We start from the raw sequence: 72089 nt of genomic DNA, 5'->3' as shown, positions 1-72089 counted from the left end.
TTTAAAATTTGGTGCGCTCGATCCTGGACTTTTATAGGATCGAGCGCAGCACTGTTCATCAGAAAAATAAATTTTTATTTATTTATTTGTTTCCTTATCTATAATGGTGCATGATAATTGTTTATATTATCTTAAGAATAGAAGATTAGAACCGAGGCCTCACATTAAGTGGTATCAGAGAGATAAGTTCTTGGATTTTGTTATAGAAGTGAGCGGGGTAGATCGAGTCTGCTTGACCTTAATTTCTCGCATGTACTTGATTAATTCTATGATTAAAGAATATGCGAGCATGCTTTATTGATTGAAAATTATTTGAATTACTTGATTCGGTGATTTAAATAATAAAGCATGAGTTAATTGAGATATGAACTATATTCATGCATTTGATCTGAGTTCCATCTTTGAATCGAATAAGAAGATCAGAGATTTTGAGACATTGAAATGTTGAGATGTGAATTGAATTATCCGTGTTCTAACCCTGTCAATTTAGATGGGTACTCGAAGAAGGCTAGACATGAATACTCCACCAATTATCCCTACGACAGAAACTCCACCGGTTACGACTCCTCCGTTGGTTCTGGGTAATAGAGCGGTGGTACAGATGGATGATTCGATCACGCCTATGGAAGCCTTACTGAAGAGGCTCCAATATTTTAGGCCGCCGTATTTGAATGGGAAGGAGAATCCGATCGATTGCGAGAGTTGGTTGGAGGATATTGATCAGCTCTTTGAGTCTCTTGACTACTCTGATGACCGCAGAACTAGACTGGTAATGCATCAATTTCAGGGAGTGGCAAAGAGTTGGTGGATGACTACCAAAAGATCCAAAGAGAATAAAGGTACGGTAATTACTTGGGCACTTTTCAGAGCAGAGTTCTATAAGATATTCTTTCCGGTTTCCTATCGAAAGGATAAAGGTGCCGAGTTTGCAAATTTGAGGCAAGGTAGCATGAGTATTGAGGATTATGTTTCAAAGTTTGACAGTTTGTTGAGGTTTGCTCCGCATATTGCCGACAACGAGGAGGCGAAAGCAGACCAGTTCATTAATGGTTTGCACCCTGACATCTTCATTCTGGTAAATACTGGGAGGCCAGATAATTTTTCTGATGCGATGGATCAGGCTAAGGGAGTGGAAGCGGGACTGAAGAGAAAGAGGGAGAATCAGCACCAGTCTCAACAGCAGCAGCAGAGGCAGTATCAGAATCAACAGCAGATGAATGAGGGTGGTAGCAGTGGTGGTAGCAAGAAGAACTATTTTCTTCCCAAAGGGAAACAGTTCAAGAAGTCGGGAAGCACTTCTTCGAGCTCGAGTGGCTCGAGATAGTTCAGTTCTAGACAGGGTTCAGGATCTTCTGGAGCTTTGTGTAGCAAGTGTGGAGGACGGCACTCCAGTGAGCAATGCAGAGGAATTTTTGGGAACTGCTACATCTGTCAACAGACAGGACATTATGCCAGACAGTGTCCTCAGAAAGGTTTTGACCAGACTCAGAGTGGGAATACCTCTCGACAGTCATCTCAGCCTGGTAGGCAGGCTACTGCAGTTCACTCCTTCCAACCACAACAGCAGAACCGTCAGGGAGGTAATCAAAGTTTGAACCAACCTTCCCGACCACAGGCTAGAGTGTTTGCTCTGAACGAAGATGAGGCTCAAGCTGCATCGAATGATGTGATTACAGGTAACTGTAAGATTTTTGGTTATCCTGCGTTTATTCAGATAGATACAGGTGCATCTCCTTCTTTCTTATCTGAGAAATTTATTGTGATGCATGCCTTGCCTGTTGAGCCTATGTCTACTTTTGTATCTGTTACTTCACCTTTGGGTGGAGGTATTGTGTCAAAGAATTTGGTTAAGTACTGCGAGTTGAGTTTTGATGGGAATTCGATTGAGTGTGACTGTATTGTACTTAGTCTGTCTGATTTTGACTGCATTTTGGGAATAGACGTGTTGACTGAGTACAGGGCTACCGTGGACTATTTTCAGAAGGTAGTTCGGTTCAGACCAGATATGGCAGATAAATGGAGATTCTTTGGTAAGGGTTCTCGTTCTAAAATTCCTTTGATATCTGTCTTATCTATGACTAGATTATTACAGAGAGGAGCCGAAGGATTTCTTGTTTATGCGATCGATATTCTGAAGTCTAGCCCTGAGCTGAACGATATACCAGTGGTTAGGGAATTCCCTGATGTGTTTGCCGAAGAAATTCTGGGATTGCCACCGATTCGGGAGATTGAATTCGGCATTGATTTGACGACAGGTACTCAGCCAATTTCGAAAGCTCCGTACCGAATGGCTCCAATCAAATTGAAAGAACTGAAGGAGCAATTGGAAGATTTTATTGTCAAGGGATACATTAGACCGAGTGTGTTGCCTTGGGGTGCTCCTGTCCTGTTTGTTAGAAAGAAAGATGGCTCTATGCGTCTCTGCATTAACTACCGCCAACTGAATCAGGCGACAGTTAAAAACAGGTATCCTTTACCTTGTATAGATGATCTTTTTGATCAATTGCAGGGTTCGTGTATTTATTCGAAGATAGATTTGAGATCGGTATATCACCAGCTGAGAGTTCGTGAAGAGGATGTTCCTAAGACTGCATTTAAGACTAGGTATGGACATTTTGAATTTCTTGTCATGCCTTTCGGTTTGACGAACACCCCAGCAGTATTTATGGGATTGATGAACCGAATCTTTCAGCATTTTCTTGATGAGTTTGTGATTATTTTTATTGATGATATCTTAATCTATTCTAAGAGTCATGCCGAGCATGCAGAGCATCTGAGAACAGTTTTGCAGATTTTGAGGACAGAACAGTTATTCGCCAAGCTTTCGAAGTGTGAGTTTTGGCTTGACAGAGTTGTCTTTCTGTGGCACATTATTTCAGGAGAGGGGATTACTGTTGATCCCAGCAAGATAGAAGCAGTAATGAACTAGCGAAGGCCGAATTCGGTGCCTGAGATCCGCAGATTTATGGGTTTAGCAGGGTACTATCGCAGATTTATTCAGGGTTTTTCTTCTATTGCGAAGCCTATTACCCAGCTGACTCAGAAGAATGCTCCTTTTCTGTGGACAGATGATTGTGAAGCCAGTTTTGTTGAGTTAAAGAAGAGATTAACCAGTGCTCCGATTCTTTCTATTCCATCTGGTTCTGGAGGTTTCACAGTTTATTGCGATGCTTATCATCTAGGTCTCGAATGTGTTCTTATGCAGAAGAAGCACGTGATAGCATATGCGTCAAGGCAGTTGAAACTGCACGAGACTCGCTATCAAGTTCATGATCTTGAACTCGCTGCTATTGTTTTTGCCTTGAAGATCTGGCGTCACTACCTCTATGGTGAGTTTTTCGAGATCTTTTCTGACCATAAGAGTCTGAAGTACTTGTTTTCGCAGTCAGAATTGAATATGAGATAGAGAAGATGACTAGATTTGTTGAAGGACTTCGACTGCGAGATTAAGTATTATCCGGGGAAGTCGAATGCAGCTGCCGATGCTTTGAGTCGCAAGATTTGCTCTTTATCTATTTCGACGATCGGTGTTTCTCGGTTGATCGACGACTGTTGCACTTCTGGGTTGGAGTTTGAGTCAGATAGAAATCCGGTCAGAGTTTGTGCGATTCATGCCGAGCCAGAGTTGTTTGTGTCGATCAGAGAAGGACAGAAATCAGATGAGAGTATTCAGAATTCGATAGAGAAGGTGAGATCAGGACACCAGTCTGAGTTTCAGGTCAGAGATGATGTTTTATTTGTGAATAGCCGTATTGTTGTGCCTGAGATTGATGAGTTAAGACAGCGTATTCTGAGAGAGGCACATTGTAGTCGGTTCAGTGTTCATCCCGGAGGCCGAAAGATGTATAACGACTTGAAGAGTCAATTCTGGTGGAAGAAGTTGAAGAAGGATGTGGTAAGGTTTGTATCCCATTGTTTGAACGGTCAGCAGGTTAAAGCCGAGAGAAAGAGACCAGGTGGGCTTCTGCACAGTCTGTCTATTCCAGAATGGAAATGGGATCACATTTCGATGGATTTTGTCACGAAGCTACCCCGATCTGTTCGAGGATGCGATACCATTTGGGTAGTGATTGATCGTTTGACGAAGTTTGCTTGTTTCATTCCGTATCGGATGACATATCGTCACGATCAGATGGCCGAGCTGTATGTCAAAGAGATTGTCAGATTGCATGGTGTGCCGAGATCAATTGTTTCAGACCGAGATCCTCGGTTTACTTCTCATTTCTGGCATAGTCTACAGGAAGCTCTTGGTACTCGTTTGCACTTGAGTACAACTTACAATCCTCAGACCGACGGTCAGTCTGAGCGAACAATTCAAACTCTGGAGGATATGTTACGAGAAGTGATGCTTGACTTTGGCACTACTTGGCAAGATTCGTTGCCTCTCGTTGAGTTTTCGTACAACAACAGCTTTCAGACGAGTATAGGGATGGCACCATTCGAAGCGTTGTATGGAAAGAAGTGCAGATCTCCTCTGTACTGGGATGAGATGTCTGAGTCCTCAGATTTGGGACCAGATATGATTCGTGATATGGCTGAGTAGGTGAAGATTATTCGATTGAGAATGAAGACTGCTCAGGACCGACAAGCGAAGTATGCGAATATCCGTCGCAGACCTCTATCTTTTGATCAGGGAGACCGAGTATTCTTGAAGATTTCTCCATTTAGAGGTACTGTTAGATTTGGGAAGAGAGGGAAGTTGGCGCCGAGATTCATCGGTCCGTATGAGATTTTGCAGAAGATAGGTGATCTAGCCTACCGATTAGCACTTCCTCCTTCTTTATCTGGAATTCACGACGTATTTCACGTCTCGATGTTGAGGAAATATCACCCCGATCCTTCGCATGTTCTTCAGCCTGACGAAGCCGAACTTGATGAAACTTTGAGTTATTTCGAGAGACCGATTCAGATCCTTGACAAAAAGGAGAAATAGCTCAGAACCAAATCGATTCCTTTGGTGAAAGTTTAGTGGAGTCGTCACGGAGTCGAAGAAGAGACTTGGGAGACAGAATCGGACATGAGACAGAGATTTCCTGAATTATTCATCTGATGTGAGTTCTTAATTCTATTCTGAATTCTTAATTATATTCTTATGAGTTGATATTGATGATTTCGAGGACGAAATCTTATTTAAGAGGGGGAGAATTGTAACGCCCCATTTTTATCTTAATTGAAATTATTGAGTTATTCCGTGATTTCAGAATTAGAGAGCCGAACTTTTACTTATCAGGGTCTATTTTGCAATTTTTGGAATTTTTAGGGACTGAAATGCAAAAATTGAGTTTGTAATAATATCTAAGGATTGACTAAGTCTTCTAACCATTTCTTGTCTTCCTCATCACCCTCTTAACCGAGTTCCCTCCATGGAAGACGCTCAAAGTGAGCTCCAAGCTTTGTGATTTCGATTCTAGCTCAATCCGTCCGATAGAATTAATTTCTGACTTGATATCTACGATCACAGCGACGAGTGCTCCGTTTGGAAGTAAGTATATCTTAATTCTGAGAATTTTGAGTTTTTTGTTTTCAGAATTTGTTTATACTCGGAGAGGATGATTTTGAGTTAGCAATGATCGTATATCTAAGACGGTTCGAAGTTCTAACGACGATCGGATTTGTTATGATTTTTCTTATTATTTTCGAAAACCTTGATTTTGTGATGTGTTGGGATTGTGTTGGAATTGAGGTTTGAGGATTGGAATGAGTTTATTGAGTTGTTGTTTTGCTGTCTGCATTTCCGGTTTGATCAGTTATAGCCGTTATGCCGTCAGTTTGAAGTTTGAACGTCGTTTTGATGTTTTGAGTTTGATATCGATTTTGATCACCATGACTTCTTCTGATAGATTGAATTGAAGTCCTGGAAGTTGAGATCCTTACAGCTTTGATCAGTTGGAAGAGTTGAGCCGGTATAGTGTCGATGTTATTCTTTATTTCTCGATGGATTCGGATAGATTTTGATTGAAGGAACTTTGATTGAGAATTGTTGTTTTACAGATCGACGACGGTGAACAACACGAAGAAAGGTATAAGATGACTTTGGAATGGTATAGGACGATTAACTCAAATCCGGATTGATTCGAGTGTCCTAGAAGAAATCACATATTGCATGTCTATGTGCTTATTTGAATATATGTCTGAATTGTTATTTGAATGCATTAGATTCGTGTGCATTCATATTGAGCCGAATTGATTATTCTTTTGAATTAGACGATCTAGAGATTGTAGTCGAGTGACTTGGTAGGCGATTTACTACTTCGTTGTTTAACTCACTATAATGCTCTGGAGTCTAGAGGATTAAAATATGCCTCGTCCACCTCGAAAGGGAAGTCGGTGTGATTGTAGGATGTTTTAACCTCGGGATCCCAAACCGAAGAAAAAAAAAGAAGAATTACATTTTATTATCTGAGTCTGATAATCCAGAAGTTTTAAAGACATGCATATCATTTTAATTTAGTATTTGATTGGATTAAGTGATTATATGAAGAATGAGTTCATGTTATGACTTGATATGTTTATTTGATAGCATGTTAGTCTCTTTTACTGGGAATATCAATTCTCACCGGATTATTCGGCTGTTGTCTTTGTTGTATGTGTACTTGGCAACAGGTGGGACAGGTACTAGTCAGAGACCACGTGGATAGAGGATCGAGAGATTAGAAGTGAGGCTTGGTTTTTAGAAGTCGAATGTATTCGAACTTTTGATGTTTTGTAATGCATGCGAATCTAGTTATGTTTTGAAGTAATTACTAGACTCAAACCTTGGTTGTATCTTGTTGTATCGAGTAGTCGAGATTATGTTTGAATTTGGATTGATGCATGTTATTATGATTATTGATTGGATTGAGTTTGTAAGAAAAGGCATTCCATGTTCTGAATTTTTCTGGGCTAGGGGGTGCGCTCGATCCTAGGTTATTGCAGGATCGAGCGCGGCCCCTGTGATTTTCGAGGCAGAGAGTTTCATAAAATGGTGCGCTCGATCCTGGCTTTTTGCCGGATCGAGCGCGGCACACTGCTTGTTCTCGGCAGGGAGTTTTAAAATTTGGTGCGCTCGATCCTGGACTTTTATAGGATCGAGCGCAGCACTGTTCATCAGAAAAATAAAAAAAAAAATTATTTATTTGTTGCCTTATCTTATAGATGGTGCATGATAATTGTTTATATTATCTTAAGAATAGAAGATTAGAACCGAGGCCTCACAACTTGTGTAACCCTCAATGGTTCAGGGATACAGCTAGCCGTGGGCTCACAACTCCTTGTGACTCGGAACAACAATTTCCGACATACCCATCGAATCATGGTAAGAGCGCCTAGCAACATAGCCCCATGATTTCCTAGGTATCACTGATAGTGCCTGCAAGAACCAGTGGGTTTTGGATAGCGTACAATAAGGTCCCTTCATCCATATATCTCGATCGAATCAACAACCATTGGTTCATCGAGAGTCGTTCGAGATTCGATAACTATGCAATACATCTTGAAGATCAAATAGTGACATCGCATGTGCTACTAGAAAACCAAGTAACCTAAAGCACATCATGTACTCTGGCCAGAGATTTGTCACACTAATATCTCCTCAGATTGCATAGGATATCCACACTCGCAAGCATGTGGTGAATCCTTGACAACAAAGCAATGACTCCTATATGTGTCGTAACTGTACCCAATCTCGACACCTGATGACCCTCATAGAGTCGGTAAACGAGTCAAAGTACAGTACTAACATATAGAGTCTCCATGATGTTTCAAGTAGTAAGACTAATGGTATACAACCAAAACCGCGGACTTATCGAATAGGGTAGTTCGATCATCCATCATATGAATATCCATTTGCATGCTTCGAACATCTCTATGTTCTATACCAATGAAACGTGGTACTAGGCATCGCAAATGCTAGTCTCAATCTCGAGCGATCCTTATCCTTATTAGCAGACGGCTCAATTGACTAGGAACTGTTTAGAATATACAGTGATTATAAGATGTGTTTCATGATAGTCATTCAATTCTACTATCACATCTTACATGCACTCTAGTATATTCAAGGTCTTTATCTAAACATCGTATAGTACGTCACAACATAATAATATGATAAAAGATAAAGTAAATGCCAATATAAAAGTGTAAATTATATTAAATAAAGATTGTTTACACATAGAGTCACAAAAGCCCTTAGCCACAAGTTGGCTAACCGAACACCCACTCTTTTAGAAATTATATATGATAAGCAAATATTAGATTATTAGTATGCTTCTCGAGGAAGAGGGAAGAGAAGATACCAGGAAGCTCCAACACATGCGAGGAGACGACTTTTTAAAATGTATGATCTGCTCATTAAATATGAGGCTAAGCATTTATTTCAGCATGCGCAATCCAGATGGATTTTCTAAAGTTTAGGCAGTTTTGCCTTGATTATTTTAATTAACACATGCGAGAAGACTTTCTTCTCCCATTTCAATCAATCTATTTATTTTAAAACAATTGAAGTGTACGATTTCTTGTCGTAGTGTTCTGCTTTGGTGCTTCCCCAATTTATCTAGTGTGTTCGAAGCTCTATTCCCCCCGCCTCCCCACAAAACCCAATTTTTGTACATGTCGAAATGCTTCAAGAAAATTTACTCCAAATAGTTTCGTGTAATTTTAATTCAATGATTAATTTGATTATCATGTTACACAAATTTGCACCAAAGATACGATTGGATTTCGTTAATCTCATCCATCCAAGTAATAGTAACTTTACAAAACATTTCAAATAACAAGTTTCCACTCGATGAGTAAAACGTACGATTCCATGGAAAAGCTATTCACCAAACTCATATATAATATCCACTCCAGCAAAGGGATTCTACATAGAAACCTCAAAAGACAGAAGCTAAAAATATGAATTAAGCAAACGATGTGTACAATTAGTCCATCCTTGCTGAATCTACCATCAGAAATTATTATCAATATTCTGTCGAGGATTCGTATCAAAACAATCCTAAGCTGCAAATGTGTTTGCAAACAATTACTCCACCTACTCTCCACTCCTCACTTTGCCGAATCCCATCTTCCTTTTTCAACCCCTGGCCTGCTAATCTTTCAATCTGGTACAAACCACAACTTATGCCAGATATTCGAGTATGAAGACGGAACACAGCAATCTTCACTTAAGTCCAGTGATGAAATTTGATCCCACCGTGTGTATAGGCTTACCTGATCATGTCAATTTTGGGATAGTGGGTTCGTTTAATGGTTTGCTTTGCCTACATGAGTATAAAAAAACCGAGAGTATGATGCTCTATACATATGCAATCCCATCACACGTGAGTATATAGCTCTTCCAAGGATTGAAGGTTTCGTGGAACATCCTGACACTTGGGAGTATGGATTCGGTGTAAGCAAGATTACTGGCCAATACAAGGTTGTTAGGAATGTTCACAGGAATTCAAATGAAACTGAACCATGGCGATCTTGCGGTACTATTCAAAACCACGAGTGTTTGGTATACACACTTGGAACAAGGTCATGGAGACGCCTTCAGCCAGGCCCTCCATTTGGCCATTATGAGCTTTCCCGTAGTTTGTTCTTGAATGGAAATCTTCACGGGGTTGTACAAAATCATTGCGGCTCTGACGAGAGATTTATAACTTGTTTCGATCTCGAATCCGAATCGTTCAAGCCCTTTCCTACGTTTCCACCACCACCAGTTCCACCGGTTGTAGGAACCTTGGGAATTTTGGATGACTGCTTGTGTCATGTGGACATTAGATCCGAAGAAAACGAGATAACTGCTATATGGGTGATGAAGGAATACGGGGTGGAGAAATCTTGGACTGAAATACTTGTTATTGAACAAGTAGAAGAATTCCCTTCCTCATATTCTGACTTAGTTTACCCAATCAAAGCTTTTAAAAATGGTGACCGATGACATCCCAAAAATTTCCTTCCAGCGTGTGTATTTTCCGTCTGTGTTTGCCTGAAAGTCATGAAAAAAACCGGTTAGGGGCGCCAGGATTTCTCCCGGCGTGACCCCTCCGATGCCTAAGTCAGGCAGAGAAACATGGGAGAAAACTAGAAGAAAATGTGAGAGAACATCATGGGGAAGAAAGTGTCTCTTCCCACGTTTCCTGTAATCAAGAAGAGAACAGTCTATATAATAAAAACTTCCCTGTCCTTCAGATAGTTGAGAACGTGTGTTCATGTCAGGCGTGTAGTCCCTAGTGTAAGCCCATAACTCAAAGGGCAAGGCCCATGATCTGATTGGATGCGGCCCATGATCACATAATACTGACAAGCCCAAGCCCGATTGCAGATAGTGAATATATGCGAGGCCCATATCCAATAATAATTGTAGGACATCACTTACCACCAATAATATGCTTGCTATCACATATCCCGATCTAAGTTTATGCGAAAAAATAAATATATCCCGAGATATTAGACGATATCTCGGGATATATCCCATAACATCAATACACCCCCCTTAAGAAGTCGGGCTAGAGTCACCACTCGCTGTCCCGATTTGTTCACTTCCTCCATGAACTTAGACAAGAATGCACCAATCACCCTCCTGAATCGATCAGTCAGGTAAGAAGATTCCATGCATGCAAGGCCGAGAGAATGGCCATTAACTTGTGTTTGACGAGGGGTCGAAATAATATAATAACTGTTGAAGAACATAAAATCCTCGGGTTTGACTCGATATAGTCGTTGGTGAGTAAATGATCAAATAATCTCCCATGCCAAGTCAATAGACTTGTAGTGCCGAATGCATCGGGCTTTGGTAAGTGCCGGGGCATTGAACCTCCCGGGCTTATATATGCCTTGGGCTTGAATGGGTGCCGGGGCCTGGAACCTCCCGGGCTTATATAATGCCAAGGGCTTATATATGCCTTGGGCTTGAATGAGTGTCGGGGTCTGAAACCTCCCGGGCTTATATAATGCCAAGGGCTTATATATGCCTTGGGCTTGAATGAGTGCCGGGGCCTGGAACCTCCTGGGCTTATATAATGCCAAGGGCTTATATATGCCTTGGGCTTGAATGAGTGACGGGGCCTGAAACCTCCCGGATTTATATAATGCCAAGGGCTTATATATGCCTTGGGCTTGAATGGGTGCCGGAGCGTGGAACCTCCCAGGCTTATATAATGCCAAGGGCTTATATATGCCTTGGGCTTGAATGAGTGCCCGGGCCTGGAACCTCCCGGGCTTATATAATGCCAAGGGCTTATATATGCCTTGGGCTTGAATGAGTGCCGGGGCCTGGAACCTCCCGGGCTTATATAATGTCAAGGGCTTATATATGCCTTGGGCTTGAATGAGTGCTGGGGCCTGGAACCTCCCGGATTTATATAATTCCAAGGGCTTATATATGCCTTGGGCTTGAATGGGTGCCGGGGCGTGGAACCTCCCGGGCTTATATAATACCAAGGGCTTATATATTCCTTGGGCTTGAATGAGTGCCGGGGCCTGGAACCTCTCGGGCTTATATAATGCCAAGGGCTTATATATGCCTTGGGCTTTTCTGGACTGCCATGACGGAGATATTGCCATGGGCTTTTTCTGGACTGCCATGGCGGAGATATTGCCATGGGCTTTTAAATGAGTGCCCGGGCCTTGAAACTCCGGGACTTTAAAATACAGATGTTAGGGTCTTACTACTAAATTGCATGCCCAAAGAATAAATCCTGACGGGGCTTACTGCTAGATCGCATGCCCGAGTAATAAATCCTGGAGGGGCTTACTGCAGATTGCATGCCCGAGTAATAAATCCTGGCGGGGCTTACTGCTAGATCGCATGCCCGTAAAATAAAACCTGGCGGGGCTTACTGCTAGATCGCATGCCCGATAAATAAATCCTGGCGAGGCTTACTGCTAGATCGCATGCCCGAAAAATATATCCTGGAGGGGCTTACTGCTAGATTGCATGCCCGAGTAATAAATTCTGGCGGGGCTTACTGCTAGATTGCACGCCCGAGAAATATATCCTGGAGGGGCTTACTGCTAGATTGCATGCCCGAGTAATAAATTCTGGCGGGGCTTACTGCTAGATTGCACGCCCGAGAAATATATCCTGGAAGGGCTTACTGCTAGATTGCATGCCCGAGTAATAAATTCTGGCGGGGCTTACTGCTAGATTGCACGCCCGAGAAATATATCCTGGAGGGGCTTACTGCTAGATTGCATGCCCGAGTAATAAATTCTGGCGGGGCTTACTGCTAGATTGCACGCCCGAGAAATATATCCTGGAGGGGCTTACTGCTAGATTGCATGCCCGAGTAATAAATTCTGGCGGGGCTTACTGCTAGATTGCACCCCCGAGAAATATATCCTGGAGGGGCTTACTGCTAGATTGCATGCCCGAGTAATAAATTCTGGCGGGGCTTACTACTAGATTGCACGCCCGAGAAATATATCCTGGAGGGGCTTACTGCTAGATTGCATGCCCGAGTAATAAATTCTGGCGGGGCTTACTGCTAGATTGCACGCCCGAGAAATATATCCTGGAGGGGCTTACTGCTAGATTGCATGCCCGAGCTCGGTGTGACTGCAAGAAATCATAAGACCGAGGAAGAAATAATCCAAGATAATAATATCTCATAATTTGAATGCATTATGTAGGATGCCAAATCTTGAAAATAATTCCGAGTCCATAGATTTCGGCTTATGAATGCAAAATATAACAAATAAAATACCCATAGCCTGTGAGACTCATCACAACCACATAAACAATTGCCCTTTTGCGACAATTTTCAAATAAATGTTTACATCATGCCTCGTGCGCAATAGACTTTTAGCAAAGTACTGCCCATCATTTCAATATTCAGCCAAATTAAGTTAGTGGATCGAAGTGACAAGGCACTAATTAATTAATCCATGCATTGCCTGATCCAATCCCATGAGGGTGCTTTTAGGGAGTGAACGGTGCAGTCCCGCGCATACATTCATGCAACAAATAAAATGAAATTAAGACTTATCCCTTATCATAGGCGAGTGGGAGCATAGTGTCCCAGTTTTTGGAAGATGTCAGCAGTGTGGTAAGAAGCTGAAATGAGCCTAAAGTACCACAATCCTCCAAATTCTCTTGGCTATACTTCGTGCTCTGTCTAGCATTAATAATGTGAGCCGGGAAAAATGTAATTTGTTTAGAGTCCAATATAATGAAGATGCCAACAATAACTCTCATAATGAATTAAAGCTCGGAAATGCATTTGCTGAAATAATACTTTTTCACGCTCTAAATCCAGCAATTAGAGATATGAGATAATAATAAAATAACTATTAATGATCACCGATTTGTGACGTTGGGCGATAAAGGTGACATGACAATATTGTAGAGTGTCCTGTCTTATGCTCGAAACTCAAGCAACTCGATGATGTGCTCTATAATTCCACCAAAATCTGGAGCATGGCACGTGGGCTTTGAGGTGCAATAAATTTCAGCATTTAAAGGTGATAAATAAGCTTCCAATTCTATACAAACACCAGCTTCAGAGTAATAATGCTTGTCCCCACCATTATCATATTAATGTCCTGCAAGAGCATGGACTGCCAACAACAAAGCATCCATAAAATCGAAAAAGAGAAGCATGTGCATGCAAGATAGAAGCATATAACAAGTAAAACATGCATATCTTATAAAGCTCATCATACCTCCATAAAATATTTCCCTTCCACCGCGACTCCATGGTCACATATAAATTCATTTTACATATTGAAACCACCATATTAAAATAATTCTCCAAAGATTCCCGTATTTTACCTCCACTAATGCTTCATGGATTTATGCAATTTAATATTAGAACTATCCTCGTGAGTGGGCTTCTTTGTTAATTATGTAAGCAAAAGTATATTGCTCAAGATAGAGTTTGATCCATTAAACATCAATATGAAATCTATCTTCCAAACCCAACCAAAATATCCCCTAACACAATTACGCCTTGCGAGCTCCAGTAGGAATAAACAATATATCATCCCAACATAGGTACCCAACATCAGATGAAACGTGATTAAACTAGCAAGATGAGATTCTTGTTGTTTTTACGCTAAGAGAAAAAAGACTTATCTCTTCAAGTTGGTGCTCATATCAAGTGAGATGCTCTGGATTTTCATTTCTTCCTCTAAAGACAACTCAAATTTTTGCTGGGATTCTCGAGTTCCGTTCGTGACCCTGGCAACTTTAACCACAAAGTTTCAATTCCCAACTCACAGCTCGGGCTCGAGCTCATCCTTTGACTCGAATGTTTCCATCCGCGCTGCCTCGGTATTAAGAGATGATCATCTCAATCAACATGAATTCCTCGGGCCAGCTCTGGAACAAAACAGAATCCCGAGTCACCGGGAACCTGAGGCCATAACACAAGCACTTGGCGAACAAGAAATAGACAATCCGTCTAGCAGCACAAGGGGATTGTAAACCAGCTCCAAACCCAATCCAACCAATTTCACATCAACCATTAAGCATGCCTCAAGCAATCCAGCCCTTTCCTGAATCAATTCGAACCTGCCTTACACCATTGCGGGAACGCAAGCTGCCGAAAGGAGGGGAACGAGGTAGCAGGGGATGCAACACGATTCTCGCCTCCAACCCATGTAAAAACGCCTTCGAAACAATTTTACAACACACAAAACCCCAGCAGCTACACAATCCCCAATCCGCCACCAAAATCTCACAAAAACACGAGTTAAATCAATAAAAACAAAACCCGAAACCCCAAGCTCGATTCACAGCAGCCGCCCTCTACCAAGAAAATTTCTGTGCATCGTGATTGAAACCCCACGAGAAGCCGAGATTCCAATGAGATGAAGCAGTTAAAATCGAGGGATGAAGCGGCAAATAAATCAATCCAAAATTATTGTAGAAGCAAAAAGAATTGAGAAGAAGCGTCCCAGAAATCTCATAGTTACGCTCTTTTTTTTTTCGAACGAGAATTAGGGAGAAATTAAATCTACGTCTCAGACTCAATTTCCCACAGACGGCGCCAATGATGACATCCCAAAAATTTCCTTCCAGCGTGTGTATTTTCCGTCTGTGTTTGCCTGAAAGTCATGGAAAAAACTGGTTAGGGGCGCCAGGATTTCTCCCGGCATGACCCCTCCGATGCCTAAGTCAGGCAGAGAAACATGGGAGAAAACTAGAAGAAAATGTGAGAGAACATCATGGGGAAGAAAGTGTCTCTTCCCACGTTTTCTGTAATCAAGAAGAGAACAGTCTATATAATAAAAACTTCCCTGTCCTTCAGATAGTTGAGAACGTGTGTTCATGTCAGACGTGTAGTCCCTAGTGTAAGCCCATAACTCAAAGGGCAAGGCCCATGATCTGATTGGATGCGGCCCATGATCACATAATACTGACAAGTCCAAGCCCGATTGTAGATAGTGAATATATGCGAGGCCCATATCCAATAATAATTGCAGGACATCACTTACCACCAATAATATGCTTGCTATCACATATCCCGATCTAAGTTCATGCGAAAAAATAAATATATCCCGAGATATTAGACGATATCTCGGGATATATCCCATAACATCAATGACATATTGCTGGATTCCAACAATTGCAACCTGTTCTATTACAGCAGTAAGGCCAAAACTTGTGAAGATGTTGATGTAATTGGGATTCAGAATGAAGGAGGCTGGATCGCCGCCATACCTCACTCTTTGAGCTTTCTGTCACTCAAGAAATTCAATGGTGAAAAGGTAGTATCATTCTCATAATCATCATGTGACACTGTATATTACGGAAAAGTTTATGCTATCCCAGGGACACTTGGTGTGGCGTGGCAATCCGTGATTGGTTAAAATTAGTGGACTTGGTGTGGCGTGGCAATCCGTGATTGGTTAAAATTAGTGGGCCCCACATGGGACTCACTAATTTTAACTAATCATACTCTGCCACGTAATATACATGTGTGATGCATTGCTGCATATATATGATGTAAATATTAATTAAATAATGTTTATTGCAGAATTTTATCACCACGAATGAGTCTTGGTTACTGAATCAGCAACCAATAAATTAAATATGATCAGTACTCTTCTCCAATTTTAATTAATTAATTAGTTAATTTCTTGTCCAATTTTAATTAATTAGTTAATTTCTTGTCTGATCATTAAATATGAGGCTAAGCCTCTATTTCTGCATATGCAATGGATTTCAGATGGATTTTCGAAGGTTTAGGCTGTTTTGCCTTGATTATGATTATTTTATATTGTATCATGTCCAAATTCTTCATAAAAATTTGGTCTTAATAGGCTTGTCCGTTTTGTTGTGTTGATGAGAATATATAGATATAGATATAAGTGAGGTCGTGATTATTATAATTCTTTTTTTTTTTTGAAATTATCGAACTTCGAATTGAGCTCGAACTCGAATATATTTTTATCGAGCCGAATTCGAGCCTTAAAATTTTATCATTATTCGGCTCGATTCGGTTTTTTTTCACCCCTATCATGCCAATGAATTGCATCCCCATGATTATAATTGTTTTTACCATTATATCCTCATGTAAACATTTTTCTTTTCTTTCTTTTTTTTTTTTTAAAAAAAAACAGTAATACATTACTTTTTTAGAGACAATAGGAAATTGAGATTGAAAGGAGAGAGCGACAAATGAATTGTAACGGAAAATAATTTTTTTAAAAAAATACCTAAAAATAGAGTTTGTTTTTTAAGCTTAAAAAATTAGAGATTTTACTTGACAATATATAACAAAATGTACCCATTTTAAAAAATATATAAAAAAATTATAAATTCGTCTATCCCGTGACAAATTCACTATTTTACAAAATCATTAACGTGTAATAACTTTCGTTAATTATTATGAGAATGATTAATGTATAATAAAAAAATTGATTTACAAAATAACAAAATTAATTTTTAATATTAATATCAGTATTTTGTTATTATCATTATTTAATTATTCTTAATATTGTTGTTACCAATATTATTATTCTTATCCTTATTATTATGAATTTATATTCAAAATTCTTGTTATTAATATTATCAATATATTCAACATTAATTTAATAGACTTATTTATCCATTTTTCATTCAGTAAGCTATTATTAAGTTTTTTCTAAATTTTTTTTATTATTTTCTGATATTTATTTATTCATTTGTTTATTATATTTAGGCCAGATAATTATATACACACAGTGAGGATATTTTAGTTATTCATGTTATTACACAAAATTAATCTATAATGTTTAAAATCAGATAAAAAAATCTTATATTTTATCCCACCATATTATTTATCCCTATTTCTCATTTGTTAATTACTCTAACGGTTAACTTTTTATTAATATCATCATACGTATACTAAGTGGAAGCATCCAAACAAAAAGGGACACTTTTTATGCTGTGGTACTGTAACATAAAATACTATTTTCACTCAAATCAATATATATTATATTACACAATTTTTTAACATCAACTGAAAAAAACAAAAAAATTTAGGTGAAAAATAATATTTCTACATTAAAAAGAAAAACAATATTTTTTCATGAATCCGATATCTTAAAACAGATTGGAGTGTTTCGAGGATTATACGGACGACGAAGAAACCTTGCAGAAGACTATCACGTGACGAACGGTGTGTGTTGAAGGACTGGAGGCTGCCTATCTAGGCAAACAATCACAGGATAGACTATTTTTGCCTTGATCGGTTCGAAATTCGATGCACCCAGGTCACGCTCGTACGCTTGCACACAAATCAAGTTTTTTTCAGTGCAAATCGGGCACTTGATTTGCACCCCTGCACAGAGGCGCGAGACAGTCTCTTGGCCAATTATTATTACACTTCATAAGTGTAACACAATATAAGCTCACTCATTAAAGTTTATTTGTTTTATGTGGGATACTCGTTTATTATACACTTAACTATCTACTTTAACCAAGCCTAATAGTTTAACCAATTTTCATTCGCATAATGAAAGCGTGTACCCTAAACAGTGTGTTTGGATGTCGAAAAAATGAATTTGGAATTGAAATTGGATTTGGATTTTAAAATCCATGGAATTGAAATTTCATTTTGTGTTTGGCAAAAAGTTAAAATATATTTTGGAATTTACTAGTATAAATTTTGAATAAATGATATTTTATAAAAAAAAATTATTAAAAAAAGTTAAAATTTATAAGTAAAGTATATGAATTTATTATTAAAAATAAATTTATTGCTTTATAAACTCAAATCCCATGAAATCCCGTGAAATCCGACCAATTTTGTCAAGATTTCACTTAACTAATTGAAATCCTATGAAATCCCACCAAATATCAATCCCGTTTTAAAATCTCAAGTTGTCAAATACTAAAACGGTATTTCTAATTCCAAATCCCACCAAATCCCGTCCAATTTCCGTAATCCAAACACAGTGTAATTCAAAAGCCCAATATCCTAATTCAAAGTCCAACAATTTGAAGGTTTAGGCTGTTGCGTCTCGAGTGTGATTATTTTATGTAAATTTCGAAATGCTTCAAGAAAATTTACCCCAAATAGTTTTGGGGATGATTTCATGATACACAAAATTGCACCAATTAAAGATATGATTGGATTTGGTTAATCTCATCCATCCAACTAATGTCAACTTTGCAAAAGGTCCCACTTTTATGAACCAGTACTATATTTAGGGCGCGTTTAGTTGTCGTGATAGGATAACAAATTGATTGATAATTTGGTTGATAATGAGTTTGATAGCCATGATAAAATGAGATTGTGGGTGAATTATATTGTTATCCATTTTTTGGTAGCATTTTTACTAATACAACCCAATCCATTCTAGCAAGGATAAAGTGGTACTATGATTGGTTTAGTAAACCATTCTCACACCCTAATATAAGTCATCCAGGCCTTTATCACTTTCAAAAATTTTAATTATACCCTTTTCTCTCTAACCAATAAACCACATTGTTCATAATTTTATTTTATTTAATTTTTTTATAAAATAATATAACTAAGAATAATATAAAGAATTAAATTAATAATAAAAAAATTACGAATATTTATGTATTAACAATAATAATGAAACAATATTAAATAAAGAATAAGAGTGAAAATAATGGTAATCATAAATAAAAATAAATTATTATGAAATGATCATTTCATAATACGGAAAAAATTTATTATTAATAATTAACGGTAAATTGCTGAAAAATCTCCAATCCAAACATGTTTTGCTCTGCACTCCCTAGCCACTTTTTTGTACCACAATTTTTGTTAATTTGTACCACATCTTATATGGTTTTGTACCACATGATGTATGATTTTGTACCATATTTTATGACTAGGGACCCCAAAACAAAACATGTTTGCATTTGGGGATTTTTCAGTAAATTGCCCAATAATTAATAATAAATAAATAAACGAAATATAATAACAAGAATAACGTGTAATAATAAATAATAAGTGAAAGAAAAAATTACTTGATAAGAAACAATAAGAATTAAATCATAAAATAAGAAACTATTTATACTAAACATTATTATATCAAGATAATGTTTTTTTAAAATCAATATATATAATATTATTTTTCTTTTTTTAAAAATCAATATATATATAATATATAATATTCTTAAATTTAATATTATTGATCTTATTATTTACTATTAATATATTTATTTTAACTATTGGTTTTTATTAAATATATTACCAATATTATTATTCTTATTCTTAATAATTTATCTATTTATTATTCTTAATAATAATATTTTATTACTAATAATAATATTGTTAGTATTATTAGGTATTATCAACATATTCAATAATAATCATATCGTTTACTTTCTCAGTTGTATGGTTAATAATAATAATTGTAGTTAATCATCATCATTCACTTTTTTAGTGGTATAGTTAATAGTAGTAACTGTAATTAGTAGTTAATATTATTATAAATATGTTGATAATAAATAATAATTCTAATAATAATATTATTGATAATTAATAATATTATTAAAAATAATAAATAGATAATTTATTAATAATTAATTATTTTTTGTTATAGTTATGTTTTTACCATAAAATTATTATTTATTTATTTTTATTATTATGGAAAAAATATTATAAATAAAATAATTAATAAAATTTTATGTAATATAATTATGTTATTAATATACATGAATTGATGTTTATGTAAATAATTAGTTGAGTAATTGAGTATTATATAATGAAATTTCGAAATATATGCATTAGGTAGGATATATATAAAAATAAGTTGGAAAAATAAATATACAAGAAGGGTATTTTTGTCAATGCATTAAAATACATACAATTTATCCTTCAATTTAAAATGCTATCAAACAATACACATTTTGTTACCTTACATTTATTATCCATATTTTTCATTATTTTATCATTTTAATTATCAATCCTTCAGTTATCCCATCAGAGGAACCAAACAGTTATATAAGTTAAAAATGTGATTTACAAATTTGTTTGATGTGAATGATTAATTAAAATAAATAAGTTGTATGTTGTTTGTTTCATTGGATGGTTCTATGTCTCTTCTTATCAAAAGAGAGACACGTACGAACTTATTTCTGAACCGCAATTTCTCGACCCTTGTCTCACTTGAGAACACCCGCTACCGATATGAAGTTCCGATGGTTTCTCCGAGATCTTAGGCCCATTTCCTTCATCTCGGATCAGGGCAGAACATCGAAGATCTTGGTCCCACTGCTTGCATATTTCACGATCTTTGAAAGGTAATCAATAAAATTTCCCTAAGCTTTGGCTCATCAATATATATCTGTATCTGATGTTTTAGGTAAATTTTGGATAGAAAGATCCATTTGAGAAGAGGGGATTTCCGAAGATAAATCATGTGTTGTACACAATTATGTGTTTCCTTTCACTGACGATCAATTCATAAGTTAGATTTGGTTTTGTAGTTGGATTTAATTGTGACATTTGATCATTACAGATGTTGTCCTACTTAGTGGGTTTTTGAATGGGTTTGATGTTAGTTTAGGGAATACTCCCATTTTTAGTAAGAAAATAATTTCTCTCTCGAAAGGTGATTTGAGCTAAAATCACATTACATTGTTGATGCTAATGGTGGTGTTGTAAATCCTTGATGCGACCATTTCCCCTTCTTCACTGACCAGACGACAATTGACTAATTGATTGAAGAAGATGTGAGAATGTATTATCTGACCAATAATGAATAGATAAACCAATGTAGTATCAAATTCTTCTATCTACATACCCACCTATTGTAAATTTAAGTTCACTCAAGTGATGATATGAAGGATGAGATAAATCTGATGACAGGAACACCAATGTTTTTTAGTTGGATTGTTTCATTTGTTCTATGTGTTCTGACATTATTTATATTCTTACTTCAATTTGATATATTTTTACATCTTATTCCTTTCAGTTCCGAAGATTAAAAACTGAAGCGGTGAACTTAAATGGTGACATTTTAATTTTCTTATCTTAATTTTCTTATCTTGCGTTGAGTGATGAAAGAAAGATATTGTATTGTGTACGGTAATTAATTCTGCAAATTTTTTTTTTCTTCCCATTCAGGGCAAGAAGCGTATGCCATGTTATGGTTGAAAGAAATCTTCAGGGGCAACTTGGTAATGTTCTTCAGTAATCCATGTTACTGTACAAAAGTGGATTCAGAAACCCTGGGCCACCTCGGGATCTCATCTCCATAATCAACAGTGTCCAATACCGGGGCTTCGGGATTGGGAAAAAGTACAACAAACGAGACAAACGCAGTTTAGGGGCTCTATCCTCCTCTAATCCTATAAACCAAACACATCCTTATTAATCATTAGAGAGAGTTGGGACCGAAGACCATTTCAAACAACAAGTTTCCACTCGAGGAGTATAACGTACGATTCCATGGAAAAGCTATTCACCAAACTTATATAGAATCTCCACTCCAGCAAAGGATTCTACATAGAAACCTCAAAGGACAGAAGCTAAAAATATGAAGCAAACGATGTATAGAAGTTCATTCTTGCTGAATCTACCATCAGAAATCATGATCAATATTCTCTTGAGGATTCCTATCCAAACAATCCTAAGCTGCAAATGTGTTTGCAAGCAATTACTCCACCTACTCTCCACTCCTGACTTTGCCGAATCCCATCTTCCTTTTTCAACCCCTGGCCTGGTAATCTTTCAAATTGGTACAAACCACAACTTATGCCAGATATTCGAGTATGAAGACGGAGACGAGCTTCAACACAGCAATCTTCACTTAAGTCCAGTGATGAAATTTGATCCCAGCGTGTGTATAGGCTTACCTGATGTCAATTTCGGGATCGTGGGTTCGGTTAATGGTTTGCTTTGCCTACAAGAGTATGGAAACCAAGAGTATGATGCTCTATACATATGCAATCCCATCACATGTGAGTATATCGCTCTTCCAAGGATTGAAGGTGTTGTGGAACATCCTGACACTAGTGAATATGGATTCGGTGTAAGCAAGATTAGTGGGCAATACAAGGTGGTTAGGAATGTTCACAGGCATTCAAAGGATCCCCAAGCAGGGCCATCCTCGAGTACTATTCAAAACCACGAGTGTTTGGTATACACGCTTGGAACAGGGTCATGGAGACACGTTCAGCCTGCAGGCCCGCCATTCGGACATTATGATCTTTCCCGTAGTTTGTTCCTGAATGGAAATCTTCATGGGTCTGTGAAAGATTATTACGGCTCTGACGACAGATTCATTTCTTGTTTCGATCTTGAATCCGAGTCGTTCAAGCCCTTTCCTGCGTTTCCACCGCCACCAGTCCCACCAGTTATCGGGACCTTGGGAATTTTGGATGATTGCTTGTGTTTTTTTGACATTCGATCGGTAAATGACGAGATTACTGCTATATGGGTGATGAAGGAATACGGGGTGGAGAAATCTTGGACTGAAATACTTTTAATTGCAGAAGTAGAAGATTTCCCCTGCATATATTATGGCTCAGTAGTTCACCCAATCAAAGCTTTTGAAAATGGTGACATATTGCTAAATTGGGACAATCACAAACTGTTCTATTACAGCAGTAAGACGAAAACTTGTGAAGATGTTGATATAATGATTCAAAATGAACCAGATTGGATCGACGCCATACCCCACACTCTGAGCTTTCTGTCACTCAAAGAATTTCAATGGTGAAAAGGTAGTATCATTCTCATGATCCGTGTGACTTCGTGGTGTTTGACATGGTTTTTAGGAAACATTTCTCACATTTTCTAATTTTGTGAAATTTAGTGAATATGATGATTGTAAGTGCTTCTGTCAAATGTAATACAAGTGTGATGCTGCAGATATATATATAATATGTATGTGATTTAAGTGTTGAAATCCGTTTCTTTAGATCATTTCCTTAATTTGTAACGTAACTCATAAAATTAATGAGATATTACCTATGTTCATCACTTGTATACGATGTCCTATTAAAACACAATTAATTAATACACATTTTTTTTTTTTGGCCGGAAAGATACAATGATTCCAACCAAAAAAGAAAATTTTCATATTCTAATTAAATAAACGAAGAGGGGGAAGAAGAATCAAAACGAGCAATGTTATGAGTAACCAAATTTGACGTTTTTTTAGCACGAAGTAGCTCTTTAACTTGCGCATCATTCGTAAGCCTGCGAATTCGTGTGATCCGATGTCCTGAATAATACGTTGTGTGAAATTTACACAAACTTAAATACATGGGACAAAGAAATTTCATTAAACTAAATTAAATTACATCAAATTCCTACAAGTATTAATTTCATTTTAAACATTTTTTCGTTATGATTCCTAGTGTTTGTGCACACGAAATGTATACATAACATGATAAATAAAAACTTATTAAATAAAAATTGAGGAATAAAAGGAATAAAGAAATATAGACAGTGAAAAAAGTTGATAAGCTTTTCACGCAATTTTTAAATTAGATAATGGAGATAGTGTCGAAATCATTGTTATTTAACAATAGAATGAATGCATATTTTTATATGTGAGATGTTGATGTTACGTTGACGGACCAAATTAATTGATATATTATTTATAATGATGGTGTGAATATTTTTTTTTCTCGTTTTTCATAGAATAAAATTTATTTTAAATCTTTAAATCCGTTTGATAAGAAAATGTTGTAGTTCAAGTGGTGATCCATAGTGCTAGTGGGCATACTTGAATTAGTCTTGATTATTAAATCAGCAACCATGGAATTAAATATGATTAGTAATCTTCTCGAGGAAGAAGGAAAGAGACCAGGAATTAAGCTCCAACACATGCGAGAAGACGACTTTCTTGTCCAATTTTAATTAATTAAAGTCGTCCAATTTTAATTAATTAGTTTCTGATTTGATCATTAAATATGAGGCTAAGAATCTTTTTCTTTATATGCAATCCAGATGGGTTTTCGAAGGCTTAGGTTGTTTTGCCTTTAATTGATTATTATGATTATTTTTTGTATCATGTCCAAATTCTTCATAAAAATTTTGTGTTAATACGCTTGTCTGTTTTGTTGCGTTGATGAGATTATATAGATAAATAAGGTCGTGATAATTAGAATCAAATTTTTGTTTCCTTTTTTTATTTTTTAATTAATATAAATACAAATATTATAATTTTAACTAAATTATTCGATGGACGAGATATTAAAAAAAATCTACTAATCAGGACACACAATTACAATCAAACATTTGACCGAATTAGATTAGATTATTAATCCTATCATGCATGCCAACCATAAGCATTTTAAACAAAAGGTGACATTTTTTTTTTTTTTTTATGATGTGGTGTAGTGTAGTTCTTGTTAAAGTAATATTTTTAAAATAAAAATAGTATTCTTCACTCAAATCGATATATATATTACATAATTTTTAACATAAAAAAATCTTTCACGATGAAAAATAATATTTCTACATTAAAAAAAAAAAACATTTTTCATGAATTGGATATCTATTTCCCGAAATCTGATCACGTCATTGCGATTTAATAATCACCGAGAAAGTTTCAACCAAGACCATATCAAATTTCAAGTTCAAGGCGAGGTTGGTCTATGTTATACGAGTAAAAGTACACCTCATTTTTTCTCTACATCATGTTAAAAAACCAAAAAAGTTATTGTTGGGGTCCACGTGTTTTTTTTGTGAAATGTTCACGCGAACATCTAGTGTTTTTTAACGTAATGTTGCGCGAACATTTGAAAAAAAAATACTAAAAGGGGGCCCGGTGTAGCATAGAATATCCACGACACCACCGATTGAAAATCCTCGTTAGACTTAATTTCTTCTTTCTGATGATCATATCCAGCAAACTTATATACAAAATCCATATCTGCTCCAGCAAAGGATTCTACATAGAAACAGAAGCTGAAAAATGAATCAAACGATGTTGACCAGAAGTCCAATATTCTTGCTTAATCTACCATCAGAAACCATGATCAATATTCTCTCGAGGATTCCTATCCAAACCATCCTAAGCTGCAAATGCGTTTGCAAGCAATTACTCCATCTACTTTCCACAACCGAGTTTGCCGCATCCCATCTTCCTTTTTCAACCCCTGGCCTGGTAATCCTTCAATCTGGTACAAAAGGAAACTTATGCCAGATATTCGAGTATGAAGACGGAACCGAGCTTCAGCACAGCAGTCTTCACTTAAGTCCAGCGATGGAATTTGATCCCAACGTGTCTATAAGCTTACCTGATGTCCCTTTACGAATTGTGGGTTCGGTGAATGGTTTGCTTTGCCTACGAGAGTATGGAAACAAAGTGTACGATGCTCTATACATATGCAATCCCATCACACGTGAGTATATCGCTCTTCCTAGGATTGAAGGTGGTATGGTCGAATATCCCGACTCTTCCGAGTATGGATTCGGCGTAAGCAAGATTAGCGGGCAATACAAGGTTGTTAGGAATATTCACAGGCATTCAAATGATCCCCAAAAGCACGAGTGTTTGGTGTACACAGTTGGCACAAGGTCGTGGAGACAAGTAATCCAGCCAGGCCCGCCGTTGGGACGGCACGATCTTTCTTGTAGTTTGTTCCTGAAGGGAAATCTTCATGGGTCTGTACAAGATTATTGTGGCTCAGACGACAGATTCATTTCTTGTTTCGATCTTGAATCCGAGTCGTTCAAGCCCTTTCCTGCGTTTCCACCACCACCAGTTCCACCAGTGGTGGGAACCTTGGGAATTTTGGATGAGTGCTTGTGTTTTGTGGACATCAGATCCGAAGAAGAGGGGATTATTGCTATATGGGTGATGAAAGAATACGGGGTGGAGAAATCTTGGACTGAGATACTTGTTATTGAAGATGTGGAAGACTTTTCTTGCACATATTATGACTCAATTTCAGTAATCAGAGCTTTTAAAAATGGTGACATATTGCTAAACTGGAACAATGGCCTTCTGTTGTATTACAACAGTAAGACCAAAACTTGTGAAGATGTTGATCTTGGGATTCAGATTAATGAACAAGACTGGATCCAGGCCATACCTCACAGTTTGAGCTTTCTGTCACTCAAGATTTTCTATGGTGAAAATGTGTTATCATTCTCATGATTGATATATCGTGTGACGACTCCTATTCATGTAATTAAGTCAATGTCAATACAAGCTGTGTGATGCTAGATATGATATATACGTGGTGTAAGAATTTATGACATTTGTCATGTATCGCATTTATTAAAAAAAAAATTTAATGACAACTTTGTCATTTTCATGCAATACAAATTGATTGATTGTATCAAATAATATTTTTAGAATTTGAAAATAAATTAATTAAAAAAAACTATATTAATCTAGAGTGCGGATAACGAAAAGTGCTCAGTATGAATTGTGGACAACACGCACTCCTCCTTGTCCTTCTCTTTTGTAAAATTGCTTTCTTTGGTTGAAAATTATTAAAATGTTATTACCAAAGAGTAAAATGTAAAATATTTCTAAATTTAATTTTCATGTAACTTTCTTATCTTGTGCAAAAATTTACACGAATCTAAATATATGGGATCGATAGAGGGGAATATCACCTCTTCAATTTTGTTTTCCAAAAATATTCATTGAAATAAATTAAATTACATCAAATTCCTTCAAATATTAAATTTATTATTAAATCATGTGCGAAGATTGAGGTGATTGGTGGAGATAGATATATACTTTTCAAATTTAATATGTATATTTCAATCATCTATAAAAAAAATTAATTAATATTATTCCATGCAAATAAATAATATATGTGATTTAAAAAAATTTCATTAACTTATTTAAAAAAATCATTAACTTCGTATTTTAAGTAATTTAACGTAATTTTTTTTAAAAAATTAACAACTTAAAATATGAATTCAAGTATTTTTTTATTTTCTTTATAAAATTCAAATTGGAATATAAAAACCTCAAAAATATAAGTTAATTGAATTAATGTTTGCATTAGCTATATCATTTAATTAAATTTAGGTTATGATTTTCGGGCTTTCGGTCATATCAATTCTAATCTATTGCGTTAAATTAATCTTAATCTTATAATATTATTATGGTAGAGATCATTTAATTAGCTTTCAATTGATTGGTGATCAAGTTGGATATGAAATTATATAATTATATCCTAACTTATTTTCCAACAAAACCAAAATTATAAGACAAATTAGTCATTTTATATAGTCTCTACTTTTTTTAAACATTAAAAACTCTTATTCACCAAAATGATACTAACTATCTTTCTTTGCATTTTTAAGTTTTAGATTAGATAGATTCTTTTTGGCAAGATTTAGATTGGATATTTATCAATCTTAAACTTTTGAGATAGTGTTTGGGAGAACTTCTGGAAATCATTTTTCAGTTTTTTTTAACAAAATTCAAATCGCATGCATCGCGTGCAAAAGACATTTATTGGCAAAAAAATTGTACTAGACCTGATATATCTTTTGCTGTAAATTTATTCGCAAGATTCAGCTCATATCCAACAAAGAGGCATTGGAACGAAATTAAACATGTATTCCGTTATCAACAAGGAACGACAGATTTGGGACTTTTGTACTCAAAAGACACCAATCAAAGTATTATTGGTTATACTGATGTTGGATATTTATCTGATCCACATAAGGCACATTCCCAAATCGGATATGTATTTACTCGTGGAGTCACTGCAATTTCTTGGCGTTCACAGAAACAAACACTCGTAACAACTTCATCAAATCAGGCCGAGATTATTACGTTACATGAAGCAAGTCGTTAATGTGTTTGACTAAAATCAATGATACAACATATCCAAAATTTTTGTGGATTATCAGTAGACAAGAAGTCTGTGACGCCGTATGAAGATAATGCTGCATGTATTACTCAAATGAAAGAAGGATACATCAAAAGTGACAGAACCAAACATATTCTCCCAAAGTTCTTTGCCTACACTCAAGAACTTGAGAAGAACAAAGATATTGATATCTGTTACATTCAATCAAGTGAGAACTCATCAAATCTCTTCACAAAGGCACTTCTTACGACAATATTCAGAAAACGTATATATAACATTGGAATGCGCAATCTACGGAATATGTGAAGAATCGCTCGTGTTAACATGAGGGGGAGTTTACGTGACTGCACCATTTTTTCTTTGCTATGGTTTTTATCCCACTGGATTTTTTCTAGTAAGGTTTTAAATAATGCAGCATAAAACACGTAATAAAGACAATCATCCTATGACGATCATCATCACAAGGGAGAGTTTTGAAAATATATTATATATATATATTAGAGTTGAATGTTGAATATTGAGTTATAAAATGTTGAAAATTAGTGTGTGATGATGTAGATGATGATGTTTTAATTTTTGGACTAATCTCCAAATGAAATCCATAAGTAGGTCTCTTCCTTGTGTAGCAAATCACAATTTGAGAGAGAAGAATTTTATAAAGTGTAGGATTTGATATAATTTGAGTTTTGGAGTTTTTACTTTTTTTACTTTTTCACAACAATATGTAAGTTGCACGAGTGAGACGTTAGTTTGAATTTTTGGACAATCATGTAGCGAGTGGTCCATATTGTTACTCCACATATATACTCGCGATCTGATTTACGTTGAGTGTGGCAAATAAGACTTATTTTTATTTGTATAACTAATATTAAGTATTTTTAATTTACTTATGATTCATATTCAATAAGGTTTATTATAAAATATTTTCTTAAATATTTTTGAAATGAATATTATAGGTTGCAGCTTCATAGCCACAAGATATCTGTCTATATCACTTCGCAGATCAAACTGAGCATATGCAAGGAAGGTCATCTTTGGAAGTTAGTTGTGCCGGCACAACGACAGTGACATTGGGATCAGTCTGTGGTAGGTATAAAAATTAAAATAATCATCAGTGCAGAATATATATATATATATATATATATATATATGCTTTATTTAAATTAACATTCTTTTATCTTTGTATTGCAGGCTAAGTACTAGTGGAGTCCAAGATTTGATACCCGAGTGAAGAAGGCTTGGAGTGTCACCATTGCATCCCTTTTATCGAAAGACGGTGCATGCATGACGGGACGCGGATTGCAAACCAAAGTGTCTAGAGACAGTGTAACGCCCCAAAATTATCTTAATGGAATTTATTTGAGATAATCAGAGATTTTAGAAGTCGAGGGCCGATTCGATTTTGATCAGGGACTAAAATGTAATTTTCAGAATTTTCAGGGACTGAAATGCAAAAATGAGATTTGTTATATTATCTACTTTGACTTAGTCTTTTTTAATCATCTCATCTTCTTCTCCAACCGTGTTCCATCCATTGAAGCGACCGAAAGCTTTTCCCCAAGCTTTGTGATTTCGATTCTAGCTCAATCCGTCCGTTAGAATTGATTTCTGACTTGATATCTACGATCACAACGACGAGTGCTCCGTTTGGAAGTAAGTTTATCTTAATTCTGAGAAGTTTGAATTTATCGATGTTGTAAGAATTTGTTTATATTCGGAGAGGATGATTATGAGTTAGCAGTGATCGTATATCTAAGACGGTTCGAAGATCTAACGACGATCGGAATTGTTATGATTTTTCTTGTCATTTTCAAAAATCTTGATTTTGAGATGTGTTTATATTGTGTTGGGTTTGATGTTTGAGGATTGGAATGAGTTTGTTGAGTTGTTGTTTTGCTGTCTGCATTTTCGGTTTGGTCAGTTTACAGCCGTTATGCCGTCAGTTTGAGTTTTGGATATCGTTTCGATGTTTTGAGTTATACCGAGCTTAGTATGAGTTTTGATATCGATTTTGATCGCTATGAATTCTTCTGATAGATTGATTTGAAGTCTTTGGAGTTGCGAGCCTTGCAGCTTGGATCAGTTTGGAAGAGTTGAGCCGGTATAGTATCGATGTTCTTCTTTATCGATTGATTTAACTTGACTTGGATATTGATCGAAGAATTGTTGTTTTCAGATTGAAGTTTTGGAACGTCAAAGAAGAGGTATAAGATGACTTTGGAATGTAATAGGACGATTAACTCGAATCTGGATTGATTCGAGTGTCCTAGAAGAAATCACATACTGCATGTTTTGACTGCTTATTTGATTATATGATTGAATTTATAGTGAGTGCATGAGATTACATATGCATTCATATTGAGCCTTGATTTATTCAATTTGAATTAGACGATCTAGGGATTGTGGTTGAGTGGCTTGGTAGGCGATTTACTACCTTGTCGAGTAGCTCACTGTAATGCCCTGGAGTCTAGAGGATTAAAACATGCCACGTCCATCTCGAGAGGGGAGTCGGTGTGATCGTTGGATGTTTTAACCTCGGGATCCCAAACCAAAGAAAGAAGGAAAGAAAGAAAGAAAGAATAAAAGAATTGCATTCGATTATCTGAGTCTGATAATCCCGAAGTTTTAAAGACATGCATATCATTTTAATTCAGTTCTTGATTAGATTAATTGATTATTTGAAGAATGAGTTCATATTATGATTTGATATGTTTACTTGATAGCATGTTAGTCTCTTTTACTGGGAATTGTATTCTCACCGGATTATCCGGCTGTTGCTTTGTTTTGTATGTGTACTTGGCAACAGGTGGGTCAGGAACAAGTCAGAAGAGGCATGGTTAGCTTCGAGGGAAAGATGTAGAAGTGAGACTCGGTCTAGAAGTCGATTCTAGCATGTCAATCTAGTTTATGTTAGAACATGTTTAGTTATCGAACTTCATCGTTATATTGTTGTTGCATGTTCTCAACCTTGGTTTGGTTGTTGAACTCCAGAACTCCTGTTTTAAATGAAGGAATCAAGTTTGTAACGCATGTTTATGTTTCGGAGTATTGTATGGCTTGATGTTTTTGTTTTTGGTGATTCTAGCACCGGAGCAGCCAGGGAGGCGCGCCCGCGCGCCTGCACCCCTTTTCGAGTAGGGCGTCATGCACGCCCGCACCTCGAAAGGGCGTGGCCGCACATGAGCCAGGGCGCCGTGCGCCCGCGCGGGCCCTTTTATAAAAAAAATGTGTTGGCTTTTAATGCTTTCTTATTTTTAATTACTCCTTTAATTGATGTTTAGAACCGAGGTCTCACATTAAGTGGTATCAGAGCGATAAGATTCTTGGACTAAATTTAGAAGTGAGCGAGGTAGATCGAGTTCGCATGAATTGAACTCTCGCATGTGATTGAGTTATTTAAATTGATTTATTTAAATACCATGCGAGCATGCTTTATTTTTGAGAATTATTTGAATTACATGATTATGTGATTTAAATTTTAAAGCATGAATTACTTGAGATATCAATTATTTGAATTCCTGGATCGAATTCGAATTTTTCTCGAGATGGTTGAATTATTCGAGAAAGAGGTTTTGGACACCGAATGTTGGAAGATCGAGGTAGTTGTGTCTTAACTCGTTTGAGTATGAGATATATGTTTTTGATGTATATTGAAGAAGAATCAAACTGCATAGAATTCGGACAGGATAGAGTGATACTGCGACTGATCAGATGGTTAGCTATTCGGCACTGATTAAAGAATTTTTGATGAGTTTCAGTCGTTTTAGCCGTTGACTCTGAATAATTCTGGGAATGCCATTCTTGTGTGAAAGATGGTTAGAGGAATTTGATCAATTGTTTGATTCGTGAGAATAAACCGACGAATGACGGATTCGGTTAGTTGGGTACCAACTGCAAGGCATTTCGAAAAGATTGGTGGTTATCGAAGAAGAAAGCCTTAGAGAAACAAGGTTTGGTCGTTTCGTAGAGTTTGTTTAAATTCGAATTTCTGCGACAGGTTGTGGTACTTGCTCTTATCGAGGATTCACAGACTCTAACTGCTCCTAACGATGACGAAGCAGGTAACTGTTTGATTCTAGTCTTTCGACTCTTTTGTTGTTAGATATTGATGCAAATTTTCTTTTTGTGGAGAAGTTAGATTGATGCTTCCTCCACTATTGACTATCTGAATTAGTTGCGGTGAATTTAGTTCGAAATTTTGAATTTTGTTTCGATGGGAGTTGATTGTACTGAACAGTACTATATTTCGGTTATCAGTTTTTGATTATATTATCGATGTAGTATATTAACCGAGTACAGTGCAACCGAGGTTGATTTCAGATTGTTGCCAGATTCGGATCCGAGATGATAGACGAATGGATTTTTCCTCCGGTAAGAATTCCTGAATTAAGAATTCCTTCTTGTAGTTTGTCGATTACCGTTTGTTACATAAAGGTGCGGAGGAATGTTTGATGTATACAGATGATGTCTTCAATAAACCGTGTTGGTTGATTCAACAGAGTTGTTGAGTTTGCTGATGTTGTTCTAGTTGAGATTCTAGATTTACCTCCGAGTCGAGAGGATGAGTTCAACATTAATTTTAGATCAGACATCATTGACTGATAATCTGAATGGAAGAGGTTTCAGAAATCGAATTCGGAATGAGGTACGACCGATTTGAATTTTAATCGTCCAGATTGAATTGGAATTGCATCTGCAATGTTTATGAGTCCTTTGAACCGAATCTTTTAGAGATTTGTAGATGAGTTCTTGAGTATTCTTATCGATGAATCTCTTATCCTTCGAAGAGCCGTATTGATCTTTCAGATTCTTTAAGAATTGTTCGCAGATTTTCATGTCGATCAATTATGCTATTCTTTTGACGTCTGAATCTTGTAAGACCGAGTTGTATTTTCCTCGATCTTTTATCTAGGAAGATGGAATTTTATTGAATACCTCAAGACTATAGCTGTTATGAATTGATCTGGATCGACGTCCTTATCTGAATTTGAAGATTTTTGGATTTAGCGAATTCTATCGCGAATCCTTCGAAGAATTCTTATTGTTGAGAAGACGTTTACTCAGCAGATTATGTTCTTTTGTTTAGTTTGTATCTTTGAGACCAGTTTTTATTGAATTGAAGGAGAGATTGATCAGCACCTCAGTATTATTGACTTCTTCGGTATTGATGACCTTTCGGTGCTTTGCACTCCTTCTTATTGAGAGTTGAGACTTATTCTTGTTCAGAAGAACTCCTTGTTATCTTGAGCATCGAAGAAGTTGAAGACGCTCGAGATGCAATATTAGTTTCCGATTTGAGTCTCACAGAGATCTTCTTGCTGGGAAGATCTAGCATCTTTTTATTTGCTTGGAAGATTTCAGTAATCTGTTCTGATCTTGGAAGATAGAAGTTTTGATTTTCTCAGTTCGAACTGATTTTGTGTTGGGAAAGAGAGTTATAGAGGACGATTAATCTGAATGCGAATTCTATTGTTATCCAGAGAACTGATTGTAACAGCTAAGATTTTAAGCTGAATGATCTGATCTTATTTTATCTACTTCAGCTGTTATCTTTGACAGATGATTGCTGCACTTCTGATAGAGTCTGGAACAGATGGAGCGTTTATCTTGACTCCTTCATTAGACTTCGAACCAGAGTTGATTGAGAAGATTGAGAATGCTTTGGAATCTGATTCGACCTTTCAGAATCCGGTGAAGATAGATCAGATATGGGTATAATCTGAGTTTCAGGTTTATATTGATTCCTTATTAGCGAATAACTTTTGTTGTGCCAGATGTTTTGGTTTGTGACAAAGTATCAGGATATTGGCACTTTGAAGTTTATTCAGAGTTCTTCCAGATGATCGGAAGATGTTTGATGAATTGAGGAATCAGATCGAATAGAGGATGAGGAAGCATGAAGTTCGAAGTATGGCTTCTGATGTCTTGAACTGTCAACAGTCAGAGAGAGAACGATCCGATTTTCTGTTGTACAGTCTATTCTGATTCAGAAGGGAATTGGGATCACATTTTGATGATTTTCTTAGCAAGGCTACTTTGTTGAGTCTGAGATGAGATGTCACCTGAGTATCGTTGATCGAGTGATGGAATCTTCCATTAAGAATTCTCGATTCTACGAATTCTTGATTTATTCTGTTGAATGACTGTTGTTACAGAATAGTATGAACGAACTCTCGAAAATTTACAGTTGATGTGCCAGTGGTTATTGAACGACTGAAGTTGTTCAGAATGAACTTCTAGATTGGTCCTGATTGTCAGAACGAGTTCGACACTAAATGGGGATCCGAATTTTATCTTCAGGAAGTTCGTGAAGAGAACTTTCTCAGAATCGTTTCCGAATTGAGGTATGGCCGTTTTGAAATTTTGACAGGCCGTTTGATTTGACGAATACTCCTGTATTGTTGAAGAATTTTCTGTTGACCGAATCTCTCAGAAGTATTAGTTGAAATTAGGAATTTTTATTGATGAATTTATTGTTTTCTGGTTATGAGAATTGTACTGATCGTACAGAGCTTTCTACAATATTTTCAAAATTGTACGCCGATCAGTTGTTTGCTAAATTCAATGTTTGAATTCTGATTGGACCGAACGAATTTCTTTGATCTTATTATCTGATGATGGAATTTCTGATTATCCGCTCTCGTGTATTCTGATTTTCAGTGCTGATGATCTTTCAATGCTGGGATTTTTTCTTATTGAGATTTTGGAATTATTCTTATTTCATCTACTGTCTGATTTTGATTGATTGATTGATAGAATCCATTACAGTTTTCTGTACAGAATGATTTTTGATGAAGAACAGAGGATTGATATCTGGTCAGAGGTTTTCAGATGTCATGAATTGCCGAAGTCTGTCAGTCTAGACAGAGATCCTTGATGTAATTGTTCTTTCGGCATAGACTTAGAAGATACTTTTTATTGTTGATTCAACTATTTTCGATTCGATACCCTCAGAACGACGTACAGCCAGATCAGTTGAATCGAACTTTAGAGGAATTGCCATGAGTTGTAGTGCTCGACTTAGCACTAGTTGGCAGAATTCTTGATTTTTTTGTGGAAACTTCGTACAACGATAGCGATCAGATGATTATTGAAAGCACTTTCTAGAAGTTTTACGAGGAGAGATTAAGATCTCCTTCCTTTTGATATGAACTTTCTGTGTCACATGAGTTAGTACGAAAGATGATTCAAATTGTGATTGAAATTAGAAGGATTTTCTGACGAGGATGAGATGACTTTGGATAGACGGACGGAGTGTTGATGAATTAATTGACTAGAGATTCTGACTTTCTCTGATTGATTGAGATGTCGAACTGTTTGAGTCGAACGATTCAGAGTTTGATTGGAAGAAGATTCTGGACTTAGTTTCGAGATATAAATTCTTATTGCAGTCCTTTGATTCTAGCCTCGACCTTGTGATAGAATCGTGATTGATTTCGAGGACGAAATCGATTCTTAGAGGGGGAGAATTGTAATGCCCCAAAATTATCTTAATGGACTTTATTTGAGATAATCAGAGATTTTAGAATTCGAGGGCCGATTCGATTTTGATCAAGGAATAAAATGCAATTTTCAGAATTTTCCAGGACTGAAATGCAAATATGGGATTTGTTATATTATCTACTTTGACTTAGTCTTTTTTAATCATCTCATCTTCTTCTCCAAACCGTGTTCCATCCATTGAAGCGACCGAAAGCTTTTCCCCAAGCTTTGTGATTTTGATTCTAGCTCAATCCGTCCGTTAAAATTGATTTCTGACTTGATATCTACGATCACAGCGACGAGTGCTCCATTTGGAAGTAAGTTTATCTTAATTCTGAGAAGTTTGAATTTATCTATGTTGTCAAAATTTGTTTATATTTGGAGATGATGATTATGAGTTAGCAGTGATCGTATATCTAAGACGGTTCGAAGATCTAACGACGATCGGAATTGTTATGATTTTTCTTGTCATTTTCGAAAATCTTGATTTTGAGATATGTTGATATTGTGTTGGGTTTGATGTTTGAGGATTGGAATGAGTTTGTTGAGTTGTTGTTTTGCTGTCTGCATTTTCGGTTTGGTCAATTTACAGCCGTTATGCCGTCAGTTTGAGTTTTGGATATCGTTTCGAAGTTTTGAGTTATACCGAGCTTAGTATGAGTTTTGATATCGATTTTGATCGCTATGACTTCTTCTGATAGATTGATTTGAAGTCTTTGGAGTTGCGAGCCTTGCAGCTTGGATCAGTTTGGAAGAGTTGAGCCGGTATAGTATCGATGTTCTTCTTTATCGATTGATTTAACTTGACTTGGATATTGATCGAAGAATTGTTGTTTTCAGATTGAAGTTTTGGAACATCAAAGAAGAGGTATAAGATGACTTTGGAATGGAATAGGACGATTAACTCGAATCCGAATTGATTCGAGTGTCCTAGAAGAAATCACATACTGCATGTTTTGACTGCTTATTTGATTATATGATTGAATTTATAGTGAGTGCATGAGATTACATATGCATTTATATTGAGCCTTGATTTATTCAATTTGATTTAGACGATCTAGGGATTGTGGTTGAGTGTCTTGGTAGGCAATTTACTACCTTGTCGAGTAGCTCACTGTAATGCCCTGGAGTCTAGAGGATTAAAACATGCCACGTCCATCTCGAGAGGGGAGTCGGTGTGATCGTTGGATGTTTTAACCTTGGGATCCCAAACCAAAGAAATAAGGAAAGAAAGAAAGAAAGAATAGAAGAATTTCATTCGATATGTTGATGAGCCACCTTCTGATGCGACGGCGCAGCGTGCTATATACCCTGGGCCCGGTCTATGAGCTTGTTTCTTGACCTGAGAGTCTTGGTACCCAGTTCACTTTCATACATGCACACATAACACCGTATACTCATACTCTCGTACTGAGCATGTTAGGCTCACTTCCGATTATTTTCTGTTGGCTGGATGCCCTATTCCATGGGGAAGATGCAGGTAGTTCTCCCGGAGACAGGGAGGTTAGGTGGTGACCAAGGATGGATAGCGGGGTTGACCACTAGGTTTTGCTTACCTGGTATTTGACTTATTTAATTCCGCAGTTTCTCTGATTAAGATTATTTTATTAATTAATTGCATACTTAAGTTCTGATTAGTAGGTGATCACGGTGCGGGTCACTACATTTATGGTATCAGAGCATGCAATAAGATTCCTTGGGACATAGTATTGATTTTGGGTTATCCTTTGTAGGATTACAAGTTGGATTCAATAACGATAGCAGTATCAGGAATTGGAATAGCAGGATGTCTAGGCTTTTTCAAGATTGTCATTGCCAAGGTTGGCAGCGGAGGATCGTATTATGTGGATCCCAGCAAGATGGAGCTGGAAGAGAAGATCCAGTTTTCAACGCCGGGCACTTCTCCAGGTTGAACGGAATGTGTGACATGTAGTCATCCATTCTAAGTCGACCAAGGAAGCCACCCCGGAAGACTCTTCACTAGTAGTTGGAGAGATTGACGGGAAAATCTTGTCTCATCTACCAGATAAGGAACCCAACAATATTGGAAGGATCCGGTAGATTAGCAAGATTTTATTCTTTGAGATCTTGTGAGGTAGAAGTTCTGCTGACATGAGTAGCAGACGGAAAACTTCACGTTCAAGATCAGTAGACGGAATGAAAGACTTCCGCATGAATTTAAATACTGTATTTGGTTGTAAACAATATTTCATTTGTAATCAGATGTATTAAAGATTTCAGTATTTGATGTACTCAATTATTGTTGTATTGTACATCTTTCAGTGTAATCTTTTGATTAAGTTATGTATTACATGGGATTGTAATAAAGATTGTATTAGAACCTGGATTTGTGGTTCAATTGTTGTAATCTTTGAGATTAACTTGGTTATTTTGAATAAAAGACTGATCATTGTTTTAAATGAGTACTTGGAAATTTTGCATGTTTTCAATGAATAGTTCTAGATGTTTTACCTAGAATATTCTTTTAAGCCAAGTATTTGTTAGGGATGATGTGACTCATCAAGACGCATGAATGTTTGTTCTAGACGTATTTTCTTAGAATAGTTGGCTGCTTTGATCCTTTTAGATTGTTACCTAGTGATGATGGATTTTCATCAGGATGACAGATTAACTAATACCAAGAGTTATGGATTGTGACCAGTACTAGACATGAGGGGGCGCCACCCTTAGTCGGTTATTCCTCTGGAAGTTTCTATACTTCGGAGATTGTTTGGAGGCCTTGGTGCTCCAGGGACTATATAGGGAAGGCTACTCAGTTTAGAAATTTGGCTACAGTCACAACAGGGTATGACTTTGGATAGGACAGATACCAGGTGTGGTATCAAGGTTTAGTTATCGTTTATTTGAGATAAAGATGTTCCGTTGTCAGAAAAGTCTTGGAATGGATTTTTTCTTGACAAGTAATTTTTCTGAGAAGATAAGTTTTTGATCTTGATTTGTGATATCGGGATTTAATCCAGGAGATTAGTTGAATTGATATTCAACAGGATTTAATTATCAGATGCTTGCAGACTTGGGATTTGAGTCGTGCCTCTACAGAGAATTTTCCTTGACCAATGATTTTGGTCCAGAAAGGAATGATTGCATAATATCAGAGACTCAGGGATGAGTTATGCCAGGGTGCTCTTGACTGTCGGGTTCCGAGATGGTATAGTAAGTGCGACCTTATGCCGGTGTACTCTGGAAGGATTCTTTTGTTCCAGTTTGGCATTATAGGAAGACTTACCTCAGTCTCATTGTTTGTATAGTCATAGCAATGGGTATAACAATAAGGAGAATATTCAGGATTTATTTGAGTCTTCTGGAGTTATACTTGGTACTGGATTAGTTCCAAGGGATTTGAGTTATCGTCTGACTTCATCAGAGATACAGACTTTCGTTTCCGTGAACAGAATAGTCTTGGAAAGGATTCCTTGACAAGTGAATATTCAGGACGGGTAGTTCTCGCACGTGATATTGGGGGAGAACCAGGAGGTTTTACCAGTATTGTCTAATTCTATCAGAGGTATTTTAGTGATCAGGATCTTGATTACGAGATGAACAGGAAATTCTAAGTGATGAGTTTACTTAGGTAAATTTTCCTGTAAGAATTGGAATTCGATCGATGGATTGTCAAGCAAAGAAGAATTTTATCAGGGCACTGTGATGACTTATACTAGGAGACATGAACTGTGATCAACGATAGACATGGGAGAGTATATTTCCATTGATATTCTGGAAGTCTTTTGTACTTCAGGAAAGGATGGAAAATTTACTCAGTTTAGAAATCATTGCAATAATTACGTTAAAAATATAGTTTGGTGTCAGTTTGATAACCTTGAAAAGATACTCGATTCTATTGACAGATGTCATGAGCCTGCTAAGTTACAGCATGGATTCATCAGTATGAGAATTCACTTGGTTAGTGAAAGCTGGGCACTTAGGTGTTCATGTATGTTTCGAAATGGTCAGTTAAATTGGTGCAAGTTTGGTGCCAATGACTATTTGCAACTATTTGTCTGAGGTAGATACAGATGTTATAACCCCGTGACGGAGGAGCTAAATATTCTTTTGCATAAAGAACGATTGGAATTATTCAATTTTTGGTAGACTGATAAGATGAGTATAGTACTCAGATATTCAGTTCTCAGGAATGATTTGAAGTAATTCTCGGACTTCAGTGACAGAAATTGATCTAGCAAGCATTTGAATTTTAATGAATACTAACAGGATAACATCAAGTGTTTAGACATGGAAAAAGGACAGCAGCTGAGATCTAAGGTTATCATATCCAGCGAGATTGTTGTCACTGATTTTTCAGGATGTCTAATGGATGCATTGATAATTATGATTCGATGAGATCGATTCAGGGGTTTTTGCTAGGTTGTATTGGTTTTAGGACTTTGCCTAAGAGGGATGAAACGGTTTTGTTCATCCAGTAGTGCAAGTCAGGATTCAACAAGAAATGATTATCCGTGAGAGGATAAGCAATATTCTCATTTTCAGGTGTTATCTGAAGTTATGAGATGGGTGTCAATATAAATTGGCACTAGAGATTGCACTAATCGTTTTGTTAATCAACAGAATAATTGTATTGATGTTTTTCAAGAAGAAAACCTGAGAGGTTCAAGAAATCAAGAATTGTGGACAACGATGTTGTCACAGTTGTTATGACAAGTGTTAGTCATAAAGTATGCGAATCCTTTCGGTGTAGAAAAATTTGCGTCTGAGGTTCTTTCTGGTGGAAAGGAATGAAGAAAAATGTGTATTAGTATGCTTCTATATGTTTGGTGTATCAGTAGGTCAAGGCAGAACACTGACAACTTGGAGAATTGCTTCACAGTTTATCCATTCCTGAGTGGAAATGGGAGTTGATCATGATGAACTTCGTGACCCATTTACCGGTAAGCTCGAGGAATTGTGATGCTATCTGGGTTGTGGTGGACCAACTCACCAAGTCAGCACATTTCATTCCTTATAACCGAGACTTCAGTTTTGATAGGATGGCACAATTGTACATCCAGGCCCTGTTTGGTAGGGGTAATTAGTGTAGGATTAATAAATAAACTTCCGTTTGGTTCACTTTTCTCACTTCTCCTGATAACCCAAGGGCCCTGTATTATTTCACTCGGTAGACGTGAAATAATAAGACAACAAATCCACGTGCAGGTGAAGGTATTGGGAAACTTTTATGAACAGTAACAGAGATTGTGGAGCACAATTACCATTTTACCCATGGCCCTAATAAATTTTCCTTCTCTTTCCCCATTTTCCCAGGGCCTTATTATGTACGTAACAGAGAACCAGATCTAGATCTGGACGATTCAAATGAGAAGTTTAGATATGTAGATGTCTTTACAGATGAACGAGGTAGCTTCTCGACTACCAGAATTTTAATTTATGTTTTTCCCTTTTCCATGTACTCGTATACATTTTTTTGAGTTTTCGGAGCTCATATACATTTTTTTGTTCATGTCGGATTCCTATGCTGGTAATCGGAACATTTTCCAACAAAAACCATTCCCATGGTGAGCGTAGTCGTAGCAGCATTGGAGCTATAAAAAATAAATTCGGAATCACATCCGTTTATGCAGTACTCAGGTATTGAAATTTAACAGTAGAGATAAAATTAATGCGTTGGCTTGAACTTGATTCACGTGTTCTGGGTGTCGGTGAGTATATTGAGCTCAAGAGATTATTCTTTAACATTATTTAGGACAACATTTTTTTCAAGAGATTCTGATATTTGAATGGTACTTCATTTCATTTATGTTTTTTTACTACTTGCCATATGAATGTTTGCGCTTATGCTCATTCGAATATGTTTATATATTGTTCGTTTTGAATATATGGAATGAGTCGTGATTTTTTCGTTACGCAATCAACGCCTTTATTATGGTTGTACAAAACAGACTACTTTTATTTGTTTCAATAAACTTGCAAGATGGGCAGAAAACGTAGAAACATGCTCATCTTGTTAATGGTACACCAAATGTTGTGTCGAATGTATTTGATGATATGTCTTTTAATACGACATCGTCGAAGAATGTTGGAGCGGCCACGTAGTGGCCGTCGCAGACCGACTGCTTTTTACACAATGACAGGAAGAATAAATGCCCAAATGAGTCATTTGCATAGGATCATTGACGCTGGAGATGTCCAATGTGTTGTTAATCTGAGAATGAATCGCAATGCATTTGCACGTTTATGTTATCTAGTGTAGTAGCCCGTATTCAGAATTAATGGTTAATAAGTGTTTAATCGTGTAATTATGTTTGGATTAAGTAAAACATGATTAAGGAAATTCCAGAAGGGTTAACAGAGTCCAGAAATGGATCCAGAACACTCGAAAATGGTTTGGAGGGTCCCAAGATTCGAGTGGGATCGGAACCACCAATCCAGGATCGAAACTTCCGATCTTAGTGAGTTCGGAACCACATCGGTGTTAGAGTAGGTGCCCGTCGAGCCAATGTGTTGGCCGATGGTCCTTGAGAGAACTCTTGTATGACAATCTTTATTTTAATAATATTTGACATTATTTAATTTGGCACATCTTTATCTTTATACCTATGCAAGCTGCATAGATAAAGCCCTTGAATATACAAATAGTAGAAAGAATATGAGATGGTCATGTGATGACTATCATGAAACTCATATTTGGAATACTGTATATTCTAAACTGTTCCTAGTCGATTCAGCCGCCATAAAGAAGGATAAAGACCGCTCGAGCTTGAGACTAGTATTTGCAATGTGAGTACCATGTTTCATTGGTAGGGGACATGGAGATGTCCAAGCATGCAAATAGGTGCTCCTTGTAGAGTGCACTGAACAACCCTCCCTAAAGGATTTTCCAAGTGGTTCTCACTTATCGAGTGGAGAAGTCCTAGTTTATGGTTGTACACCATTAGTCCTTATAACCCGGGACAACATGGAGACTCTATATGCTAGTGCTTCACTTTGACTTGTTTACCGACTCATCAGGGGTCATCAGGTGGCAATGTTGGGTGTTGTGACGAAACATATAGGAGTCAATGCATTGTAGTCGGGGATTCACCGCTTACCTACGGGTATGGATATCCTATGTTATATCATGCATACGTAGCTTGAAATCTCTGATCAGAGTAAGTGTAATTAAGAAAGGAGTTTCTTGAATTACATTTTTGATGCAACTACGGCATGACACATAGTTATTGATTCAATGACAACTCTCGATAAACCAATGGTTGTCGAATCGGTCGGGATATATGAGTTGAAGGGACCGTACTGTACGCTAACCATAATTGATTGGTTCTTGCAGGCACTATCATTTGATACCTAGGGAGTCATGTAAGCGATGCTGCTAGACGTTTACATGACTGGTTGGGTACTATCAGACTTGAGTTTTCTGACGTTCTTATTATCAATGTGTTGATTAATAAGAATGGAGCTATATATAGGGTATGCTCATATAAGGGACTTGTTGATCCCGAATCACATGGAGATGTGAACCCACTGCTAGTTGTATCAGTGAACCATTGAGGGTCACACAAGTACTAGCTTTCTAGATCCCGTTGAGATTAAAATAAGTTCAATGTGTTGAACAACTTATAAAGGAGTTTATAAGTAAAATAAATTAGAAGTTTGACTTCTAAATTGGAGAATGAATGGAATAAGTAACTTTTAATTTGTGAATGTGTTCCAAGATTAAAAGTTGACTTAAAATAATTAGTTTATGAAAATGGTGATTTTCTAAACTATTATTTTGAACTTAGTTAATTAATTCAAGTGTTGAATTAATTTAACACTAGTTGACATTTTAATGTACAAATAATTAAACACTATTGAGTCTTGTAGAGCTCAAATAAAATAGTGTTATATAATTATTGTTAATAGTGTACTTGAATGAGTTCAAGTTGAATTTAATTAATTGATTAAACTTAAATGAGTTTAGGTTTAATATTTAATTAAAATAAGTTCAAAATACCATTTAAATATATATATTTATATATATATATATATATATATATATAGGCGTGTATATATATATAATATATATATATGTATGTGTGTGATGGAATTTGAAGGGTTGGAAGATTGGATGCAATTTTCCATGCAAGTCATGCATTTTTCTATGCATGGTTTTAATTGTATCTAATCAATTCTTCTCCATTAATATAATATACACACATTACACAATTCATTCCATTCCAATTTTATGCTTGAAGTGGCCGAACACTCTCCATATTATTCCTCCAAGTTTTCTTTCAATTTTTGTGGAAGAATAAAAGAAAAATCTCAATGCAAAATTTTCTAAATATTCTAGTGCATATTTAGAGTGGATCTAGATCGTCTAGTCGTGGACCTAATTTGGAGGCTCGAAGTGTTGAATCCATTTTGAGCAAGGAGTGCTCTTGGAAGCTTGTAGATTGAGTCTACCTTTTTCAAGAGCCTAGTTGTTTATCAACTTGGTTGGAGCCATAAATCAATCTTTGAGATTGATAGGTAAAATTCTAAACACCTTATGGTTGTTTGAGTTTTTGAATACTACACAAGTGCTCGGATTTCTTTTATTAAAATTTTTTATATTTCCGCTGCGTTTCCGGGCACGAGTTAACCGATCCCCTTCAATCGGAAGCAAAGAGATCGAACGTCCGATCAGGATCGGAGCTTCCGATGGCTGTCGGTGACAGGTGTGTGGTTGCATGTGGACCGAATTGACACGTAGCGAACGGAGCTTCCGATCGGGGGAATGAAGCTTCCGATCTACACGTTCGGAGCTTCCGATCGAGGAACGGAGCTTTCGATCGATGCCTATAAATATGAGGTCCGAGCTCATCATTTCTTGCCAATTCCGAGTTCCTCTCCTTCGCCTAGTAGCTTTATTTTAGGGCTTTGGGTACTTTTATTTTAGAGTTGGAGTAGGGAATATATTTTAGTATAGTCAGACAGTGTCTGACATAGTAGCGGAGCAGCGCTCGTGTAGCGGAGTAGTGCTCGAGGCTGTGGAGCTGCAGCAGGGGTGTGCCCCTAGTTGCGGGATAGTCGTCATCAGTTGGCTAACGATGGACGCAGGTATAGCTATGGTCTCCTTAAATTATTTAGGAGTATGCAATAGCTTAGTTAAGGCTTTTAGAGCTTATTGAATGATGCATGGGCATTTGCATTGTAGACTTGATGATAGGCTTGGAACCTAGAGTGGGACTACTAGGACTGCCTTAGAAAGGTACGTAAGTACTGACTGAGATTGCCAGCGGATATGCATGCTTATATGTTGCATTTATGTGTTTGCATGCTATTATTGTTATGCGGCATGTGCATATCATCTTGTGCCTGTACATCTGTATATATTTTGAGATGAGCCAGTTAGGGTTGCTCAGCCCTGTTAGGACGTTTGATATCGAGTACCCTTAGGTACTGATACCTCGAGGACTCCACGGTCCGCGTCCGGGATTCGGGAATGAGTGGTCGCACACAGTGGTTAGCTACCCCGATGTGACGAGCTTATATCCCAGGCGCCAGTTTGAGCAGTTTGTATACAGTTATCCCAGATATGGTTACCCGGTCATTTGCATGCATCATATTTGTATGTTTATCTGTGATTTCGTATTGAGCTTAGAGCTCACGTCCAGTATTTTCTGTGTATCTGGATACCCTATTCGATGGGGCAGGTATAGGTGCAGGATTGAGCACCAGGAGCCTGGAGTAACCAGTGACCTTGAAGACAGCAGGATTAGCTGTAGGTTTTATTTAAAGTAATTCGATTGGGTTGTATAAATCGAGTTTGATTAGCCAGTTGTATTCTGCCGGTCTACTTGTATTTAGTCTTCCGCAGCAATTTGATTTAATGCATGCTTAATTATGCTCTTAAACTCTGATTAGGTAGTGGATCCGGGTCGGGTCGCTACATTTATGGTATCAGAGCACTTCATGCAAGGGACTTAGGAAATTGATAATAAGACTTCTTGATTATCCTTGTAGGATTGATTGAGGCTAGCGAAAGAAGATTTGGTTCTTCATTGCCAAGGTTTGCGGCAGAAGTTTTTACTATAAGGAATGCAACAGTGAACACCAGTAGTAGCATATCGATAGATAGACTGACTGCTGTGGACGATTCATCATTCGATGCATTGGGATGTTGATCGAAGAACATATGGATTCCAGCCAGGGAAGACTGGAAAAAAAGATCGGTTATATCGCGTTAGATACCTCTGAGGGCTTTTTGGAACGAATGGTGTTTAGTAATCCATGTGGTTCCAGTCCTTGAAGATTCTCCACTCGTAGTTGGAGAGATTGTCAGATAGACCTTCACCAGAGAATGCCTCGAGTGCCTAAATCATGACAGGTTTCGAGAGTGAGGTCTTTAACCTCATGCAGAACATGATTTTGCCGGTATGCTTGTATCGATGCTTTTGGTAGGCATACGGAAAACTTCATGTTCAAAAGCATGATTTAGGTACAAGAAGAACGCTGATGGTAGATCGTGAGCAGAAGCAGTCGACTGACATGCACTGTCGCAGAGCATAGCTGGTTAGCTATCACGTGCCATTTCTCCAGAGTTCTTCACTGGAGGACATGTAGAGAGACTTGGACGAAAGTATGCTTGTATCGATGCGTGTGTCGATTGGAAGCTTCATGCTCAAGGAGTGAAGACAAGTTCGACGATTTTAAATGCTGTATTGATGTATTTGTAAACAGTATTTCAGTTGTAATGAATCATCAGAATTTGGTTGTATCAATTCAAGTTATTGGATGTACATTTTATTGTATTTTCGGAATACGGTAATTGTATTACATGGGATTGTAATAAAGGAAAGTGTACATAATTTGAAGAAATGATACATGTATTATTTATTCAGCAATTCGTGATTGATTGCAAGTAATTTTATAAAGTTTGGCTTGGAATTAGTTGATTGGTAATCAACTAGGATAGCTCATGGATTTTGAGTAAGCCAGCGGTAACGGATTGACATGGGGTTAGTCTAGGTGTCTTCCTAGGGCTGACCTAATTAGTCGTTTGACTGGGTTAGTGACATTGATGAGGTGATTCATCTGGGGGCATGGAAATATTGATCTTGTTTGGAATTTTGATTTTTTGTTCTAAGATGTTCCTTAGGACAGTAGTCTGATTGACCCTCGTAGGTTGAGACTTCGTGATGATGGGATTTCATCGGGATACCAAGTCGAGTATATGCCGAGAGTTGTGGACTATGACCATGACTAGACATGATTGAGCGCGACCCTATGCCAGTGTTACTCTGGGAGTCTTTCGTACTTCGGAGAATGCCTAAAAGCCTTCGTGCTTCAGGATTTGGCGGTGGGAAGGCTACTCAGTCTAGAGTTTTGGTAACAGCCACGACGGGGTATGACATTGGATTGGATGCCTGGTTAGGTATCGGCGATATAGATATCGTCTGACTGTTGTCAGAGATATTGGTTTGCAGTTTTTGTCATAAGAACCAGTCTTGGAGGGATTTCCTTGACAAGTGCGTACTATGAGCAGATAGTTTTAGCCTATTGAATATTGCTGGACTAGTGGATCTAGTCGGTGTTTGGATGCTCTGGTGATAAGGGCTATTCAGGAGTTGTGTTAGTGAATTTCCTAGAGCATTTAACTCGGGGATGAGTATTTTTCGGCAAGGATAGTTTTCTTCAGTGATAGATTATATCTGATGATAAGGATTGTACATGGCTATTTGAGGCGTGAGGAAAGCGTGACTTATACCAGTGTACACTTGGTGGTGATTCCAGGTGGTACATTTTGACAGGTTACCTCAGTCTCGATTTGTTGCAATCTTAGCGAGAGATATAATTATTAGGAGCAGGTTCAGCGTTATCTGGAATCTTTCGGACTTGTATTGTGATTTGAGTCGAACAAATCCTTGTGATAATCTTGAACGAGTATAGACAGTGGTTAGTATGTCTAGACGGATGCCGGCTCGGCACTGGTGATTACTCGTGGTTATTGTCTGACTCTGACAAAGATGAGTGGTTGAATCAACAGTGATTCTTTTGATTCCAAGTATTTGGGATCTGCGGACGTGTGGCAGGGAGATCATCGATATTGATCATCCATGAGAGTTCATTGATCTGTGATCATCTGACTAAGGTCGATATCGTCAGGAAGATCGAGAGCTACAGTAGATTGACTTGATCGATCATATTATTCCAATCGGTGTTGATTGGGATGTAATGAATCAACAAGTGCTGGAAATAGTACTTTAAGTACCGTATGCTTGATATAGCGATTCAAGTGTATTTAGGGGATTCTTCATCGCTAAGGATCTTCCGGAATGCGGAGATCTGGACTTTTGGATTCAATGGATCATGAAAGTGGTCATAGCGTGGCTCTTGTGATCGTAGTTCGTTGACAGCATTGCTGAGATTACCATTGACGGATTTGATTTGAGCATTGCTTGGTTTTAGCAATGATTGATTCAGCATGGGAAATAGGATTCAGTGATTGTCCAAGGATTGTCAGTGGACAAATTTTAAAGACTGTTAATCGGAATGATTAGTTTGGGTGCTTCCAGTGGATTTCTTGAGATTTGTTCTTTGGAGGCGCATCACGCTAAGTTAAGTATTCATCCGGGGAAGCAACAGGTTGTGCAAAGATCTACGTACTCGGTTCGGATGAAAGGGAATGAAACGCTATGTTTATCAACTTGTCTCGAGATATTTGGTGTGTCAACAGGTCAAGGCAGAGCACCGATGACCTGGAGGTTTGTTTCACAGTCTACCTATTCCTGAGTGGGAAATGGGAGTTATCACTATGGACTTTTTGTGACCCATTTTCCGGTATCCTCGAGGAATTGTGATGCTATCTGGGTTGTGGTGGACCGACTCACCAAGTCAGCGCATTTTATTTTCTGTAGCCAAGAGTACAATGTGGATCGTTTTGACTCGGTTATGTATTCAGAAGATCGATCGACTTCATGGAGTACCTATGAGCATTATCAGTGATCGAGGCCCCAGGTTTACTTCCAGATTTTGGGGGAGGGTTCGACGTGTAATGGGCATTACTCTCAGTTTGAGTAATACATATCATCCGGAGACAGATGGTCAGTCAGAGCGCACAATCCTTACTTTGAAGGATATGCTGCGAGCATGTGTTATAGATTTTGGTTCAGTCTGGCAGGATCAGTTGCCATTGATTGAGTTTGCGTACAACAACAGCTATCATAGTAGCTTTGGGATGACACCATTTGAGGCGTTGTACGGACGACATTGTCATACTCCACCTTCTAGGGGAGAAGTGGGGGAGAGACAAACTGAAGGACTGGAGTTAGCCCAGCAGTTAGCAGACATAGTTGTTCAGACCAAGAAACGGATTAAGAGTGCACAGGATCGTCGAGACAGCTATGCCAGATACTAAGCGTGAGCCTTTGCAGCTTGATGCTGGGGGAGAAAATAACTCTGAGAATGTCACCTTTCTACAGGATTCTCAGGTTTGGCCTTAAGGGCAAGTTATCTCCTAGGTTTATGGTTCGTTCGAGAGCTTTGGCAATTTGTATTATCGGCTAGCTTTGCTACCTTATTTTTCCCAGTATTCACGACGTATTTCACGTATCTCTGTTGCGACGATATGTGGTGGGTCAGTCTCATATTCTACAGCGGTCTGAGATTCAAGAGGATACTGATTTGATTTACGTGGAAAGACCTACTCGTATCCTGGATCATAAGGATAAGGTCTTGCATAATAAAGTTATTCCTCTGATTGATAGTTCAATGACAACATTGAAGTACTGAGGAAGCTATTTGGGAAATTGAGAGCAGGATGTGTTCAGAACATCCTGAGTTGTTTTCATTCGGTACTTAAGATCTGATTGCGAGGACGAAATATCTTAAGTGGGGGAGAATGTAGTAGCCCGTATTCAGAATTAACGATTAATAAGTATTTAATCGTGTAATTATGTTTTGATTAAGTAAAACATGATTAAGGAAATTCCAGAAGGGTTAACGGAGTCCAGAAATGGATCCAAAACACTCGAAAATGGTTTGGAGGGTCCCAAGATTCGAGTGGGATCGGAACCACCGATCCAGGATCGAAACTTCCAATCTTAATGAGTTCGGAACCACATCGGAAGCAAAGAGATCGGAACGTCCGATTAGGATCGGAGCTTCCGATGGCTGTCGGTGACAGGTGTGTGATTGCATGTGGACCGAATTGACACGTAGCGAACGGAGCTTCCGATCGGGGGAATGAAGCTTCCGATCTACACGTTCGGAGCTTCCGATCGAGGAACGGAGCTTCCGATCGATGCCTATAAATATGAGGTCCGAGCTCCTCATTTCTTGCCAATTCCGAGTTCCTTTCCATCGCCTAGTAGCTTTATTTTAGGGCTTTGGGTACTCTTATTTTAGAGTTGGAGTAGGGAATATATTTTAGTATAGTCAGACAGTGTCTGACATAGTAGCGGAGCAGTGCTCGAGTAGCGGAGCAGCGCTCGTGTAGCGGAGTAGTGCTCGAGGCTGTGGAGCTGCAGCAGGGGTGTGCCCCTAGTTGCGGGATAGTCGTCATCAGTGGGCTAACGACGGACGCAGGTATAGCTATGGTCTCCTTAAATTATTTAGGAGTATGCAATAGCTTAGTTAAGTCTTTTAGAGCTTATTGAATGATGCATGGGCATTTGCATTGTAGACTTGATGATAGGCTTGGAACCTAGAGTGGGATTACTAGGACTACCTTAGAAAGGTACGTAAGTACTGACTGAGATTGCCAGCGGATATGCATGCTTATATGTTGCATTTATGTGTTTGCATGCTATTATTATTATGCGGCATGTGCATATCATCTTGTGCCTGTACATCTGTATATCTTTCGAGATGAGCCAGTTAGGGTTGCTCAGCCCTGTTAGGACGTTTGATATCGAGTACCCTTAGGTACTGATACCTCGAGGACTCCGCGGTCCGCGTCCGGGATTCGGGAATGAGTGGTCGCACACAGTGGTTAGCTACCCCGATGTGACGAGCTTATATCCCAGGCACCAGTTTGAGCAGTTTGTATACAGTTATCCCAGATATGGATACCCGGTCATTTGCATGCATCATATTTGTATGTTTATTCGTGATTTCGTATTGAGCTTAGAGCTCACGTCCAGTATTTTCTGTGTATCTGGATACCCTATTCGATGGGGGCAGGTATAGGTGCAGGATTGAGCACCAGGAGCCTGGAGTAACCAGTGACCTTGAAGACAGCAGGATTAGCTGTATGTTTTATTTAAAGTAATTCGATTGGGTTGTATAAATCGAGTTTGATTAGCCGGTTGTATTCTGCCGGTCTACTTGTATTTAGTCTTCTGCAGCAATTTGATTTAATGCATGCTTAATTATGCTCTTAAACTCTGATTAGGTAGTGGATCCGGGTCGGGTCGCTACATTTAGTGACTAACGTTGGAGGCATAGTTGATTCTAGATATGTACGTGTTGAGGAAAAGGTAGCTATGTTTTTGTCTATATTAGCGCATCATAAAAAAAACCGTGTAACTGGACATGACTATAATCGTAGTGGACAGACAGTTAGTGCACATTTTCATGAAGTATTGCAGGGTGTGCTGAAGTTACACCCACTACTTCTTGTGAAGCCTACTCCTATTGATGAAACTTGCCCAAATGAGATCTGGAAATGGTTTAAGGTACTTATATTACTTTGTAAACATGTGATAAGGAAGGCAGTACTGTCGATCAGCAGCATTAGAAGTGTAACACTATACTGGGATTTTTTGTTATCAACTACTGTAGGGTTGTTTAGGTGCACTAGACGGGACACATATTGCCGTACATGTACCCTGCCAAGATAGAGCAAAATATAGAACAAGAAAAGGTACTATTGCGGTGAACGTACTGGGTGTATGTGACATAAACATGAACTTTATATATGCATTGACTGGTTGGGAGGGCTCAGCAGCAGATGCACGGGTTTTAAGAGATGCACTCACTAGAGATGATAGTTTCAAAGTTCCAAGAGGTTTGAATTAACTAGTGTATGTATTTATTTTATGTTTGTACTTGGCCATATATTTCTAACATGCATAATTTAACGTTCTGAAAATAATGCACGTTCGTATTACCTATGTGATAATGGCTATGCAAACATCGAAGGATTTTTGACTCCGTTTCGACGAGTTAGATATCATAGGGACGCATGGGGCAACCGTGCTTATGGACCACAAAACTACAAGGAGATTTTCAATTGGAGACACTCACAAGCTCGTAATGTAATCGAAAGAGCATTTGGTCTATTGAAGAAGAGATGGGCGATCCTTCGAAGCCCATTGTTCTATCCAATTAAAGTGCAGAACCGAATAATTCTCGCTTGTATTCTGCTGCACAATTTCATCCGATCACAAATGCCTGATGATCCAATGGAAGAATTTGAAGAATTATTGGGTAGCCCTATACACGAAACACAAAATGAGTTCATAAGCAGTTTTCATACATCAAACTCGTGGGATGCATGGAGAGAGGAGTTTGCCTCGTCAATGTGGAATGCAAACAATTATTGAATTATCTATTTTATGAAAGAGTGGGTGCCCAGTGAGCCAACTTGTGGCTAAGGGCTTTGATGACTCTTTGTATAAACAATCTTTTGTTTAATATAATTTACACTTTTATTAATGGCAATGACTTTGTCTTTCTTCATATTGTGATATTGTGATATACTATTGTTGCTTTGATAAAGACCTTGAATATACTATAATGTATGTAAGATGTGGTAGAACATGGAGATGTCTATCATGAAACACATCTTATAGTCACTGTATATTCTAAACTGTTCCTAGTCGATTGAGCCGTCCGATAATAAGGATAAGGATCGCTCGAGCTTGAGACTAGCATTTGCGATGCAGAGTACCACGTTTCATTGGTAAGGAACATAGAGATGTTCGAAGCATGCAAATGGATATTCATATGATGAATGATCGAACTACCCTATCCGGACTTTCCAAGTGGTTATCACATATCGAGTGGATATAGTCCGCGGTTTTGGTTGTACACCATTAGTCCTTACTACTTGAGACATCATTGAGACTCTATATGCTAGTACTGTGCTTTGACTCGTTTACCGACTCTATTGGGGTCATCAGGTGTCGGGATTGGGTACAGTTACAACACATATAGGAGTCGATGCTTTGTTGTCAAGGATTCACCACATACTTGCGAGTGTGGATATCCTATGCGATCTGAGGAGATATTAGTGTGACGAATCTCTGGCCAGAGTACATGATGTGATTTAAGAAATGGTTTCTTAGTAGCACATGCGATGTCACTATTTGATCTTCAAGATGCATTGCATAGTTATCGAATCTCGAGCGACTCTCGATATACCAATGGTTGTTGATTCGATCGGGATATATGGATGAAGGGACCGTACTGTACGCTAACCAAAATCTATTTGTTCTTGTAGGCACTATCAGTGATACCTAGGGAATCATGGGGCGATGTTGCTAGGCGCTCATACCATGATTCGATGGGCAAGTCGGAAATTGTTGTTCCGAGTCACAAGGAGTTGTGAGCCCACGGCTAGCTGTATCCCTGAACCATTGAGGGTCACACAGTGTAATGGATTTTTAATCCCCGTTGAGATAGTTAAATTTAAAGAGTTAAATTTAATGAACGAAGAAGTTGGACTTCTTATTTAATAGTAGAGGAGTAAGATTTCCTAAAATGACATAGGGATGACCATTTTTGGAAATCACTGAATTCGGATTCAGAAAAATTTATCTTGACTTTAAAAGGTGCAGAAATGGTTTCTGTGCACATTGGTGAAATCGGTTTATCAATCGGAGTCACGATGAATTTTACATTAATTTCTGAACATGCGGGCTTTGCTTGTCGGGCCTGAACTTATGACTAATGGGCCCTAAGCTGTTAGTGGCCTACATTATAAATAAGTTATTGCAGTACAAAAATTACACACAACAGGTCACAATTTTCGAAAACCCTAAGCATTTTTCTAAAAAGTGGCCGCCCCCCTCCCTCTCTCTGTCAGAAAAATCCAGCCTGTGATTTTGAATTACAGTCTGGTTTAACGGATCAAATTCGTTAATCTCTTCGTAGAAAACTTCTGATATATTTTCTAGTGCAATCTATCAGAGGGATTAAATCTCTGTTCGTGGACCTGATTGAAGAACAGTTCGTCCATCAGTTCCAGGGATATACAACAAGAGCAGAGAAATCTGTTGGTGTCCAAAATCTCGATTCGAGATTAAAGGTAAAAATTTTATAATTGTTATTTAATTTTTACACACACAATTTAATCGTAAGGTTGATACTCATTATGGAATCGTTCCATACAAAATTTTAAACTTCCGCTGCACCGGGTATCAATCATAATTGATCTGATCGCCGCGTTATCCAACATTTTAATACTTGTCTAGATTGTGCTTAAAGACCTTAGTACTTGGCTGTTTTCGAAGAGTATTTACTATATCTGTTTGGATTGAAATCAATATTTATAATTCTTGGTTGTTGGCATGATGTTTTAATTATGTGTTTATTTTTTTATATATGCGCCTATGTACTGTGTTCGATTTTAATAATGAATTTTCAGTTTTAATGTTTTGTTTGCTACTGTAATGTTGTGCCAGATCAATCATCTGTTAGAAATGTACAGCAACGCAACTTCTGGAAGTGTCAATGGAAGTGCGAAGAAACTAGAAAAAACACGAAGAAGTTGGACCGCATGTGAGGAAGAGGTTCTGATCCATGCTTTGAAAGACTTCATCAGTAAGGGTTGGAAAAGCGATAACGGATTCAGATCTGGTTATTTAAGTTTACTAGAGACTGCAATGCAGACTGAAATTCGTGGATGTAACTTACATGCCATTCCTCATATCAATTCTAAAATCCATGTTTGGAAGAAAACGTACAGCACTTTGGTGACTATCTTGACAAGGAGTGGTGTTGGATGGAATGATGCTGAGCATACAATTGATGCTACGGATGAGACGTGGGAAGACATCATTAAGGTATACACACTCACCTTGTTATTGGCCCCTTTTGGTAAACCATAATGTTTAATACGTACTATATTATCGTAGGGAGATCAAAGTTTACGAACTATGAGACACAAGAAGTGGATACATTTTCATGATTGGTGTGAAATCTTTGGAAATGATCGTGCTGCTGGATACCAACGCTTGAATTATGACAATGCACTTTTCGACGTTTTTAAACTTCCAGATGAACCTGTTGCCAACGAGTCCATCCGAGTAGATACTCCAACAGCCCCTGTGTTAGAAGTCTCAGGGGACTCAATTTCGGAAACTGAGACTCCGCTGTCAAAACCAACTTCCGCAACAACTTCAAAGAGAAACAAAAGGACAAAAGTGAATGACGTCGATGAGTCCATAGTCAAGGCAATCAACAACTCTGCGCATATCACAAAAGATACAATGTCAGCTTTGATTAAGGAAATGGCAGCCGAGGAGAAGATTTCGGATGCACAAGATATGGTTTTAGAAGGTCTACAAGGGCTAAATGAGCTGAATAAAGAAGAGAAAGTGCGTGCAGCTCAGTTGCTGTTCAAAAGCCATGACGAATTGGCACTATTCAAGCGTCTCGGTGAGAAAGGGAGGATATGCTTAGTGAAAAGGTTGTTACAAGGTGATTAAGAGACTAGTATCTCTATGAAACTTTGGTAGTGTTGTTTTTGAAGGTTATTCACTGGCTCAGTGTCTCATTATAGTGATTTTGGTTGAGTTAAAGTGGGTAAAATAGTGTATGACTTAATTTTGATTTTGCAATGTATTGTTAATGCTGATTTTGTGTCTGTGGGAATCTTTATGATGTTGCAGCATTGGCAAACGCACATGATTTTGTGACCTTACCTTACATGCTCCATTTTGTGACCTACGAATCTGTCATAGTGGATTGTGAAAAGAAGTAAGGATCGGGTTCATATTTTGGATCCTCCTGCTAATGAATTTGTTTACCACCCGTATACACAATTTTTCTCTATAATGCATTATCATTAATAAATTATTAATTCCTCGTATTAATAATTCTCTCAATGGTCATTCCCATTTTTTAGCCAATGGATGTAGTGAAACTTAAGCAATTCCAAAGGATAAATGATAATTAAGATTGCTCCAAAGTTTCACCAGCTCCAGTAATACTTTTCATGATGCCCTTATGGACTCGTTTGTATTCATAGTTTTACCAGCAATATGATCGCTGGACCTAGCACAAAAAACAACAATATTGATAGTTCGTATCCATGATTGCACCACTGGAATTGTTCACTATATGCACGTGACTGCATTGGTGAATGGAAAGTAGACATAGCTAAGCAAATGACAATAATTATTATATACTTGACCCATAGTGTGGCCAGGAGCTTTTTGATTGCATTTACACTTTGCATGTTAAGATAAAATGACAATAATAACTGGTCTTTCATTGGTTTTACATAAAAACCTTCGAACACAACCCAAAAAGGTCAACCAAATTCAAAGCATACACATAACTCTTCCCCACTAAACATAACCAAAAAAGTCTGTCAAGTACAATAAAATGACAGAGACTCAAAAAAGGTGGGGCAAGAGTATAAACTTAAATACATTCATCATACCCTAGCCACTTTTAACATCGGTTAGATCAATCACCTCAACTGGTTTCTTGCCTTCTCCCTTCAGATTTTCCATACAATAGTCATTTCTTTTGATACTAGGAAGTATCGGTCCAGTGGCAAGTAAGTTTTCTTTCTCATCATGTAGTGTCGGAAGCGATGGATGATAAGACTTCATCTTCTTCCTAATATTACCTTCATTGCCTGCTGGTTCGAACACATGCACATTTTTTGATTTCAGTTGGTATTGACTTTTTTTCGTAGACATTGTATTCTCATCATTGGAGCTCAGATTAACCACAGGAATGTTGTATGCGCTACTAACAGAGTCTTCCGAACAGCCCTTCGTACTCACAGACATGATTGAATTCGAGTTAGGACAGAGAATGAGAGTATATGTGTTGCTTTTTCTACTAACAATAATGTCGAACACAAAATCTCGCTTGTTATATAAATGCATATAAGATAATTGAGTAAAGCCACCCAACAACTTGTAGTAAATACAAGTCAATCATCAATATATCCTAATGAGTTTGGAGATATGCATGTCAAATCACTTAAAAGGTATTAAATTAATTGAAGGGGAGTTGGAATCAGAATGTAGTAGATATCACACATTAATTGCTTCTTTAAATGCACATGAAAATATTATATCCAACTTTGTGATTTAAAAAAATGAGAAGTACCGAATTTCCATGTCTTCAATAAATGAACTTCCATTCATCTCAATTGTGACCATATGCTAATCAGCAACATCTATTTAACATAACCTGCAAAATTAACACAATATTGGAGAACAGATGATTATGGAACTAGGCATCCATAATTATTAAAATTCAAAGTAGCTGTACATACCACAATGAAGCATTATCTCAATTGTAACCGTGCTTCAGATAATTTTTAATTGGAAGGCAGCAAGTTTATCTCAATCTGTAGAATACAATCCTCCAATCCAAAATAATAATGAGGGATTCAACATATCGAACCAACTAATTACCACGATGTTTAAACTTCCACATTATCATAGTACATCAAGACACATTCAAATTAAACACAATACACAGACACATCTCTCATACAAACCAAGTTTGTTCATGCAACTTCAAAATAAACACACGAATAAAAGTCATTCTTAACAAAAGCACTGATCATGTTTACGGCTCAGACATTTTCATTTGCTTCAATAACATGGAGATCTTCTCGGCATTCTTCTCCATTGTATTTGCGAGTTTCATAAGCTAAGTCTGATACAGTTTCAATTAAAGGTCCTAAATCCTTACAACCCTTACTTTCATTGTTTTCGTTGCTGCTTGACCTTGGATTGGAAGTCGTAGGCATCGAACTTGTTGGACCAGCAGAGTCTTTCGTGAAATAATCTGCAAAAGCTTCCTCAGCATCTCTCCTATTGTTAAACCCTTGGTAACAAGCTTCGGGATATCCACAAACTTCAGCGTTTGTCTCGCACCATTTATTGTATATACCAGGATTCCGTCCAACAAAAACCACGTAGTACTTTCGCTGCATTGTTAAAAATATGCATCAGAGATCGACGTAGACAAAACAACATATTCAAAATCAATTAAACCAAAATAAAAAGATTTTAAACGAGTCTGGAAAAAGATCTACATTTGACTACACTTTAGGCATTAGAGAAAATTCAATGTTTATTCAATTAAATTTTAAACGAGTTGGGAAAATTACCATTGGTCGGGAGTGGCAATTTACAGGCACCCAAAGCTTTCCTCTGGTATCACCCATGAATTCACCGAGCAAGATTGTCGATTTACAGGAACCCGAAGCCACGAGCACAAATCTCTTGAGCATGCAAGATTTTAAAAAAAATATACAAAATCAGTCGTCTGATCCCAAAAATAACCTATGTCTTTGTGTATACATTACATTTGCGATCCACTCACCGCTTTTGTTGTCTCCCCTGGATCTGGAGATTGGATCTGGAGAAGAACAAGTGAATGGGAAACCCTACACCTGTATTCAAGAATTTTCGAAGACACGGAAAAATCTCGCTTGTAAATTTGAGATGGTTTAAGGGTATATTTGTAAAATTATGTATGTGAGTAAAGCCTATCCCAAATTGTAAAAAACGAACCAAACAACTATGTTATTGGATGGTGGTATTATATGTCCTCTCATATTTTTTATTTATCCATTCTTCTTAATAATCCCATCATATGTACCAAGCGCACCCCCAGGATATTGTTCGATTGCACGGAGTGCCTGTGAGCATAGTCAGCGATCGAGATCCCAGGTTTACTTTCAGGTTCTGGGGGAGTTTTCAGCGCACTATGGGTACTACTCTTAATGTGAGACCTTGGTTCAAAACATCAATTAAAGGAGTAATTAAAAAGGAGCAAGCATTAAAAGCCAACACCTTTTTTTTTTTTAATAACAGGGCCCGCGCTGCCGCGCCTCATCAGGCGCGGCCGCGCACGGCGCCCTGGCTCATGCACGGCCGCGCCCTTTCGAGGCACGAGCGCGCATGAAGCCCTGCCCGAAAAGGGGCGCAGGCGCACGGGCGCGCGCTAGGATGCGCGGGCGCGCCTCCTTGGCTGCTCCGGTGCTAGAATCGCCAAAAACAAGAACATCAAGCCATACAATACTCTGAAACATAAACATGCGTTACAAACTTGATTCCTCCATTAAAAACAGGAGTTCTGGAGTTCAAAAACCAACCCAAAGTCGAGCACATGCAACAACAATATAACGGTGAAGTTCGATAACTAAACATGTTCTAACATAAACTAGATTGACATGCTGGAATCGACTTCTAGACCGAGTCTCACTTCTACATCTTTCTCTCGAAGCTAACCATGCCTCTTCTGATTTGGTTCTACCCCACCTATTGCCATGTACACATACAAACAAAGACAAAAGCCAGATAAATCGGTGAAAATAATATTCCCAGTAAAAGAGACTAACATGCAATCAAATAAACATATCAACTCATACTATGAATTCATTCCTCATATTATCAATTAATCCATTCAAGTACTATATTAAAATGATATGCATGTCTTTAAAACTTCTGGATTATCAGACTCAGATAATCAATTGGAATTCTTCTTTCTTTCTTTGGTTTGGGATCCCGAGGTTAAAACAACCTACAATCACACCGAATTCCCTCTCGAGGTGGACGTGGCATGCTTTAATCCTCTAGACTCAAGGGCATTATAGTGAGCTACTCGACAAGGTAGTAATTCGCCTACCAAGCTACTCGACTACAATCCCTAGATCGTCTAATTCAATCTGAATAAATCAAGTCTCAATATGAATGCATATGTAATCTCATGCACTCAATATAAATTCAATCATATAATCAAATAAGCAGTCAAAACATGCAGTATGTGATTTCTTCTAGGACACTCGAATCAATCCGGATTCGAGTTAATCGTCCTATTCCATTCCAAAGTCATCTTATACCTCTTCTTTGACGTTCCAAAACTTCAATCTGAAAACAACAATTCCTCAATCAAATCCAAGTCAAGTTAAATAAATCGATAAAGAAGGACATCGATACTATACCGGCTCAACTCTTCCAAATTGATCAAGACTGCAAGGCTCGCAATTCCAAAGACTTCAAATCAATCTATCAGAAGAATTCATAGTGATCAAAATCGATATCAAAACTCATACTAAGCTCGGTATAACTCAAAACATCGAAACAATATCCAAAACTCAAACTGACGGTATAACGGCTGTAAACTGACCAAACTGAAAATGCAGACAGCAAAACAACAACTCAACAAACTCATTCCAATCCTCAAACATCAAACCCAACACAATATCCACACATCTCAAAAACAAGATTTTCGAAAATGACAAGAAAAATCATAACAATTCCGATCGTCGTTAGATCTTCGAACCGTCTTAGATATACGATCACTGCTAACTCATAATCATCCTCTCCGAATATAAACTAATTTTGACAACATCGATAAATTCAAACTTCTCAGAATTAAGATAAACTTACTTCCAAACGAAGCACTCGTCGCTGTGATCATAGATATCAAGTCAGAAATCAATTCTATCAAACGGATCGAGCTCGAACTGAAATCACAAAAGCTTGGAAGAAAGCTTTCTCACCTTCAATGGAGAGAACACGTTGTGGAGGGGATGAAGAAGCAATGAGAAAGACTTAGTCAAAGCCTTCAATAATATAAAAAACTCACTTTTTGCGTTTTAGTCCCTAAAAATTCCCAAAATTGCAAAATAGACCCTGATCAATAAAAAGTCCGGTCTCGAATTCTGAAATCACTGATTATCTCAAATAACATCAATTAAGATAAAAACGGGGCGTTACAATTCTCCCCCTCTAAGAAAAGATTTTGTTTTCGAAATCATCGATATCAACTCATAAGAAGATAATTAAGAATTCAAGAACAGAATTAAGAACTCACATCAGATGAATAAATCAGGAAATCTCTGTCTCATGTCAGATTCTGTCTCCCAAGTTGCTTCTTTGACTCCGTGACGACTCCACTGAACTTTCACCAAAGGAATCGTTTTGGTTCTGAGCTGCTTCTCCTTTCTGTCAACGATCTGTATCGGTCTCTCAAAGTAACTCAGAGTTTCATCAAGTTCGGCTTCGTCAGGCTGAAGCACATGAGAAGGATCGGGATGGTACTTCCTCAGCATCGAGACGTGAAAGACGTCGTGAATACCAGATAAAGAAGGAGGAAGTGCTAAACGGTAGGCTAGATCGCCTATCTTTTGTAAAATCTCATACCGGCTCAACTCTTCCAAACTGATCAAGACTGCAAGGCTCGCAATTCCAAAGACTTCAAATCAATCTATCAGAAGAAGTCATAGTGATCAAAATCGATATCAAAACTCATACTAAGCTCGGTATAACTCAAAACATCGAAACGATAACCAAAACTCAAACTGACGGCATAACGGCTGTAAACTGACCAAACCGAAAATGTAAACAGCAAAACAACAACTCAACAAACTCATTCCAATCCTCAAACATTAAACCCAACACAATATCAACACATCTCAAAAATAAGATTTTCAAAAATGACAAGAAAAATCATAACAATTCCGATCGTCGTTAGATCTTCGAACCGTCTTAGATATACGATCACATGCACATTTTTTGATTTCAGTTGGTATTGAATTTTTTCCGTAGACATTGTATTCTCATCATCGGAGCTCAGATTAACCACCGGAATGTTGTATGCGCTACTAACAGAGTCTTTCGAACAGCCCTTTGTACTCACAGACATGATTGAATTCGAGTTAGGACAGAGAATGAGAGTATATGTGTTGATTTTTCTACTAACAATAATGTCGAACACAAAATCTCGCTTGTTATATAAATGCAAATAAGATATTTGAGTAAAGCCACCCAACAACTTGTAGTAAATACAAGTCAATCATCAAGATATCCTAATGAGTTTGGAGATATGCATGTCAAATCACTTAAAAGGTGTTAAATTAATTGAAGGGGAGTTGGAATCAGAATGTAGTAGATATCACACATTAATTGCTTCTTTAAATGCACATGAAAATATTATATCCAACTTTGTGATTTAAAAAAATGAGAAGTACCGAATTTTCATTTCTTCAATAAATGAACTTCCATTCATCTCAATTGTGACCATATGCTGATCAGCAACATCTATTTAACATAACCTACAAAATTAACACAATATTGGAGAACGGATGATTATGGAACTAGGCATCCATAATTATTAAAATTCAAAGTAGCTGTACATACCACAATGAAGCATTATCTCAATTGTAACCGTGCTTCAGATAATTTTTAATTGGAAGGCAGCAAGTTTATCTCAATCTGTAGAATACAATCCTCCAATCCAAAATAATAATGAGGGATTCAACATATCGAACCAACTAATTACCACGATGTTTAAACTTCCACATTATCATAGTACATCAAATTCAGTAGCTCTTTAAAATACTAGAACGCATTTTCATTAGCACATCAAGACACATTCAAATTAAACACAATACACAGACACATATCTCATACAAACCAAGTTTGTTCATGCAACTTCAAAATAAACACACGAATAAAAGTCATTCTTAACAAAAGCACTGATCATGTTTACGGCTCAGACATTTTCATTTGCTTCAATAACATGGAGATCTTCTCGGCATTCTTCTCCATTGTATTTGCGAGCTTGCGAGTTTCACAAGCTAAGTCTGATACAGCTTCAATTAAAGGTCCTAAATCCTTACAACCCTTACTTTCATTGTTTTCGTTGCTGCTTGGCCTTGGATTGGAAGTCGTAGGCATCGAACTTATTGGACCAGCAGAGTCTTTCGTGAAATAATCTGCAAAAGCTTCCTCAACATCTCTCCTATTGTTAAAACCTTGGTAATAATCCCCGGGATATCCACAAACTTCAGCATTTGTGTCGCACCATTTATTGTATATACCAGGATTCCGTCCAACGAAAACCACGTAGTACTTTCGCTGCATTGTTAAAAATATGCATCAGAGATCGACGTAGACAAAACAACATATTCAAAATCAATTAAACCAAAATAAAAAGATTTTAAACGAGTCTGGAAAAAGATCTACATTTGACTACACTTTAGGCATTAGAGAAAATTCAATGTTTATTCAATTAAATTTTAAATGAGTTCGGAAAATTACCATTGGTCGGGAGTGGCAATTTACAGGCACCCGAAGCTTTCCTCTGGTATCACCCATGAATTCGCCGAGCAAGATTGTCGATTTACAGGAACCCGAAGCCACGAGCACAAATCTCTTGAGCATGCAAGATTTTAAAAAAATATATACAAAATCAGTCGTCTGATCCCAAAAATAACCTATGTATTTGTGTATACATTACATTTGCGATCCACTCACTGCTTTTGTTGTCTCCCCTGGATATGGAGATTGGATCTGGAGAAGAACAAGTGAATGGGAAACCCTACACCTGTATTCAAGAATTTTCGAAGACACGGAAAAATCTCGCTTGTAAATTTGAGATGGTTTAAGGGTATATTTGTAAAATTATGTATGTGAGTAAAGCCTATCCCAAATTGTAAAAAACGAACCAAACAACTATGTTATTGGATGGTGGTATTATATGTCCTCTCATATTTTTTATTTATCCATTCTTCTTAATAATCCCATCACATGTACCAAGCGCACCCCCAGGATATTGTTCGATTGCACGGAGTGCCTGTGAGCATAGTCAGCGATCGAGATCCCAGGTTTACTTCCAGGTTCTGGGGGAGTCTTCAGCGCGCTATGTGTACTACTCTTAATGTGAGACCTCGGTTCAAAACATCAATTAAAGGAGTAATTAAAAAGGAGCAAGCATTAAAAGCCAACACATTTTTTTTAATAACAGGGCCCGCGCGGCCGCGCCTCATCAGGAGCGGGCGCGCACGGCGCCCTTTCGAGGCGCGGCCGCGCATGACGCCCTGCCCAAAAAGGGGCGCAGGTGCACGGGCGCGTGCTAGGATGCGCGGGCGCGCCTCCCTGGCTGCTCCGGTGCTAGAATCGCCAAAAACAAGAACATCAAGCCATACAATACTCCGAAAAATAAACATGCGTTACAAACTTGATTCCTCCATTAAAAACAGGAGTTCTGGAGTTCAACAACCAACCCAAAGTCGAGCACATGCAACAACAATATAACGGTGAAGTTCGATAACTAAACATGTTCTAACAGAAACTAGATTGACATGCTGGAATCGACTTCTAGACCGAGTCACACTTCTACATCTTTCTCTCGAAGCTAACCATGCCTCTTCTGACTTGGTCTTGCCCCACCTGTTTCCAAGTACACATACAAACAAAGACAATAGCCGGATAAACCTATGAGAATAATATTCCCAGTAAAAGAGACTAGCATGAAATCAAATAAACATATCAACTCATACTATGAATTCATTCCTCATATTATCAATTAATCCATTCAAGTACTGAATTAAAATGATATGCATGTCTTTAAAACTTCTGGATTATCAAACTCAGATAATCAATTGGAATTCTTCTTTCTTTCTTTGGTTTGGGATCCCGAGGTTAAAACATCCTACAATCACACCGACTTCCCTCTTGAGGTGGACGTGGCATGCTTTAATCCTCTAGACTCAAGGGCATTATAGTGAGCTACTTGACAAGGTAGTAATTCGCCTACCAAGCTACTCGACTACAATCCCTAGATCGTCTAATTCAATCTGAATAAATCAAGTCTCAATATGAATTCATATGTAATCTCATGCACTCAATATAAATTCAATCATATAATCAAATAAGCAGTCAAAACATACAGTATGTGATTTATTCTAGGACACTCGAATCAATCCGGATTCGAGTTAATCGTCCTATTCCATTCCAAAGTCATCTTATACCTCTTCTTTGACGTTCCAAAACTTCAATCTGAAAACAACAATTCCTCAATCAAATCCAAGTCAAGTTAAATCAATCGATAAAGAAGGACATCGATACTATACCGGCTCAACTCTTCCAAACTGATCAAGACTGCAAGGCTCAAAATTCCAAAGACTTCAAATCAATCTATCAGAATAAGTCATAGTGATCAAAATCGATATCAAAACTCATACTAAGCTCGGTATAACTCAAAACATTGAAACGATATCCAAAACTCAAACTGACGGCATAACGGCTGTAAACTGACCAAACCGAAAATGCAAACCGCAAAACAACAACTCAACAAACTCATTCCAATCCTCAAACATCAAACCCAACACAATATCAACACATCTCAAAAACAAGATTTTCGAAAATGACAAGAAAAATCATAACAATTTCGATCTTCGTTAGATCTTCGAACCGTCTTAGATATACGATCACATGCACATTTTTTTATTTCAGTTGGTATTGAATTTTTTCCGTAGACAATGTATTCTCATCATCGGAGCTCAGATTAACCACCGGAATGTTGTATGCGCTACTAACAGAGTATTCCGAACAGCCCTTCGTACTCACAGACATGATTGAATTCGAGTTAGGACAGAGAATGAGAGTATATGTGTTGATTTTTCTACTAACAATAATGTCGAACACAAAATCTCGCTTGTTATATAAATGCATATAAGATAGTTGAGTAAAGCCACCCAACAGCTTGTAGTAAATACAAGTCAATCATCAAGATATCCTAATGAGTTTGGAGATATGCATGTCAAATCACTTAAAAGGTGTTAAATTAATTGAAGGGGAGTTGGAATCAGAATGTAGTAGATATCACACATTAATTGCTTCTTTAAATGCACATGAAAATATTATATCCAACTTTGTGATTTAAAAAAATGAGAAGTACCGAATTTCCATGTCTTCAATAAATGAACTTTCATTCATCTCAATTGTAACCATATGCTGATCAGCAACATCTATTTAACATAACCTGCAAAATTAACACAATATTGGAGAACGGATGATTATGGAACTAGGCATCCATAATTATTAAAATTCAAAGTAGCTGTACGTACCACAATGAAGCATTATCTCAATTGTAACCGTGCTTCAGATAATTTTTAATTGGAAGGCAGCAAGTTTATCTCAATCTGTAGAATACAATCCTTCAATCCAAAATAATAATGAGGGATTCAACATATCGAACCAACTAATTACCACGATGTTTAAACTTCCACATTATCATAGTACATCAAAGTCAGTAGCTCTTTAAAATACTAGAACGCATTATCATTAGCACATCAAGAGACATTCAAATTAAACACAATACACAGACACATATCTCATACAAACCAAGTTTGTTCATGCAACTTCAAAATAAACACACGAATAAAAGTCATTCTTAACAAAAGCACTGATCATGTTTATGGCTCAGACATTTTCATTTTCTTCAATAACATGGAGATCTTCTCGGCATTCTTCTCCATTGTATTTGCGAGCTTGCGAGTTTCACAAGCTAAGTCTGATACAGCTTCAATTAAAGGTCCTAAATCCTTACAACCCTTAATTTCATTGTTTTCGTTGCTGCTTGACCTTGGATTGGAAGTCGTAGGCATCGAACTTGTTGGACCAGCAGAGTCTTTCGTGAAATAATCTGCAAAAGCTTCCTCAGCATCTCTCCTATTGTTAAACCCTTGGTAACAAGCCTCGGGATATCCACAAACTTCAGCATTTGTGTCGCACCATTTATTGTATATACCAGGATTCCGTCCAACGAAAACCACGTAGTACTTTCGCTGCATTGTTAAAAATATGCATCAGAGATCGACGTAGACAAAACAACATATTCAAAATCAATTAAACCAAAATAAAAAGATTTTAAACGAGTCTGGAAAAAGATCTACATTTGACTACACTTTAGGCATTAGAGAAAATTCAATGTTTATTCAATTAAATTTTAAACGAGTTGGGAAAATTACCATTGGTCGGGAGTGGCAATTTACAGGCACCCGAAGCTTTCCTCTGGTATCACCCATGAATTCGCCGAGCAAGATTGTCGATTTACAGGAACCCGAAGCCACGAGCACAAATCTCTTGAGCATGCAAGATTTTAAAAAAAATATACAAAATCAGTCGTCTGATCCCAAAAATAACCTATGTCTTTGTGTATACATTACATTTGCGATCCACTCACCGCTTTTGTTGTCTCCCCTGGATCTGGAGATTGGATCTGGAGAAGAACAAGTAAATGGGAAACCCTACACCTGTATTCAAGAATTTTCGAAGACACGGAAAAATATCGCTTGTAAATTTGAGATGGTTTAAGGGTATATTTGTAAAATTATGTATGTGAGTAAAGCCTATCCCAAATTGTAAAAAACGAACCAAACAACTATGTTATTGGATGGTGGTATTATATGTCCTCTCATATTTTTTATTTATCCATTCTTCTTAATAATCCCATCACATGTACCAAGCGCACCCCCAGGATATTGTTCGATTTTACGGTGTGCCTGTGAGCATAGTCAGCGATCGAGATCTCAGGTTTACTTCCAGGTTCTGGGGGAGTCTTCAGCGCGCTATGGGTACTACTCTTAATGTGAGACCTCGGTTCAAAAAATCAATTAAAGGAGTAATTAAAAAGGAGCAAGCATTAAAAGTCAACACATTTTTTTTTTAATAACAGGGCCCCCGCGGCCGCGCCTCATCAGGCGCGGGCACGCACGGTGCCCTGGCTCATGCGCGGCCGTGCCCTTTCGAGGCGCGGCCGCGCATGACGCCCTGCCCGAAAAGGGGCGCAGGCACACGGGCACGCTAGGATGCGCGGGCGCGCCTCCCTGGCTGCTCCGGTGCTAGAATCGCCAAAAACAAGAACATCAAGTCATACAATACTCCGAAACATAAACATGCGTTACAAACTTGATTCCTCCATTAAAAACAGGAGTTCTGGAGTTCAACAACCAACCCAAAGTCGAGCACATGCAACAACAATATAACGGTGAAGTTTGATAACTAAACATGTTCTAACATAAACTAGATTGACATGCTAGAATCGAATTCTAGACCGAGTCTCACTTCTACATCTTTTCCTCGAAGCTAACCATGCCTCTTCTGACTTGGTCCTGCCCCACCTGTTGCCAAGTACACATACAAACAAAGACAACAGCCAGATAAACCGGTGAGAATAATATTCCCAGTAAAAGAGACTAACATGCAATCAAATAAACATATCAACTCATACTATGAATTCATTCCTCATATTATCAATTAATCCATTCAAGTACTGAATTAAAATGATATGCATGTCTTTAAAACTTCTGGATTATCAGACTCAGATAATCAATTGGAATTCTTCTTTCTTTCTTTGGTTTGGGATCCCGAGGTTAAAACATCCTACAATCACACCGACTTCCCTCTCGAGGTGGACGTGGCATGCTTTAATCCTCTAGACTCAAGGGCATTATAGTGAGCTACTCGACAAGGTAGTAATTCGCCTACCAAGCTACTCGACTACAATCCCTAGATCGTCTAATTCAATCTGAATAAATCAAGTCTCAATATGAATGCATATGTAATCTCATGCACTCAATATAAATTCAATCATATAATCAAATAAGCAGTCAAAACATGCAGTATGTGATTTCTTCTAGGACACTCGAATCAATCCGGATTCGAGTTAATCGTCCTATTCCATTCCAAAGTCATCTTATACCTCTTCTTTGACGTTCCAAAACTTCAATCTGAAAACAACAATTCCTCAATCAAATCCAAGTCAAGTTAAATCAATCGATAAAGAAGTACATCGATACTATACCGGCTCAACTCTTCCAAATTGATCAAGACTGCAAGGCTCGCAATTCCAAAGACTTCAAATCAATCTATCAGAAGAAGTCATAGTGATCAAAATCGATATCAAAACTCATACTAAGCTCGGTATAACTCAAAACATCGAAACGATATCCAAAACTCAAACTGAAGGCATAACGGCTCTAAACTGACCAAACCGAAAATGCAGACAGCAAAACAACAACTCAACAAACTCATTCCAATCCTCAAACATCAAACCCAACACAATATCAACACATCTCAAAAACAAGATTTTTGAAAATGACAAGAAAAATCATAACAATTCCGATCGTCGTTAGATCTTCGAACCGTCTTAGATATACGATCACTGCTAACTCATAATCATTCTCTCCGAATATAAACAAATTCTGACAACATCGATAAATTCAAACTTCTCAGAATTAAGATAAACTTACTTCCAAACGAAGCACTCGTCGCTATGATTGTAGATATCAAGTCAGAAATCAATTCTATCGGACGGATCGAGCTCGAACTGAAATCACAAAAGCTTGGAAGAAAGCTTTCTCGCCTTCAATGGAGAGAACACGTTGTGGAGGGGATGAAGAAGCAATGAGAAAGACTTAGTCAAAGCCTTCAATAATATAACAAACTCACTTTTTGCGTTTTAGTCCCTGAAAATTCCCAAAATTGCAAAATAGACCCTGATCAATAAAAAGTCTGGTCTCGAATTCTGAAATCACTGATTATCTCAAATAACATCAATTAAGATAAAAACGGGGCGTTACACTTAATTTGAGTATAGCATATCACCCAGAGACTGACGGGCAGTCAGAGCGCACGATTCGTACTCTTGAAGACATGTTGCGAGCATGTTCTATGGATTTTGGTCCAGCATGGCAAGATCAGTTTCCATTGATTGAGTTCGCGTACAACAACAGTTACCATCGCAGTATTGGGATGGCTCCGTTTGAGGCATTGTACGGGCGACGATGTCGTACTCCACTGTTCTGGGAGGAAGTGGGGGAGCGACAGGTTGAGGGACCAGAGTTAGTCCAGCAGGCTGTTGATATTGTTGGACAGATCAAGAAGAGAATTAAGGTTGCGCAGGATCGACAAGCTAGTTATGCGAATGTCAAGCGCAGACCTTTACAGTTTGAGGTGGGTGAGAAAGTATTCCTGAAAGTCTCACCATTTCGCAGGATTTTTGAGATTTGGTTAAGCTATCTCCTAGGTAGATTGATCCATTTGAAATATTGGAAATTGTTGGAGATCTGGTTTACAGGTATGCTTTACCCCCGTATTTGTCTAAGTATCTACGACGTGTTCCATGTTTCACTGTTACGACGGTATGTGGCGGATGAGTCTCATATCTTACAGCCGTCTGAGGTACATTTGGACTCGAATTTGACATATGTGGAGAGACCTTTGCGTATCATAGGTGTGAGACCTCGGTTCTAAACAACTAATCTCGGATTAGACAACAATTAAGCAAACAAGATCCAAGACTAAAAGCAAGAAATTTTTTATTTTTTTTTTAAAAAGGGGGTGCGCCCGGGCGGCTAAAAACTGCAGCCCGGGCACCTCCAAAAACAGCAACCTGCTGTTTGGCTCGAAGGGGTGTGCGCCCGGGCGGCTAAAAACAGCAGCCCGAGTGCCCCCTGCTGCAGAACAATGAAACAGCAGAAAAACTAGGAGGCTCAACTCCAACACTTCCAAAACAAAATCATGCATTACAACGCAACTCAAAACGTTAATACACATGCATAATCCAATACCAAGTAGTTCTAAAGTTATACAATCTCAAACTAATAGAACATGCATCAATCTAAGTTCCATAACCGATACAAAATGAGTTCGAATAAAATCTACGTTCGATTACATATTCGACTTCTAAAACAACAAGGCCTCACTCTATCAACTCTTCCACCTAGTCACACAATCTCTGACTCGGTCCTGCCCCACCTGTCGCCAAGTACACATACAAACAAAGACAACAGCCGGATAATCCGGTGAGAATAATATTCCCAGTAAAAGAGACTATCATGCAATGTCATAAAAATATCTCAAACGAAATGTATCATCTTACAGATATTCAAATAACAACCATGCAATTCCAAGAGAATTCAAAATGAAATGCATGTCTTTAAATCTGGGATTATCAAGTCGGATAATCAAAAGATTTGCTGCTTTTGCTTTGGGATCCCGAGGACGAGATCACGTAAACAACTCACCGACTCTCCCGATCGAGGTGGTGCTACGTATCTCCATCCTCTAGACTTTGGTGCAACTATAAGGAGTATGCTAGCACTAGGTGAAACGGATACACCCAGGCCACTCACAATATAATCCCCAAAACGTCTATCATAAAAAGGGCCGTCCTGCACGTGCTCAAATCAAGGATTCTGACTCAAGATGAATGCAATGCAAACATAACTCAATCAACTATATTCAATCAAAAGCAAATAACATGCAAGTATGTTATTCTTTGGAACACTCGAATCAAGTCGGATTCGAGTCACACGTTCCATTCCAATCTAAGTAATCTTATACCTCTTTCAACAATGTTGATGCTCCAAACCTGGAAACAACAACGATTCCTCAAACAAGATTCAATCAAACTTTCTCAATCGATAATAAGAGAATCGATACTATACCGGCTCCAATCTCCAAGTTGCACAAAGCTGCAATCTCGCAACTCCACTGGCCTCAAATCAATTTGTACAAGAAGTAATAAAGGCTCGAGATTAACATACAACTCAATCGAAGGCTTGGCTCAAACAATTCAAACCGATAGACAATCCAAAACTCAAACCGGCGGCATAACGGTTGTATTCTGATCAAACCGGAAACGCAGACAGCATAATATCAATCCAATATACTCAATTCAATCAACATTCCACCATAACAATCCAATTCTAAGAAATCATAAAACTCAACTTTTCGAATAATCTTCCAAAATTCACAACAAATCCGAACGACGCTCTATTTCAAAACCGACAGATAATAAACGATCAGAACTCTACCGAGATCAACATACTCGAATCTCGAACGATTCTAACAATATCCAAAAACTAGAATGAACCTGATCTTAGGAAAACTTACGATAGAATGAATCTCTCGCAGTTGTGATCGCTAATCTGCCTTCAGAAATAAATTCCAACGGACGGATCGAGCTCGGGAGGAAATCTGGAAAGCTTGGGAGTTTGGGAATCGTCTTCAATGGAGGAATCGGTGGAGAGGGTGAAGAGGAAGGAGAAAGAATAGTCAACAAGCTTATAAATATCTAACAAATCCCAAATTTGCATTTTAGTCCCTGAAAAATCCGAAATTTGCAAAAAGGACCCTGATCAAAATCAAGTCGGCTCTTGAACTCTGGAATCTTAGATTATCTCAAATAAAGTCGATTAAGATAAAATCGGGGCGTTACAATTCTCCCCCTCTAAGAAAAAATTTTGTCCTCGAAATCAACACGATTCCAACACGAACTGTGTCTCTCAACTTACTCCTTCAAGTACGTCAATCCAAAGTCGACTCATTCTCGTCAGAATAATCTTCCTCTGCTTAGTCACAATTCGTTTCATCTCTGGTTCCAAAATAGGTGACACAGAAAATCACTTCCAAACAACGGGGATCTTCTTCTCTTCTCGTACAACTCTTGAAAAGTGCATTCAAGAATTCACCAAAAAGATGTCGTTGTACGA

At 37.7% G+C, this 72089-nt stretch overlaps 4 protein-coding genes across 5 annotated transcripts; all 4 read left to right on the top strand.

Moving 5' to 3' along the window:
• Nucleotides 1-490: 490 nt before the first annotated feature.
• On the top strand, nt 491-2929 carry LOC140878355 (uncharacterized). The gene is made up of 6 exons (XM_073281956.1): nt 491-1194; nt 1277-1391; nt 1439-1676; nt 1941-2030; nt 2166-2360; nt 2880-2929. The coding sequence occupies exons 1-6, from the start codon at nt 491-493 to the stop codon at nt 2927-2929; spliced, it is 1392 nt and encodes a 463-aa protein (XP_073138057.1).
• A 5958-nt stretch (nt 2930-8887) lies between these two features.
• LOC140878354 (F-box protein CPR1-like) lies at nt 8888-15769 on the top strand. Its single transcript, XM_073281955.1, has 4 exons — nt 8888-9149; nt 9309-9891; nt 15510-15675; nt 15740-15769. Exons 1-4 carry the CDS (start codon nt 8888-8890, stop codon nt 15767-15769), a joined length of 1041 nt encoding a protein of 346 aa, XP_073138056.1.
• Nucleotides 15770-20529: 4760 nt separating this feature from the next.
• On the top strand, nt 20530-23312 carry LOC140883132 (F-box protein At3g07870-like). Of its 2 annotated transcripts, XM_073289480.1 has the most exons (3): nt 20530-20674; nt 21349-21385; nt 21501-23312. In XM_073289480.1, the coding sequence occupies exon 3, from the start codon at nt 21913-21915 to the stop codon at nt 23095-23097; it is 1185 nt and encodes a 394-aa protein (XP_073145581.1). In that variant the 5' UTR covers nt 20530-20674; nt 21349-21385; nt 21501-21912; the 3' UTR covers nt 23098-23312. The 2 variants fall into 2 exon arrangements, with proteins under 2 accessions (XP_073145581.1, XP_073145582.1); XM_073289481.1 differs by lacking the exon at nt 21349-21385.
• Nucleotides 23313-25209: 1897 nt separating this feature from the next.
• On the top strand, nt 25210-26585 carry LOC140884054 (F-box/kelch-repeat protein At3g23880-like). Its single transcript, XM_073290718.1, has one exon. It carries the CDS (start codon nt 25306-25308, stop codon nt 26491-26493), a length of 1188 nt encoding a protein of 395 aa, XP_073146819.1. The 5' UTR covers nt 25210-25305; the 3' UTR covers nt 26494-26585.
• The last annotated feature ends 45504 nt before the right edge of the window (nt 26586-72089 follow it).

The sequence above is a fragment of the Henckelia pumila genome, chromosome 2, assembly GCF_033568475.1.
Source record: "Henckelia pumila isolate YLH828 chromosome 2, ASM3356847v2, whole genome shotgun sequence".
In the NCBI taxonomy this organism is placed as follows: Eukaryota; Viridiplantae; Streptophyta; class Magnoliopsida; order Lamiales; family Gesneriaceae; genus Henckelia; species Henckelia pumila.
This window is presented reverse-complemented; position numbering and strand designations above follow the sequence as displayed.

Bases quoted from the DNA above. Each gene is read 5' to 3' on its own strand.
- LOC140878354 (XM_073281955.1), top strand. From the start codon at position 8,888: ATGTGTACAATTAGTCCATCCTTGCTGAATCTACCATCAGAAATTATT. The intron at 9,150-9,308 runs GTGATGAAATTT...GTGAGTATATAG, and splicing joins GCAATCTTCACTTAAGTCCA to CTCTTCCAAGGATTGAAGGT. The intron at 9,892-15,509 runs TGACCGATGACA...CCATAACATCAA, and splicing joins ATCAAAGCTTTTAAAAATGG to TGACATATTGCTGGATTCCA.
- LOC140883132 (XM_073289481.1), top strand. From the start codon at position 21,913: ATGAAGCAAACGATGTATAGAAGTTCATTCTTGCTGAATCTACCATCA.
- LOC140878355 (XM_073281956.1), top strand. From the start codon at position 491: ATGGGTACTCGAAGAAGGCTAGACATGAATACTCCACCAATTATCCCT. The intron at 2,031-2,165 runs GTAAGGGTTCTC...ACGATATACCAG, and splicing joins AGATAAATGGAGATTCTTTG to TGGTTAGGGAATTCCCTGAT. The intron at 2,361-2,879 runs GTGTGTTGCCTT...ACATTATTTCAG, and splicing joins CAAGGGATACATTAGACCGA to GAGAGGGGATTACTGTTGAT.
- LOC140884054 (XM_073290718.1), top strand. From the start codon at position 25,306: ATGAATCAAACGATGTTGACCAGAAGTCCAATATTCTTGCTTAATCTA.